Source organism: Lepus europaeus, chromosome 13, assembly GCF_033115175.1.
Source record: "Lepus europaeus isolate LE1 chromosome 13, mLepTim1.pri, whole genome shotgun sequence".
NCBI lineage: Eukaryota > Metazoa > Chordata > Mammalia > Lagomorpha > Leporidae > Lepus > Lepus europaeus.
In genome coordinates, this window is record NC_084839.1 from 70,958,327 (window position 1) to 71,030,415 (window position 72,089).

At 46.0% G+C, this 72,089-nt stretch overlaps 1 protein-coding gene across 6 annotated transcripts; it reads right to left on the reverse strand.

Moving 5' to 3' along the window:
- Positions 1-3,736: 3,736 nt before the first annotated feature.
- EVA1A (eva-1 homolog A, regulator of programmed cell death) lies at positions 3,737-60,464 on the reverse strand. Of its 6 annotated transcripts, none has more exons than XM_062209735.1 (4): positions 60,389-60,464; positions 31,755-31,877; positions 23,289-23,458; positions 3,737-4,913 (listed from the first exon to the last, which is right to left on the reverse strand). In XM_062209735.1, the coding sequence occupies exons 3-4, from the start codon at positions 23,386-23,388 to the stop codon at positions 4,540-4,542; spliced, it is 474 nt and encodes a 157-aa protein (XP_062065719.1). In that variant the 5' UTR covers positions 23,389-23,458; positions 31,755-31,877; positions 60,389-60,464; the 3' UTR covers positions 3,737-4,539. The 6 variants fall into 6 exon arrangements, with proteins under 6 accessions (XP_062065719.1, XP_062065723.1, XP_062065722.1 ...); XM_062209739.1 differs by lacking the exon at positions 60,389-60,464 and adding an exon at positions 59,697-59,779; XM_062209738.1 differs by lacking the exon at positions 60,389-60,464 and adding an exon at positions 32,362-32,636.
- Positions 60,465-72,089: the final 11,625 nt, after the last annotated feature.

The following is a 72,089-nucleotide window of genomic DNA, read 5'->3' on the forward strand; positions in this document are numbered from 1 at the left end:
CCATTGGTCAGAGCTTGGTCACACAACCACACTGAACAATAAAAGCAACTGGGAGACAGAGGAAAACAAGATTTAGTGAATACATCATAGTTTTTACTGCCGTTCCACAAATAGTAGCTGAAGGCATTTGTTGTGACAAATTCTGTGCATCAGGTGGGACCCAAGAACAAGGCAGACTCCCTACTTCTGAAGCACAGGCGCTAAGTCCACAGGAGTGTTGTAAGAGCAGTGAGCACAGCCAACACAATGTGGGGATGTGGAAATGCAGAGGACTATACTTAGTCCAACCTGGGGTAATCTTGGAAGGCTTCTTAGCAGAGGAAATGTTTGTGTTGCACCTTGAGGATGGGCAGAGGAGTAAGAGAATGAGGGAGACATTTTAGGCAGAAGACACTGTCAGAATAAAGTGTATAGGAAGCAGTATAAGCAGTTTATCATCAGAATATAAAGAAATGGGCAAGGAGATGAAGCTACAGAGGGCTTCCACAGAGAGTGGCATGCTATTTACAGGCATTTGGACATTTTCACATGTAATGGGAAGGAACTGTGGGGTGGGTAAAAGACAGATTGGCACACGAGTACCATTTTGATGGCTGTATTCAGGATGGCTTTGATGGAGGAAGGAGAGAACAATTTGGACATTTGAATCATTTAGGCAAAAGATTATAAGGTTTAAATGAGATTGTAAAGCAAGAAATATGCAAGGCTGAAAATTGGGAAGAATTGCTAATTGGTTGTATGTGAATGCTCAAGGAAAATAAGGAGTCTGGAATGGTCCCAAGCCTCTGGCATGGGTTGTAACCCTGGAACTCACCTTGTCATCAACGGACGGGAAACAGAGTAGGGCCAGGAGAAGGTGCGCACAGTTTGAGGAGTTGTGCAGTTTCTGTTGTTACAAACCACCACCAAGGATCATGCTCATGGATTTGGCAGACTGAGAAGTTGGACGGAGCTCAGCAGAGGTGATTTCTCTCTGTTCTATAACATCTGGGGTTTGACTAGAGAGAGACACATGGCTAAGGTCTGGAATCACTTGTAGATTTCTTCACTTACTGCTGGCATCTGTGGAGATGGCTGGAGAGCTGGTTTCAGCAGTGGAGAATGTTTAGCAGCATCCCTGGCCACTAGAAATCAATAATATCCCAGCAACCCAGCAGGGACAACCAGATTATCTTCCTGACATTGCCAAATATCTCCTTTGGGACAATTGTCTCCCTTGGTTGAGGACCAGTGGGCTAGGGAGAGACATTTCAAATCTTCAGCATATAGGTAGTCTTTGGAATTATTGCAAAGCATGAGCTATCACAGGATATGTGCAGTGAAATCAATACTGCTGACTTACACTGCGAAACTGTGCCACACACATACACATACACATACACACACACAACCTGTGGACCATGTGGGGGTTTGGTCAACAGCAAGCTGCCCAACACCCTACACTGGCACAAGCATGTGACAGTTTCATCTCCAGTAGAAGAAAATGAGACCAGATGCAAAGAAAAGCAGAGCTGAGAGCCGAGAAAGACCAACACTTGGGTAGCTCTTGGGCTCCAGGACCCAGTTACCCAACCCAGACCCAGATCCAACCTTGTCTCCCCATTATGTGAATCAATAAATGCTCTTACCTTGGATATCTATTTGTTGGAAACAAAGGCATCCTAATCTGGAAACTGGAAACATAAGTAAATTAGTAGACCTGAACTGTGGAACTGGTTGAGTTGAGATAGGGCAGGTTGACAAGCTAGGATCCTTACACGGCAGACATGAAGCAGCTGGTTAAACTACCTAGTGTATTTCGCGTCTCAGGTAATGCCACCACCTTCCTAAAAATGGAAGCATTCTGGACTTAGTAGAAAGGCGTCAGGATATTGGAGTGAGAACTGAGAATGTTATGTGCGCCTGAGTCCTTCCAAACTCTTCCACTACTTCATTTCTGCCTAATAGGGCCATAAAATCAGCTCTGCATCCAGTCCTAGACATGAAAGCAGCTCCCAATTGTTCCGCTTTTCTAAGAGGCACAGATGGAAATACAAGACATTAATCTAAAATCCAGGATGGTTCACTGATTCCCTCAATTACTGCTAAAGGACTAAAACCACGGAAGTGGGAATTCCAGGACAAGTGTCTGGTGTAGGACTTAAGATGCCACTTGAGACACTCACATCCTCTATCAGAGTTTCTGAGTGCAAGTCCTGGCTCTGCTTCCAATTCCAGCTTCCTGCTGATGCACACCTTGAGAGGCAGAAGGTAATGGCTCAAGTACTTGGGTTCCAGCCATCCATGTGGGAGACCCAGATTAAATCCCAGCCTATTGCCTTCTGCCTGGCTCAGCCCCAGCTATTGTGGGCATTTGAGGGAATGAATTAGCAAATAGAAAATCTGTTCTTGGGGCCAGTGCAGTGGTGTAGCAAGTTATAGCCCTGACCTGAAATGCGGACATCCAATATGGGTACCGGTTCTAGTCCCGGCTGCTCTACCTCCAATTCAGCTCTCTGCTATGGCCTGGGAAAGCAATGGAAGATGGCCCCAAGTCCTTGGGCCCCTGCACCCATGTGGGAGACCCAGAAAAAGCTCCTGGCTCCTGGCTTCGGATCAGCACAGCTCCGGCCATTGCGGCCATTTGGGGAGTGAACCAGCAGATGTCTCTATCTCCCTCTGTAACTCTTTCAAATAAATAAATCTTTTTTTTAAAAAAAAATCTATTCTCTTTCCAAATAAAGTAAAAATGGGTACTTTTTTTTTGGACAGGCAGAGTGGACAGTGAGAGAGAGAGACAGAGAGAAAGGTCTTCCTTTTTGCCATTGGTTCACCCTCCAATGGCCGCTGCGGCCAGCGCACTGCGGCTGGCGCACCGCGCCGATCAGATGGCAGGAGCCAGGTGCTTCTCCTGGTCTCCCATGTGGGTGCGGGGCCCAAGGACTTGGGCCATCCTCCACTGCACTCCCTGGCCACAGCAGAGAGCTGGCCTGGAAGAGGGGCAACCGGGACAGAATCCGGTGCCCTGACCGGGACTAGAACCCGGTGTGCGGCGCCGTAAGGCGGAGGATTAGCCTAGTGAGCCACGGCGCCAGCCAAAATGGGTACATTTTTAAAAAAGTGGGAATCACAATTCAGGAATTTGGGGACTTATTTCTAACCAAGACCATTTAAAATGATGCAAGTAGGCCAGCCACTGGGGCATTCAAGAATACTGTTGTTTTCCCCTGGGGAAACAGAGATTATGATTGTTCTGCTTGTAAAACAGCCCACCCAACCCACGTAATGAGAATGGTAAAGCAGTAGAGACCCTGACAATCCTCTTAGGCACAGTCACAAAAATCAGTGGACCACAGAGATCCTCCCCAGGGGAAGCAAGCTTCTCTAGGGCAGCCCAAACACAGATCTCCCTGTTCCTGTTTATCAGTCTAGAGGATGTTGCTTCCTCCTCCACAGGCCACTTCTAAATGCGGCACAGTCTTGCCTCTCTTCCTTCCCTGCCAACTTCCTCTCCCCATATGGGGGTCACCATCTTACTTGTAGCCCAAGGGAACTCTTCTATTTCTCCCTCTGCTTAACTCAGCCTTAGTGCCCGCCACCACAACATGCAATGTACAGACATCAAAAGCCCATCATCACACGGGGCCGTTTCTCTATTCCAATCCTGGCAGGGTCTGGCAAACTCGCTCACTCACCTGCATAAAGGGCCATCGATCGTTTAGCCATCAAGATAGACATGACGCAAGAAAGCTTTTATGAAACATTCATTTTTTTATTCCACCCTAATATTGGCTCTTTACTCCTTATCTCCCATTATCATTATTTTCTTGGAAATCTAAACTTTTTTTAAAAAAAGTATTTTAAACCATGATTGTCTGAAGCATAAAGTCATACTAAAATTTTCTTCTCTCCAAAGTGGAGGGGGAGGGGAAGACAGACAACTTTCTTACGCAGCATTTTCAAATCTGCATGTCAATATATATTTTTATAAACTATTTAAAATAAAAACCCTTCATCCTTTGAGGTTATCAACATTTTCTGGTTCACTGACACATCTCCCGTAATATAATAATTCTATTCATTTTCATGAATGAGGCGGGAACTACACTAAAAAAAAAATAGGATTTTGATCCCTGAGGTGCCAGTTAAAATGCTGAGGTTGCCATTGCAACACAAGATTTGCAAAATCAGCCTTAAATAATAAGCACGGAGCACGCTCTCTGAGTCAGAATCGCCTCCACGCCCGGAGTCGCTTAGCAAACTGCATGTACCGGGTCACGTTCGCCCTGCTGGTCCCAGCCCTCAAGTCACGGCTGTCTTGCCTTTCGAAAAGGAATGCCACACAGCGATGAAGACAGCCCAGATCTCCATTCGCATTGTTGGGGAGGGATTTTCAGCACCATTCCAACACCTGGAAAGGTTGAGGAGCCCGTGTGTGTGTGTGTGTGTGTGTGTTCACAGAGGAAGAGAATCTGCCCTCCCTGCTGGGAGGCCGGTGTGCTCCGGCTTCTCTGGGCCGCCGGCGGGCGTCCAGCCCCGCAGCCCCGCAGCCCCGCAGCCCTAGTAGTAGCGGTTGAGGCTGCGGGCGCCGGGCGCCTCGGGCTGCCCGTTCATCCAGATCTCGCGGATGATGCGCTCGCGCTCCTCCAGCCGCTGCGCGCGCTCCAGCTCCTCGGCCGAGGTGAACACGTTCTTGTTCAACGTCCGCTCGAAGCGGCGGTGTCTCCGCACCGAGAGGTCGGACGCCGTGTCCTCGCTGCCGTCCTCGCTGTCACTGCTGTCGCTGCTGCTCTCTCGGTCCTGCAGGAACTTCCTCTGGGGACGCCGCCGGCAGTCTGTATGGCAGGAGATCCTCATCACCAGGGCGGCCAGGGTCAGGACCAGTCCGATGCACACGCCGGAGACGAAGTACAGAGCGGCTCGCTCAGGGTTTTCTGGGGAAGAAGGAAGCATTTAAGAGATGGCAACTCCGAAGGCTGAGACCACAAATGACCAGCTTGCCCCTGTCACCAGCCCAAAGCAGTGATGGCCACACATACTGCTCTCCCGTGTGACAACTCCCAATACGATTACTGACAAGCGGCAAGTCGCTAAAGGGTAAAGGATATTTACTATTCTTTCAACTTGAACTTGGAAATTATTTCCCGATGAAGAGTGAAAGGCAGAAAACCTATAATTATTTAGCACCGGTGGGTATGTGAGTGAGCCACGGGGCTTCGGTGACATTTAACAGTCACATCTGTTGAAAGCCTCTTTTCATCCATTCCAACAACAGCAAAAACCCAAAAACCAAAAAACTCTGTAATTTATTTGCACAATTCCCAGAACTATTTTTTTAAAGATTTATTTATTTGAAATGAGAGTTACAAAGAGCAGGAGAGGGAGAGGGAGAGGGAGAAGGAGAGAGAGAGAGAGAGAGAGAGAGAGAGAGAGAGAGAGATCTTTCACCAGCAGTTTACTTTCCAAATGGCTCAATGGTCCAGGAGTGGGTCACACCAAATCCAGGAGCCAAGAGCTTCCTCTGGGTCTCCCACGTGGGTGCAGGGGCCCAAGGACTAGGGCCATCTTCCACTGCTTTCCCAGGCACATTATCAGGGAGCTGGATTGGAAGTGTAGCACTCAGGACTCAAACTGGCATCTACATGGGATGCCCACACCACACGTGGATGCTTAACTTGTTTTGTCACAACTCTGGCCCCTGAGCTACTTTTTAATGAGAGTGGAAGGCAACTTCTGAGATGACCTCCACCTCCTGGTATCCTTCCTCTTGTGCAAACCCCACTTCTTAAGGGCTGGACCTACTGACTTCTGGGAAGCAGAATACGGCAGCTGTGTGAAGTGGTTCTAAGACTGAGTTAGGCGAGGTTGCGATGTTGCCTTGCTCCTGCTCACTCTGTGTCTGCATCTTCTTACTTGCTGGATCCCATGAAGCCAGCTGCCCTGCTGCAAGCCGCCCTGCAGAGGCTCAAGTGGCAAGGATCCAAGGGGGACCTCTGGCCAGCAGCCTTCCAGGAACTCAGGCCAAAGGCTATGGGAGTGAGCTTGGAAGTGAACCACCCCTCAGTGTACCCTCCACGTGATCACAGCCCTAGTCTTGCAGCAACTTAGTAGGGAAGCTTGGTGATCGCCTTGTAAGAGAGACCTTGAACCAGAGAGCCCAGCTAAGCCACATCTAGATTTCTGACCCACAGAAACTGAGAATTAATAAATATGTGTTGTCTTAAGTTATTCATGGGGGGGTACTTTTATATGCAGCAATAGATAATTTATGCAATCCACCGCACATGCAAGCCAGTATAGGCATTTTTAAATGATCTCATCAAGTTAACTGAAAGGGGAGAAAGAACTGGAGCTCCTGCTTCGTGAGAGGAGAGTATAATTGCTCTCAGCAGGCCCTGGTGGCCTTTGCAAGATGCGCTCAGCAGAATGAGGGACTTGGGCTGAACATCTGTTCCTCTGCCTGGCCTGAGCCACACGGCACGGTCAGCTGACAAGTCTCAAGGTTGACATCCCCAAATCAGTTTTCCATATCCTACATCCACTAGAAGTATGAATCACAATTTAATTCTGTGGAGTTTAAAATACTACACAGGGGCCGGCGCCATGGCTCACTTGGTTAATTCTCTGCCTGTGGTGCCGACATCCCATATGGGCGCCGGGTTCTAGTGTCGGTTGCTCCTCTTCCAGTCCAACTCTCTGCTGTGGCCCTGGAGGGCAGTGGAGGGTGGCCCAAGTGCTTGGGCCCTGCCTCCGCATGGGAGACCAGGAGGAAGCACCTGGCTCCTGGCTTCAGATCGGCATAGCTCTGGCCTTGGCGGCCATTTGGGGGGTGAACCAATGGAAGGAAGGTCTGTCTGTCTCTCTCTCTCACTGTCTAATTCTGTCAAATAAAAAATAAAATAAAATACTACAAAGGGATCAGTAAATTTAAGAATATTCCTTATGAAATTTTCCAATGTATTTAGCCTAACAGCATTTTTTGACTGCTGCATAGTGTTGGACATTTTTATTAAGTTTATTCATCTCCTTATATAAATTATCTCCAGTTTTCCACAATTACAGGCAATGCTAAAGTCAGTGTCCTTTGTTCTGTGCACACCTCTTCAAGAACATGCAGGATAATTTTCTACAGGCTCCCTAGAATCGAACAGCATCAGAGAGCACAGGGGTTTTGAAGCTGGGGCATTCTAAATTGTATCCAATAAAAGTCTCTATCAATCTAAACACAGCTTATTGAATCCATGTGTTAACAATCCCTCCTTCCTTCTGAAAACCCCAACAAAATGACAGTAATGTAAATAAAATAGACAAAAATTACAAAGAAGAGAAAAGAACAGTGGGTGAAATAGTCAACAAGCAGAGGTAAGTGCAGTGAAGGAATCTGAAATTGGATTCTGTCCAGCTGAAACGAAGCAGACAGAGGGCTGAGGGAGCACCAGCCCTGAGGAACCAACAGAGCAGGCCACAGACCCACCCCTGCTACACAGAAGACAAGTACAAGCAGGAGAGAGCTCTGGAAACACACAGGCAAGTCGAAAGGCTAAGGTCAGACGTGGGAGTCAGAAGGCTTTCCAGATAAGATAGTGTGGATGCAGGCAGATGGGATAAAATCGATTAGGTTTGTGAGCTGGGAGACCACGGCCCCTGTGTGATCTCATGCCCCTACCTGACCCCACCTGTACGCCCACCTGCCAATCAGACTACGTAGCCACTCCCTCTTTGGGGATAAATAAAAGGCCTGGAACACAGTGGGCCCTTCCCTTGTTGCTCTGTGCCTCTGGGTGCGAAGCCTATGGCCTCTGCCCTGCCTCTGCTTTCCTGCCCTCATGCTTGCTCCACGTGGCTCCTGGCCTGCCCTCTGCCTGGTATGGACCCACCTTAGCTTCTAGACTTCTTTCTCCCCTAATCAAAGCCCTCACCTTCCTGTGCATTTCTCTCACTGAATAAAACCCTTAAAAACTTACCATGTTGTCTGGTCTATTTGAGCCAGTATTCAGAATTCTGAAGTGTCAAGAATCCACAGGATTATTAATATTGAAATTATTAATAAGCAGTTTCTGAGCCAAGAGTTGAAGGTTGAGATGGGTTAGCCCTGTGAAGATCAGGACGTGTTCCAGCACAAAGTATAAGAGGCTTGGATCAAATCTAACACAAAAATGTTAAACTCTTTCCCATGGCAGTCCTTTAATTATTTAGAAATCATCATATAGCTAGGCTTCAAAGAACACTGGTTGGTATTCTGACATTGCAGTTTCTCTCTGAACATATTCCAGCAGAGAAAATAATAGAACCATAACCTCCCCTGATTCTAGTCATGCAGCCCTAAATCATTATCGCCAACTCACAAAATTCTCATGCAGTGAGCTTGTTGTCAAGTCAACCCTGAAAGTCTTCAACAAAAAGGATGGCATAAGATTCATCCTCCCATTTTTAAAAATGATGACCCTTTAGGATTCTTTTTGATACAAATGCAAAAACTTCACTGTTTCAGCCTGCTTCTAGAATATTGAAATTATTTTATCATCTTAATACTGTCATCTAAAGTTCCTAGAACCTACTATTAGCCACCCAAACCCACATGTGTAACTCCATCGAAGAACAATACAGAAAGACTGAGTAGCAGGCTGACCTGCAACAAACTCCTATTAGTGCTGTCGTCCCATCTACAGGGAGCCCAGTGATGTTCAGTGGCTGTGAGTCTCCCACATCTCCCTGGCATCGGACAACACGTCTCACTGTTTCCTCATCTCCTAGGGCTACTCAGCCTGACAGTGTGCACCCCCATCAGAGACAGCCCTTTGTGTTACCTACAGTCAGTTGCTAACACCTCACTGGATGCTTTCTGAAGACAAGAACTGGATCTAATTTAAATATTTCAAACCTGCAGAACCTACGAAAAGTGTTTAAATCTGTTTCCAGTTTCATGCAATCCATCAGTGGCATCATTTTCTTTTTTTCCCTTCCTTCCTGCCTTCCTCTACCGCCTCCCTTCCTCCTCTTATGGTTGACCTCAAAGAAACAAAGGCAGAGGCAAAAGCAAGTGGTGTGACCTCCCTAGGGCAGATAACAAGTCTAAATGACAAAGCAAACAAACTGGAATCTGTGTGGTTGCAAAACCCATTCCCCTCTCATCAATTCCCACCATGGAGTCCATATAAATACTCAGGTATCATCCACCACACAGGCTATTGGGACGATCACCATTTGCAAGACAGTGCTTGGTAAAGGCTTGTTTCTGGGTAAATGAAAGGTATTTTTGTCATTTGCTTGTCCACTGGCATTCTGCTATGCCAGATACCATAGGCCCATAGAGGAGGTACCACCTCTCTCCTTGGGTTTACAGTTTCCCTGAGAAAATAATGACCAGGACAGTCCATGAACTGCACACCAATCTGCACTTGCCTAGGATTAAATCACATCCACGTGGCTACAATCACAACATATAAATATATAACAACAAGCCATGTGATGACAAGCTGAAGTGGTCTGAGTCTCACTTAGATTCTAGAGTACACTTAAAAAACTATTATATACTCAGATACAGGGGACATGTTTCAGGACAAAGAAAAGCCATGAACTTGGCCTCCCAAAATTGAGTTTATCTAAGTATTTGCTTTTCTTTCATAAAGTTTGGAGAAGGACTCTCTCTTTTATTAGTCAAATGACCCTGGGCCAATCCAACCACACTGAACCTCCAAGTCTGACAGAAGAAGCAGGTGCACAACAAAACATAATGAGAACTGAGTGTGACTGAGTGAAAGAAGTGTGTGTGAGGCACCAATGGGGTCAAGAGAGAGTGCAGAACTGGTGAAGCCAGTGGGTCCAGGGACTGGAGAACTAAAACAGGTGAGAAACATTTAGCCCAGAGTGGTCTTTATAAAACCTAGATCCAGTCATGAGTCAAAATTCAAAAATCACAGGAACAATGGATTTGTTGTTTATCAACATGAACCCTGTCTCAGGAGCCATGCCTTGGGGCTGTCTGCTTTGTCCAGAGTTCCCTTTGGCTCTAAAGCCATGCTATGCTTAACTCTACCCCAGTTGCTAACCAAGTGATTTTCTGCCACCAGCTGTCACAGGCAGGAATAAGATCATTTCATTCAGAGAGACAGCCAGTCCCCAGGGAGCCAAGGGCTCTCCTCTGTCCACACACCGGTGACCCCAGAGAGCCCTGGGCCTGCCTCAGTATCGGTGGGTTTACAAGCGCCTAAGCTTTACCTCTGCTTTGCTTTTCCTTAGACAAGCAGGCTCCACAGTGGGATTATGTGCCACCCAAAAGGCGAGAAGGCACTGAGGATTTTAAGAGAATTAATTTCCAAATCTTCAAGGGCCATTTCTTTGTTCTCACCTATGCTGGCTCTGCCTGACGGGCACCTGTGGTGGAGGGATGTTTTCACATGTTCTCCTTTGCTGCTCTGTGGCACTTCTCCTATTCCACCCACTCCACAGTTGCTCTTCCGCATATCACAAAAGCTAGACTCCCTCTCACATCCTGAATCTTGGTTCAGGGTGCTACCCCAGACTTCAAAAATGCTCAACAAGAAAAACAACTACTCAGAATACTGATGGCCATGTCACGAGGCAAAAGCTTCTAATGATTGCCTAATACATCCTCTTCCAAGTCAGTTTCCAATTCTTGGTTTTCAACAAAACCAAAGGAAGGCCTAATCAAGTTGTCAGCTGATAGACCATTCAAGAATAATTTCTGATGACAGATCACTCTGATTTTTGGCATAGAACACAAAGTTAATTCAGAGACTTGAGTGATGTCATTAAGACAAAGCTCCTTTTGTTCTTTTCTATATACTTATATGAGAACAAAGTTTCTCAACACCCATGCCTATAAAAAATGAAGACCAGGAATAGCATTTTCACTGTACCAGGCCTCATTCCTGCAGTACGTGATATTTATCCTTGGATACTAAGCGGGGGGTGGGGGGGTGGGGGGGGTGGGGGGGGTGACAATGGGGGAAGCAGGGAAGGAGGCTCCTCTGTCTCTTTAAGAGATTCATTTCTTATGTAAATGAAACTTTAAAACTTGTTTGCAAATTCTTTGCACCTTATAATCTCATCAAAATATACCTCACCAGGAACTCTTCTTCCTCTCAAACTTCTCAGTTGTTCCTCCCTCCCTCCATTCCTCCCCTTCTCTCTCCGATTTACCCCCCTCTTCTGTTTCCTTTCTGCCTGAGGCTCCCTCCATCTCCCAGGGATCCATGCCCGAAGCGCAGGGTCATCTTTGACTTTCTCTTCCGTGTCATTATCTGAAATAATCAATCGCAGCCGTTCTCTTGCCTCATCCACCCTCTGCATTCTCACTGCCATTTTCCCACACCTGAATTATTTCTGCAGCTTCCTGGCTCAACAATTGGATTAAAGTTCCTCCCATTTCCAATGCATTTTGCACATGGCTATCAGTGCCACACTTTTGAATGTGACTCCTATTACATGGTTTATTGCTATTTTTTAAATGGACTCTTAAGACTCTCAAAAACGTGGTTCCATTCTGTCTCCCCAATCATGTTCCCCTAAACTCCTCCATAGAAGCCTTCACTCTAGACAAGCCAAGGGCTTCATTGTCCTCTTCTGACCCACAAACATACACTCTTCATGTTCATTTCTGACTCCTTTGCTAGGATGCAAGAGTGTGGGCTACTCAGTGGATTTTTCCAATGGACAATTCACTTGCAACTCTTAAAATGATATGCCTTGAACTTCACACATATTTAATTTACTTCTTTCGGCAATATAAAATCTTCTAAAGGCTTTTTTTTTTTTTTTTTTTTTTAGAATTCTAGTAAGGATCACTTCATAATGAGTATAACAATGTTTTACAGAAGGTTATCATGAAAATTCTCCCGTTGGAAAATAAGAATTTAAAATCCTCCTGCATATGTCTGGTTTACGGGGTATGGCTTTGAGTATAATGTTCCGTATGATCTAGCAAATACATATTTTAATTTATGGCTTTGCTTAGCTTTTTCGTTCTTGATGAAGCTAAAGAAATTGAGCCATTAATAATTAAATTATAGATTTTTTTAACTTAGAATGAAATGAACCAAAGAGAGGAATGGGCCCATTTCCCATACAACACCCTTAAAGGAGACACAGCAGTGAGAAGCTGGCCTTGCTCTCACAGAGAGGGGAAGCAACTTCACAGGAGTGAGCACCATCAGCTGTGGATGAGCCTCATCCTGGGGCTTTCTACTACCCCGAAGCTTTGAAGAGAACTTGCCTGGGACAGGCTGTGGTTGAGAAGAATATAGCAATACTGCCTCTGCTCCAGTCCCTTCAACCCAATGAAAAACAATCCCCAACCAAGAAGGAATCTGCTTGGATCCCAGAGTGGGGGAAATAGGACATGAATGTTCAGGGACATTTACTTTATCATCCAACTCACCCCATAAACCAAACCTTCCTCCATTAGTAAAATGGAAGAACTTAACCTAACCAAACCCTACAGACAGGCTAGAAATAAATCTGAAATAAAATAGAAGTAAATAGGCTGCCTGTACAAAGCTTTAGAGAGCTCCAGTATACACTAAGGCAGCAAACACAGCCCCATCTCCTCTGCAGCATGCATCTGGAGTTCCATAATTCTATTTCTTGGAGACTTGCCTATGTTCCCTACAAGTATTTTCTAGTGATGAAGGTTTCCAGTATAATCCCTCTGGGCACACAGACCAGTGAAATAAAAGTCAAGACAAACCTATAAACGCTGAACAGACATAGCAGAAGGGCTTTGGTTAGTTCCTTTACTTCCCAACTCCTTCCTGTAGCTTTTTTCCAACATTGGGATTGAAGGTTTAAAGCTATGTACAGATATACATACTGCATATGCAGAGACAGTGATACACAATCTCAGAGAGGAAGTGGGGATCAGAAAAGGAAGGAGGGAAAGAAGAAAGACAGAATGAGCTATCATTTACTGAATGCCTATGTTTGCCAGGGTCTGGGATACTTCTTCTACGCTGGTCATCTGTAATACCTTTACCCATGACCACGATTCAGCAGGTTAGGTAGTAGCTTCACCTTTGTTTAAAAGAATGATGTACTGGCCAAGGTTGTGGCATAGCGGGTTAAGCTGCCATCTGGGATATGGCATCCCATATCAGAGCGTTGTTCCAAATGCTGGCTACTCTGCTTCCAATCCAGCTTCCTGCTAATGTTCTAGGAAGGCAGTAGATGGTGGCACAAGTACTTGGGTCCGGCTACTCATGTGGGAGACCTAGATGGAACTCCAAGCTCCTGGCTTCAGCCTGGCCCAGCTCTAGCCATTGTGACCATTTGGGGAGTGAATTAGAGGATGAAAGATCTCTTTGTCTGTTTCTGCCTCTTTGTCTCTCTCTCTCTCTCTCTCTCTCGCTCTCGCTCTCGCTCTCTCTGTCTTTCAAATAAATAAATAAATCTTTAAAGGAAAAAAAAAAAAAAAAAGACCAGAGCTGAAATGAGGAGTCAAATGTAGGTCTGCCTGACACTCAATTCTTTGCTTCCACCAGGAGGGAAAATGATACTTGAGGTTAAAATGCATACATTCAGACATCAAGTTGGCTTCCACATCCATGCTTACCTTACACCCCCTTCCCAATTCCATGGGCATAATGTTGAAAAGATAAATTCTAAACTCCATCTTAGAAACCTCTGCTCTCCCTCCAGCTTGGCAATCCACCCCATCCTGCTCCCATACCAGAAAACAGCCTCTGTGACTCCTGGCATCTCAGGCATGGGTTCCCAGCAGGGCCCAACAAAAGCAATCAGAAGAAGCACAGGAGTCCCTGTTTTGTCTCACTGGGTCCAGGCTGATTTTCACAGCTGATAGAACATGTCTTGTGTCTTCATCATTTTGCTGCAAAAATCAAAGCTAGAGCTCTATGTCGGTTTTTTTCCCCATGTAATACTTTTTGCTCCAGGTCACTTCCTCTTGGCCAATGATCCACCCTAGTCTTGACCAAATCCAGACAGCTGTTAATTGCCCAGGAAGCAGAGTGGGGAGGGCTATTGTCGGTTGTTTTCCCTTAATAAATAAAAATAAATGTATTGCTGTATCTTGCTTCCTGCAGGGTCATTGTTTTCATGAGCAGGAAGAGGCCTACGAGGAGGTCCTGAGCTAATTTCATTTGCACCCTCGAAGGTCAGATCATGCCCAGTAGACTCTTGACAGGAGGGGACGGCAACAGTGGCTCAGGCCAGCTCCTATCTCCGTGCAAGTATAACCCTCTCCCTACCTGGGCTTCTACTTTGTCCCCAAGCTTTTAATCCCTTGAGTGGGAAGAGAGGGATGGGAATTGTGAAAAGAGGGAGTGCCCAGCAAAATGGCTTCTCTAAACCTTCAAAGTATTATGAGGAGGCCTTTTTTAAGAAATCTGCCTTCCTTTTAGGAAAGGGGAGGGAAGACCCCCACTACCACTTCTGTCCTTCTGTCTCCTTCCATCCCTGACTCGTTCCTCTTCAGGAAGAACTGGGAATCTCCAGCCCCACCAGACTGGCTCTGGTGTGTATGCTCCTTTGATTTTACTCCTTCATTTTCCTTGCCCTCACTCGTCCCAGGCCACAAGGAAGCTTCCATCTCTCTACCCATCATCCGAATCCACCTGTTCTCTTTTCCTCCCCTGCAGAGGCAAACACCTGCAGTGTCCTAAGTGCCCAGGGAGTCAGGGAAGCTAGATAGAAGTGCAGACACTTCTCCAAGCAGCTGTTTCACTGCTGAAGTTGGCGCTGTAGTGTTGTTGTTTTTTTTTTTTTTTTAAGTTTAAAGATTTATTTAAATCTGACTTTCAAATAAAATAGAGAGAGAAGGGGGGGGGGCGCGGTCTTCCAACCACTGGTTCACTCCCTAATTTGCCACAGTTGCTGAAGCTCTGCAGATCCAAAGCCAGGAGCTAGGAGCTTCCGCTGGGTCTCCCAAGTGGGTGCAGGGTCCCAGGGACTTGGGCCATCCCCTACAGCTTTCCAGGCCACAGCAGAGAGCTGGATCCGAAGTGGGGCAGCCAGGACTTGAACCAGCACCCATATGGGATGCCGGCACTGCAGTCGGTGGCTTTACCCACTACACCACAGGACTGGCCCTAGCACTGTATTCTGATGTTTTTCTGGACCTTTGAGTTTGGAAAGGAAGAAAAGTGTGACTAATTAATCCCTCTAATGCAGGAAGCACTTTATAAAGCTGTATCATAACCAGTATCTTCCTCAGATGACAGTGAGATTTGAGGGCAGAATCCATGAGTTCTTTCAGAGTCTCAAGAGCATCCAGTACAGTGCATGGCTCATGGTGTGGATCTCATGAATATCTGAGTTAAATCATGAATACATAATTTCTAAAAGTTCAGTAATAAATGTATTACATGTGGAGATATATATATATATATATACACACATAGGTGGTATATGTACATGTGTATATACACAATGGTACAATGATAAAACAGTATGGAACAGAAAAATATGAAAACACCATAATATCACAAACTGAATAGGAATATATCGTATTTAGTGTAGTTAAGTGATTTTCTTCTGTTCTTTCTCTCTCATATAAATATATATATTCATTTTTATTTACTTTATTATATAATTTGTATCTTTTTCTCAGGATATATATTTTATACAATATAAATTGTGATTTATATTCTCTATATTCTCCCCCAATCATGCTAAATAATGCAACATAGTATTCTATCCAGTGAATGTTCCACAGTTAACAAAATTAGTTTCCTGCCTTTGGTATTTAGGCTACTGAAAAAAAATCCTTAAAAATAATTACGGAAGGGATATTTTTGTGCTTAAAACAATGTCCTTTTTTGATTGTTTGTGGGTTATCGCCTTACAATGAAGTCTGAGTAAAGTAATGTGTCCAATGGGATGTACCTTGTTACAGATCTTGATACACATTGCCATGTGTTTTTTAGAAGTGGTAAATTAATTTGTCTCACCATCAGCTGTGTACCAAAGCATCACTTTCACCACTCTTTCACTAAATTCTCTGAACAGGAGATATTCCAATGGTTAAAAAATTTATAAATTGTGTAAGTCAGAAAATGGTTAATTTATTCCACAAAAATTAACTGTGGGTCTATAATGCCTTGTGTATAACTGAGAGAAGGATACAAAAGTTTTAAGTCTTCACTGGATTCACAGAATAAAGGGGAATAATAAAAACCAGAAACCATAAAACTTTCTCAGATGGCCATAATCAACTGAGGTAAGGACACCCATGCTCTTACTACTGAGTGACCACCCCCCCGGCATCCCGAGCTCATAGGGAACGTGATTCAAATTCTGGCCAAATAATATACAGTCAACACAGCTATACATGCAGTTACACATTCAAAGAATATTGGTTGAAAGAAAAAATTAATGATCCCCCAAAACTTCTATATTGAAAAAAATTAAGTCAAAAGAAGAATGACAAATTAAGAAAAAAATATTTTTAATATGTAACAGACAAAGAGCATCTACAAAAGGCATTAAGAAAAAGATCAACAACCAATGAGGAAAATGGATGAAAGACATAAACAGTTCACAGGGGGAAAAAAGCTTCTCAACAGATGAAAAGATGCTCACCTCACACAGAGATTGGCACACCGTGGCTCAGAAGTCCAATCTGGCCAGCCACCTGATGTCATAAATAACATTTCACTGGACACAGCCATGCTCATTCATTCATTTACTGTCCACGTTTGCCTTCACTTTACAGTGCAAAGCTGACTCAAACACAGAGACTAGCCTCATAATATTTACTCTCTGGCCCTCGGGAAAAAATTTGCCACCTCCTGATCTAAAGAAACAGAAATTAAATCTCATTTAGATATCATTTTTTCTCTCGGGTTGACAAAAATCCAAAAGTTTGAAAAGCATCATTGCAGGAGCTTCTCATACATTTTTAAGTTATGAAAAATTTATTTTATTTTATTTGAATGAAAGAAAGAGAGAGAAAGAGAGAGAGAGAGAGAGAGAATATCTTCCATCTGCTGGTTCACTCCCCAAGTATCAACACCAGCCAGGGTCAGAAACCTGGAACCCAATCTGGTTCTCCCATATAGGTGACAGGGACACAAGTACGTGAGCCCATCAGCGCCTGCTGCCTCCCATGGTGTGACTCAGCCAGAAACTGGATTGGTGGCAGAGGCAACCAGGCACTCAAATAAAGATGCAGGCAACCCAAGCAGCGACTTAATAGCTGTGCCACTGGCCTGCACCTCATACATCTTATAAAAAGTAAATTGGTACAATTTTAGATGACAAATTGATGATATTTTTCTTAATGTATATATACTTTGATCCAGCAACTTTGGAAATTTATTCAATAAATGCACTGGAACATGTATGCAATGGTCATACTGACTGTATTAAGAATGATCCATCTACACAATAAAACTATAAGTAGTTGCCTAAAAGGATGAGGAAGCTGTTTATATACTGATCTAAAATATCTCCATGATGTATTATAGTTCAGTGAAAACGTCAGAGGGAGAAACAGCCTGACCCTGTGCATCCAATGGGGGAGGGGGAGATTGTATGCTCATATTTTCTTACATCTGCATACAGAACTCTGGAAGGACACACAGAAGCCTGATGATGGCTCAAGCATAGGAACTGGACGGAAGGGACAGCTCTGGGGTAAGTTTTCTTGCTAGATCTTTTTATGTTATGTGGTCTTTGAGCCATGTTCATTCACTGATTTACTGAGTGCTCAATAGATGCCAGGCATGATTCTACATGCAGCCAACAAAACAAACAGAAATCACTCTGCTCCTGGGAGCTTACATTGTGGTAAGGGAAACAGATCTAAACACATAAAGTATACACAGTGCCAAATGCTGGTTTGGTGACAAGGAAGAGAAAAAAGGACAAATAGGAAGAAGGAAATGAAGGTCAAATGCATTGGTTGGGAGGAGGCAGACAGAGTGACTAGGATAAAACTCAGAGAAAGTGACTTTTAGAGAAAAACTGAAAGGAGTCAGAGGCATGTATTAAATATTCAAATCATTAAATTAAAATGAGTAATTATTCATTTACTCTTGCTAACAACCCTGTTAAGAGTTATTAATGAGGTTATCATTATTAATGACATTGGTATCCTCATTGTAAGGATAATCGTATCTGGTCTCAATGGCTTACTTACGAATCATTAAAACAAGAAATGTTACCTGCTCCAATCTAAGTGCTAAGAAAGAGGAAAACAAAGCACATGTGCAGAGAGCAGGGAGGAGCACCTGAGCCAGCTGGGGCAGCGAGGGGAGCAGATGATACCCAGAGGTTCTGAAGGGAGTGAGGCATTATGCATTCCAAATCAGGGGAAGAATTCTTGGAAAAAAAAAAAAAAAAAAACTTGTGCAGAAGCAAAGAGGTGAGAAAAATCCTGGAAAGCAGTTTAGAATTCCTGGAGCAGAGATCTTGATCCCGGAAGGCTGTGACTAACAGCCTAAGACTCCACTGACAGGTAAATAAAATGAAAAATATAAAATGGAATAGTATTCATCCTTAAAGAAGGATATACCACCATTTAGGACAACATGGATACAGCTGGAGGACATTACACTGCGTGAACTAAGCCAGGTAAGGAAGAAAAACACTGGTCCCTACTTTTCTGAGCCAAAGGACCAATACTAACAACCAGCTAACTCCAGACTTCTTGCTGTGTGCTTAGCTCACTAAGTTGAGGTTTTCTGTCATTTGCAGCGGAAAGCAATCCTAACTGTTCAGTCATACAAAACTATTTGGATTTTATCCCAGAGATAATGAAGATTCACTGAGGAATTCTTAAAAATATTAAGAATTACATCATCACACCTGGATTCTCGAGAGACTGTACAGACTGTGAAACATGCTTGGAAGCAGGAAGACCATGGAAAATTCCATCAAGGCGATGCAGGCCACAGCACGCTGGGGCTTGAACCAATTCAGTGATGGTGGGAAGTGAGTGGAGGTGATGCAGTTGAAAGGCCTCTAGAGGTGAGAGGAGTCAACCCAAAACCATTTATGACAACAGCAGTGAAGAAGAGCATCAGAAGTTAAAAACTGTACTTTTGGATTAGGTGATACTCTGGAGGGGCGCACAAGGAGTGTTTTTAAAGAGAAAGACCCAATTCCATTCTAGGCCAAGTTGAATTGTAAATGCTTCTAGTACCTCCAAGTGGTAATTCTCAGGTCACTCAGATAGGCAGCTCAGGAAGTCAGCAGACGGGGAAGTAGTAATTGTCTAACAGACACATGATAGAATTCAAAATTTAATATTCCAATAAAATAACAATACTTACTATTAAGTAATATCAATAAATAGTAAAACACCTAAAATATAACTAAACAAAAGAATATACTCATAAAAATACAGGCGCACACACCCACACAATCCTGGCATCCAGAAATAATTAGCAATAAAACATGGTTATGCATACACACATAATATACACACATAAATAGCATCATACTGTATGTGCTCTGTGGTAAAGGGCTTTATTCACTTGATAGCATGTCAAAAACATCTTTCTATTTCAATTAATATTTAGGTTTTTTCATTTTTTCCTACTATAAACAGTTCTGTCATTAATTTTCTCCAAGGGAAATTTCTATTTACATCATTATTTCCTTATGAAAAATTCCTAGAAGTAGGATTTCTAGAGAAATAGCATGTGTGCTTTTGAAAAAGCCTTTAAAATGTTGGTTTTAATTTATTTACTTGCGAGTCAGAGAGACACATACACAGAGAGTGCTCACATCTGCTGGTTCACTCCTCAAATGCTTGCAACAACGGATATTGGGCTGGGACCCAAGATGAGAGATGACACTGCAATCCGGACATCCCTGTGAGCAGCAGGGATTCAAATATCTGTGCCGTCACCACCGCCTCCAGGGTCTGCACTGAAGCCAGAAGCAGAACTTGAACCAGGCACTGCAAGGCGGGATGCAGGCCTCGAGTGCCAAGCCAAACGTCCATCCCTGCATATGTGCTTCTAATGGTGCCAAATCATTCTTTAGAGAGTTTGGAGCAATTGGAATTACAATTCCATCAGTACTTTGTGCACATACTAATTTCCCCAGACTTTCTATAAAACCAGTTAGATATTTCATCATTGAAATCTTTGGGAATTTTATAAAATGACAATGTTAATCTCATAGCTGCTTCCATTTTGTATTTGTTTGCTAGAATTTGAGTTAACGATGTTTTATTGGCAATTCACATTTTTTTACAAACTGCTCATTTCTGTCCTTTGTTATATTTTCTCTGGGGAAAAATTTATTGATTCGTAAGAGCTCTTTATATGCTATAAACTTTAACCTTTGTTCACTAATGGCAAACTAAGAAAAACTACAGTTTGCCACTTGTCATTTACCTTCAGGGGGCATAATGGTAAGCGGACCTTTTAAATTATTGGCATACTCTAGGTTTGAAGTGGATGTTGTGAAAAATGGGAACAAGTTGTAACCAGAAGAAAACAGAAAGACTAAAGTACCATGAGGAAGACTCAGCTGGGATCATGAATTTTTCATGGATTAAATCTGCAAATTGCAGCAGTACTTGGTACGTTAGGTGTAGAGGGACAATGCGTCATCACCTTACCAGGTCTTCACATACGGAATCAGATAGTGCAACCAGTTCTTCCCCAGAGGAAATCTAATCAGCCGTACAACACTCAGAGGCACCAGGCAAAACAAAACAAAGCGAACTATGAAAATAGGAAAAACTCATTCATGCAGCAGAGGAGCAGTTTGGGCATTTAAACCACTGAGTGTTTACTGCCATGCAGTTCTAAACGGCTCCTTTTATATGCACAGCATCTGTTCTCCTGAAATGATCCAGAGGAGAAAGCCAGCCATCTTCCTAAAAGAGTACAACTGTGAACTAAGACACAGACCAAGGCCAGACCCCACAGACTCACATCTCTTCTGTCTCTATCTGTCCAGGAGGTTATCAAACACCTCAGACATCCCCCAGACACAAGACTCACACAGAGAGAGAGTGTGAGTAGGATTCAGTTAGAGTTAGGGGTTCATCTATTACTCTAACCAATTCACTGGATCTAGCAAATTTTACTTTAGCCACTCTACTTCCCATTTTCTTGTAGTCTCCTTTTACCTAAGCCCATATTCAATGCAAAGATTCATTGTCAGTATTGAATTCTAGACCAAGGAGAGGGATGGAAAGGAGGGAGATTGAAAGGGACAAAAAACAGGGTCATGTACCCTTTCAGCCTTGACAAAATCACAAGACACACAGCAAACACTAGGCCATTCAATGAATTACCACATTCAGTGGTCACAACTGAGGGTCATGCTGGCCAAAATGGAAAACTGCCAAGCACGTCCTGTGCCCAGCAGAACGCCAAAGTCCAGCACTCTGTTCACCCTCATGCAAGAGGTTTGCTTCTCTTGCTGTTTGATTTATTTTCATTTCATTTCATATTTGAAAGGCAAAGAGACAGAGAAGAGATATCTTCCATCTATTAGTTCACTCCCCCAGTACCTACAAGGCCAACGAGGAGCCCAGAACTCCCCCAAGTCTGCCGTGCGGGTGGCAGGGATGTAAGTACTTGAGCCATCATCACCTGCTGCCTCCCAGGGTGTGCTTTAGCAGAAAGCTGGATGGACAGCAAAGCAGAGAAGACTTGAACCAGGAACTCCGAGATGGGATGCAGGTTGCCCAAATGACATCACCAAATGCTCAGCCAGCCCTAAGATATTTCCTGCAACAGCTAATTTTCAGGTGTCTTTTGTGGCCTTGGAAAGTCAAGAGCCTCCCTTTTACCCCCACTTCGTTTTGGGGGTATCTTCATCATACAGTTCAAAGATCTTCACTGGGGCTGGTGCTGTGGCACAGCAGGTCAAAGCCCTGGCCTGAAGCACTGGCATCCCATATGGATGCCAGTTCTAGTCCTGGCTACTCCGCTTCCAATCCAGCTCTCTGCTATGGCCTGGGATAGCAGTAGAAGATGGCCCAAGTCCCTGGGCCCCTGCACCTGTGTGGGAGACCTGGAAGAAGCTCCTGGCTCGTGGCTCCAGATTGGCGCAGCACTGGCTGTTGCAGCCATCTGGGGAGTGAACCAGCAGATGGAAGACCTCTCTCTTTGTCTCTACCTCTCTCTGTAATTCTTTCAAATAAATAAAATAAATCTTACAAAAAAAAAAGAGAGAGAGATTTTCACTCATTCAATTGCTTGTGAACACATGATGTCAGAGTTTCAAACATCCCTTTTCCAGCTCCAATGTCCTTTCTATCTATTTCAGCCTCAGAGAAAGAGCAAAGATGAAATTCCTTTGATATGTGAGTACCTGGGCAAGGAGGCCCTAGGCTCTGGATTTCCTCAAACAGGGTGAGGAGCTGACCAATGATCTGAGCCTTTGCTGATCCAAGAAGGCACGACCCTGATCTTGGCCACTGCACATGACCCTGCCAGGTAAGGCCAGCCAGTTAAGCCCTGAGAAGCCCTCCTTTTTGAAATCAGGTGACACACCATCCACGGCCCCCTCACAAAGAGAAGCCACGAGCTGCCTTTAGCCTCAAGCCTTCAAATAGAAATGTCAGGTTATGTGTCTTAACTCTGAAGTCACCACATATCAACACTGGCTAGAGAAATAAAAAATAAAACCACTCCTTGTGCACAGGAAATCTAATCAGAACCTCAGTCACTTCCTTTTCATATGACAGCCCCTGACATCAGACAAAACAAAACAACAGCAAACTATCAAAAAATTGAAAGCTCAGTCAAGCAGCAAAGGAACAGTTTGGTCACTCAAACCACCAAGCATTTCCAGGTATGTTCAAGTGGTCCCTTTCTTGTGAACAACATTGGTTCTTAGGAGATGATCTGGAGAAGAAAGTCATCTTTCTAAAGAGTACAACATATCCAGGGAAGGGACAAATATCAGATTCTCCCAGACTCATACCTTCTGTCTCCACTGCTCCCAGAAGGTTACCAGACACCCCAGAGGGTCCCCCAGACAACATACACACACGTATACACACACACGCACACACACACACGCAAATGGTGTGGGGTTGAGAACTGCGCAGAAATAACCAGGCCCTTCCCTCTTCCAGTTAACACACGATGACAGAAGCCAACAGTAGCCCCAGGCTATTTCAGTTACTCACTGAGCCCAAAGGAAACCAAACCTCTTCAGCAAGATAAAGTTCTTAGAATTCTTCATCTGCCAAATGAGAGGATGCCAAGCTTAACTCCCAAGCAGAGGAAGGTTCATCTCAAAACTCAGCATGGCAAAGAGTGGCTAGGATAACACAGAGTGTCTGTCCTAGCACAAGGCCAGAAGATGGCCACCCAGGAGACAGCTCAGGGTGACCGGCATCAGGCACCTACCTGAGACAAACGAATAGGTGGCAAGGATGTTGCTGAGCAGAGCCATCTCCACGTGCTCTGAGGTCGCCGGCTCTGTGCTGGGGCTGATGGGCAGCTTCATGGGGCATCCAGAGGAGCCCTCCTGTGATGCTTGGGCTCAATCAACACGGCCACTCTCCCTCTCTTCTCTTCTGTTTGGGCACACAAAGTGAGGATGAGACACATTTTGCTTTCTCAAGGCTGTAATCCAGGTAGCTGAGGCTTAAGAACAAAAGGCCGAGTTCTTAAGTGCCAGCCAACTTTCCCAGCCAGGGGAACCCAAAGATCTGAGGTTTTGTCCCCTTTGCTAATTGAGCTTCTTGACTTTCAAGGAAGCAGCAGCTCCTTCCATCTGTTTTCCCTGGCCTTTCTCCTCTCCCTTCCCCATCTTTTCCCAGCTCCCCACTGTAATGCCTCCCTTACTTTACCTGGTACTCCCTGGTCCACCTGCAAGGCATTGGAGCACACAGGGTTCAAATCTTCACCATCTTAATCACTGGGTTTCAACACTAAGCCACGGTGCTCTCCTCTCCTGTTCTGCTTTCCCTGGAGCCTACACCGAGGGCAGTGGTGTACCTTGATCAGGTTGCCTCATCCCTAAGGTCACCAAATGTGCGTCCTTGGCAATGAGTCAGAGCTGCCTATCCCAGAACTGCTAGCATAGCCAGAAGAATTTGGGAGTTCAAGCCTGCTCCCTGCCCCCAGATCCATGAGTTCCCTGCTGACTGTAACAAGCCAACCATACACACACCCAACATGGTTCATAGACTGCTCTCCGACAGAGCAGTCCCATCAGGGGTCAGAACAGGGGCTCAGAATCCCAGTGTCAGTGGTACCACCTCTGGCAGGAGGAGGACATCCTCTCCTAGCTGCTGCTGTGGCTCTGACCCAGTGGCATTGTGCAGCGAAGGCTTCACTGAGAGCCCCTGAGGACGGAGGGTGTGACATGGCAAAGACCCAGTGACTCACATTCAGAGCTACCATGAGCTGAAGGCAGGAACTGAGTCACTGGCTGTGCAGGGATGTCGCACTTGGGGGAAAGCTAGAGAGGCAGAAGGCTGCAGGCCTTGGAGGAGAAGAAACTCTGGTTTCAGTGGGTCATAGACCTCAGGAACGCAGATCACATTCAGAGAGCCCAGAGAAATGCAGTTGCACCAAGTGGATGGAATAGGTTACAATGGAAGAGACACCTCTCCATCTGGTGGATTCCAGCAGCCTTCAGAGAAGAGCAAAGTGAGAAACAATGGACCAACTCACAGATAAGACAGGAACAACCACCAGGTCCTGAGAACAGCCAGAGGCCCTGGGAGTGGGAGCTTCCAGGGATCTGAGATGGGGCTGGCCAGTATGGGGCTCAGGGGTCCCCTGAGCCTCTGAGCCAGAGAACGGAGTCTTCTCCAACAGCCGTTTGAGTTCTTAAAAGGTGACAACTGTATGATACAGGTGAGGAGTTGGAATTAATTTCCTAAGGACTTCAGGACCCAGGAAGAAAATGAAGTTACTGGAATATGGCTGACTATGTAGTGAGACAAGGCTGTTTCAGATCCATCCCCTCCTACCTTCCTCCACAGCACAAATCTCATCACTTCGTTTCTGGGAGTTTGCAACTACGTTCTACCCAGCCTTTCTGCTGATACCTTCTTCCTGCTCAACCTAGTAGCCATTCTCACTAACAGCGCTGTCTTCCTATAGTTCAACTCTGATGACATCACTCCACAGCCCAACCCTTCAGGCCTCATTAAACCTCTCAACACAGATCTACTTTCACAATATTTGATCCCTGCCTTAGCTCTTACTCTATCTGCTACCCAAGTCTAGATTCAGACATGCACACAGCAATACACGCACACTTAAGGCTCCAGCAACTCCAGATGACTGACTCAGTCCCCCAAATACACAACTCTCTTTCATTTCTCTGTGCTTTTGATCATGTTCTTCCCCTTCATCTGTCTGGCAAATGTTTCCTTTAAGAGAAAATTCAAAAGTTCTATGGCAGTCTCAAAATCCAATGACTCAGAAACAGAAAACTCTATACTAAAATATGGAATCTCAACTGATCCCAAATAGCCAAAACAATCTTGAAATTCTGAAGAAGATCAAGGTCAGAGGTCTCCCTCTTCCTGATTTAAAAACCTGTTAGAAAGCTACAGTAATCAAAGCAACATGAGACTTGCAGAAATCAGGCCCAAGGAACAATGAGATAGAATAAAAAGCCTGCAAAAAACCATCGTACATATATTTTTTCAAATGATTTTCAACAAAGAACCCAAGATTCTTCAGTGGAGAAAACCTGCCTTTTGATACCATAGGAAAAATAACTCAGGGGCCAGTGTTGGAGCACAGCAGGTTAAGCTGCCACCTGACATGTCAGCATCCCATTATGAGCACTGCTTCAAGTCCTGCTCCCTGCTAATGTGCCTGGGGAAGCAGAAGATGACCCACCCACCTGGGCCCCTGTCATCCATGTGAGAGTCCCAGACAGAATTCCAAGCTCCTGGCTTTGGCCTGGACCAGCCCAGGTCATTGCAGCCATTTGGGGAGTGAACCAGCAGATAGAAGAACTCTTCCTCTCTGTGTCTATCCATCTCTCTATCTCTCCCTCTACTTTTCCAATAAATAAATCTTTAAAACAACTCAAAACGTACCAAAGGCTTAAATGTAACAGGTGAAACTTATACAACTGTTAGAGGAAAACAGGGCTAAAGCTTCCTGACACTGTATTTGGCAATGATTGATTAGATGCGACACTAAAACCAAAGTCAATAAAAGTTTAAAAGGGGGGTTCCACTAAATTAAAAACTTCCATGCATTAAAGAATATAATTAGCAAAGTGAAAAGGAAACCTACAGAATGTAAGAAAAAAATCTACAAATCCTGTGTCTTGATATCTGCAATATATATGAATCAACAAAAAATGATTAAAAATGAGCAAAGGATTTGAGCAGATATTTCTCCAAAGACACACAAACACAAATAGTAAGCATTGAATAGATGCTCAACATCAGCAATCATTAAAGAAATGCTAATCAAAATCATAATGAGATACTACCTCACATCCATTAGGATGGCTACCATCAAAGAAACAGAAAATAATAAATGTTGGAGAGGGTTTAGAGAAATTTGACCTCTTGTACATTCCTGGTGAGAAGGTAAACTTATGTAGCCACTACTGGAAATAATATAGCTGCTCTAAATATTTTAAAATATAATTACTGTGTGGCTCAGCGATTCCACTTCTGGGTATACACTGTAAAGAATTAAGAGACAGCGAATAGACACCCACGTTCAGAGTGGCATTACGTACAACTGCCAGAAGGCAGAAGCTACTCAAGTGTCCATCTACAGCTGAACGGATAAACAAAATGTTTGTTGCATACAATGGAACACTGCCTTAGAAAGTAAGGAAATTCTGGCCGGCGCTGCGGCTCACTTGGCTAATCCTCCACCTGCGACACCGGCACCCCGGGTTCTAGTCCCGGTTGGCGCATCGGATTCTGTCCTGGTTGCTCCTCTTCCAGTCCAGCTCTCTGCTGTGGCCCGGGAAAGGCAGTGGAGGATGGCCCAAGTGCTTGGGCCCTGCACCGCATGGGAGACCAGGAGGAAACACCTGGCTCCTGGCTTCAGATCAGCACAGCATGCCGGCCGCAGCAGCCATTTTGGGGGTGAACCAACGGAAGGAAGACCTTTCTCTCTGTCTCTCTCTCTCTCTCACTGTCTAACTCTGCCTGTCAAAAAAAAAAAAAAAAAAGAAAGGAAGGAAATTCTGACATAGGCTACAACATGGGCAACACTTGAGGACATTATGCTAAGTGGTATGACTCGGCTAGAACTGGACAAATATTGTATGCTTCCACATATATGAAGTATACTGAGCAGTCAAACTCAAAGATCAGAAGGCAGAACAGTGTGCATCAGGGGCTGAAGGAAGGGAACAATGAAGAGTTACTGTTTAATGGGCACAGGGTACAAAGTTTCAGTTTTGCAAGATGAAAACAATTCTGGACATGGACAGTGGTAACAGTTGTATAATAATGCAAATATACTTAATGCTACTGAACTGTTCATTTAAAAATAGTTAATAAGATAAATTTCCATTATGTGCATTTTGCTAAAATTTTAAGAATTAATAATAATAATAATAATAAGGTGCTGGTAATGCACAATAGTAAATTTTGCAGGTTATTTAGAGAACTCTATACTCAAAGTTTGATATTAAGTTAACAAGAATGGTGGCAGAGTTACCTGTTATTGGTATTAAAGTTGAAAACAATAAAATTCAAACTCATATTACATAAGATTATGGTTTGCTTTTTAAGTAAAAAGTACTATCTCACTTATTTAAAAACTGAATAGTAAATAAGTATAATTGATTACATTTATAGGTTAACAGAAGAACATTATCGCCCAATAGATACAGAAATGTATTTTTGCAAATGTAATGAAAATTCACAATTTTTTTTAAAAAGGCTGGAGCGGGAGTTTAGCCTGGCTTTTAAGACACCAGCACCGCGCACCTGAGTTTGATGCTCTGCTCCAGCTCCTGACTCCAGGTTCCTGCCAAGGAAGACTCAGAAAGGCAGCAGTGATGGCTCAAGTAGTTGGGTTCCTGTCACCTGTGTGGGAGACCTAGGTGACATTCCTGTCTTCTGACTGTCTTGGCCCAGCCCTGGCTGTTGAGGGCATTTGGGGAGTGAACAAGTAAATAGGAGATTCTCTCTCCCTCTCCCCCCACCACCCTCCTCCCTACCTCTCAAATGAAAAAAAGTTAATGATGGTGAAGCTCCCCATGAGCTCTCCAGATGCCTCTCTTTGGCTAGCAAAGTATCCAAATGTTCTTCTAATATTGCACCTGTGATATTACAATTGGAATGATCAGTTTATATGTTCTAGCTCCTAAACTGAAGTGGCATCCTATAAATTCTTATTGTCCAAGCACCTAGTATGGTGCCTGCTAAAAGGAGGTTCTCATTAAGTGCTGGCTGGATGGCTGCATGTTCAGATGGACAAACAGAGGACAGATGGAGGAATGGATGGATGCATGAGAAGAGCAATCAGGCATGAGGCTTGTGTGCATAAGTCTTAGAGAATGTTTCTAACAAGTCTGAGGGTGAGCCATCTTGGAAATGGAAGGGACAGCACACTGGAGTGGCTGTGATTGGGGACACCAAGCAGAGCACTTCCTCAGGACTGTGCAAGGACCACATGCAAGACAGAGCTTTACTCTGACACAGACACTCTTACCACAAGTCTTATCATGCCCCAGTGCCAATGGTAAAGGTTGCAGGAGTCAGGGAAAGACAAAAAGGACAAAGAAGGCAGGACATTCTTAACAAAGACAACCTCTGGATGGCTCATTCTAGAGTAACTTGTATACATGGCGCAAAGGTCAGCACGTCTTTTCTGTAAGGGGCTAAGAATAAATATTTTAGGCTTTGACAGACATACAGTATCTGTTACAACTGCTCAAGTTTATCACTGAGGTACAAAATCAACCATCAGTGAATGGGAGTATCTGCATTCCAATATAAGTTTTTTAAAAATTGTTATTTATTTCGAAAGTCAGAGTTATACACACACACACACAGAGAGAGAGAGAGAGAGAGAGTTAGTTTTCCACCCACTGGTTCACTCCCCAGATGGCCACAATGGCAAGGGCTGGGCCAGGCCAAAGCCAGGAGCCAGGAGCTCCTTCCAGATCTCCCATGTAGGTGCAGGGGCCCAAGCACTTGGGCCATTTTCTGCTGCTTTCCCAGGCACATTAGCAGGGAGATGGATCAGAAGTGGAGCAGTTGGGACATGAACCAGCACATATGGGATGCTGGCATTGGAGGTAGCAACTTTACCAGCTATGCCACAATGCTGGTCCCTCCAATAAAATTTGATTTCCAGAACCAGACAGTGGCCTCGCGTTGGCCAATGGGCCACATCTGCGGACTTTCCACCTTGATCCTTGATACTCCAAGTAAATCCAAGGACCAGCAACAACATCAGCATTATACTGGCACTTATTAGATCTGCATAAACTTGGGCATGAGACTAACTGAATCAGAATCTCATTTCCCAGGAGTTCCAGTCCAGTTTGAGAAGTGCTCTGCACAACCTTCCTGACCCCTTTCAGCATGGGTGCTAAGACACTGTCAACACACAGGCTCAGGAATATTTCACTTAGTGCCATCTTTACAAATCTGATATGGGCCAGTAGGGACTCTCTCATATACTTCAGTTCTCCAAGCAGTTAGAGTCCCTTGTGAGGCACCAGGCCACAGGGCAGGACTTGATAGATGATAATCTGTTCAGAGCAGCTACCAATGAGACAAGGTCTACAGAAGTTACAAAAGCAATGAACCCCAGAGCCAATCTACTCTCAAATTCTGCTCCCTATGCCTTCCCTTAACAAGGATGGAACATCTTCAAGTAGCTCTGAAAACCTTTTCCCCCCAAGATTTATTTATTTGAAAGGTAGAGTTGGCGGGGGGGGGGGGAATAGAGAGAGAGAAAGAGAGATCTTTATCCATTGGTTCCCTTCCCAAATGGCTGCAACAGCCAGGGCTAAGCCAGACCAAAGCCAGGAGCCTGGAGCTTCTTCCAAGTCTCCTAAGTGAGTGTCAGGTACTCAGACCATATGCTTCTACTTCTTCCCAGGTGCATTAGCAGGGAGCTGGATTAGAAGTAGAGCAGCCGGAACATAAACCAGCACCCATATGGGATGCCGGCATCACAGGTGGTGGAGGCTTTACCTGCTACACCACAACACCAGCTCCACTGACCACCTTTTACTGGATGTTTGCCATACAATTTCTCAGTCTCCTACCAACATAAAGGGAAAACGCATGAAGTCTCCACTCCCATGTGCAATTGTGTACTCTGCATCTCAGGGAAGCTCTCCATCACCGATTAGCTCCTTGAACACTGGCTCACAACCTGAAGTTGTTTTTCCCCCCCAGGGATCAATTGACAATATCTAGAGACATTTTTGGTTCTCCCACTACAGTGGGGAATGATACTGGCATCTAGTGGGTAGGGGCCAAGGATGCCACTAAACATCCTGCAGTGCCCCAGACAGGCCCCCAGTCTGAAGAACTGTCCATTCCAAAGCATTTTCACAGTGTCCGGCCTGAGACACCTGCCTAGAACAAACATCACTAGTTCACCAACTAGCCTCAGCCACACTCAGGGCTTGTGGACCTTGTGTGCATCACCAGAAAGATGTCAAGGTGGGGGCTGCTGGGCAGCCCTCGGCACCTTGATCAGGCAAGCACAGGTACAAGCCCTGGACCAGCAGCTCAATATTCCCGATCACAGGAGCGACCTGCCCAGGCTCTGGGAGGATGACTCACAATAACTAGGCCCTCCAGAAGGCACACAGTACACCAACACATTTATTAATTTCTAGATGGAGAGCCACTTGGCACAAGATCTAGACTGGTTTCTCCTTTAGATACGTCAATCCCAAGGATTACGTTGGCAAGGACAGAATTATGACTTGGGAGCTAGATATTTATAGAGCTAGGGCTCTCTCCCAGCAAGAACTCATGGGATTAACCTTATCCCACTCTAGAGAAAAAAATCTTCTGTAGAAAACATTATGGGGGGGCTGGTGCTGTGGTGTAGCAGGTAAAGCCACTGCCTCCAGTGCCGGCATCCCATATGGGCAGCAGTTCAAGTCCTGGCTGCTCCACTTCTGATCCAGCTATCTGCTATGCCCGAGAAAGCAGTAGAGAATGTTTCAACTCCTTGGGCCCCTGTAACCATGTGGGAGACCCGGAAGAAGCTCCTGGCTCCTGGCTTCGGATTGGCGCAGTTACAACCATTGCAGCCATCTGGGGAGTGAACCAGCAGATGGAAGACCTCTCTCTCTTTCTCTACCTCTCTCTGTAACTCTTTCAAATAAAATAAATTTTAAAAAAAATTTTAATAAAAAAAAGAAAAAAAACATTAAGGGGCTAGTCTGCCAGCATCAGGCTACATTCTCTTTGGGTAGCACCTACCAATTCTTACAAATCTTTCATTCATTTATGGCCCAAAGGTCCTTCACCTATTACTGATGAATGGCAGTCAATGGGCAGGAGCCAGCTTCTTTAGGGAAGAATCTTGTTTTCCTGACCACACGCTGGTCTCCTGATGAAGATGGCAATAAAGCCTGTCTTGTGAACATCATCTCTCAGACTGAATGGCTAATAGCACTGCATGGTATCTTACTTTCACTAGCTTCCATTTTCCAGGTAAATCATTCTCAGTGTTGCAAATCCATATTCTCCCCAGGCGTTTGAGCCTGCCCATTTACATTGAGTGACAAAGTTTAAAATGCAAGATACCTGGCGATGTCCATTTCATTTCATATATATTTCAGTAGAAGTAATGGGCGTCCTCTGGGAAGCCTGCATACGGGTGACTATATCTTGTTATATAGTACTCAGCGGGTGGAAATCTCATTATCTCGTTAGCTACCTGTGCAGAAGTGTGCTGTCAGGAGCAGAGACGTATCTGGTAGGAAGAGTTCATCCCTGAAGATGTTGGGCTCAGAAAGCAGAGGTTCTAAGACTTGGCTGGCCCCAGTTGGCGTCTGAGATTCTGAAAGAAAAAAGAAGCAACAGAGAGAACATCACATACCCAGGACAGCCCAACACGTCATGGACCAAGTGGCACCAGGAACCCAACAGAGAAGCCTTGGTGGCGTGTGTGGATCTTTAGAGAGATGAATAGCACCCCCAGAGATGAGAAATCCCTTTGCCAGAGTTTGTTCTAGAATTTGGATCAGACAGTCTGAAAAATCAAGCTCCCAAGGTCATAAAAGAAAGGAAGCAAGAGGAAAAAGATCAAAGACACCTGCTTCCTCTTCGCTTCCAACAGCCAAAGCCTACAAAACTGCTACAGTAGGACACTCTGGCCCAGCCCCTTGTCAGTGAAGTTTACAGGGCAGCCTCTCTGGACCAGGGAGGGAGGAAATTTGGTTCCCAAACAATGAGGCTCAGATGGGCCATGAACTGAAGTCTGACGCAGCTCTGTGTGGGCACTAAAAACCTGGAAATGCTGACGTGTGGATTCCCATAGGTACCTTCCACGCACAAGAAGCAAGTCCTCTGTGCAACCCACTAGGAAGCTCCCTCCTGCTGCCAGCTTCATTGCAGAGTTTGTAGTTAGAATGAAGTCAGTCACTGAGCTCCCAGAGCACTGAGCAGCCCCTGCTCCATACGGACGCACTCATTCGGTTGTCACCGCTGTATCCTGCCAACTCCCATAGCACTACTGACGTCTGTCTGTGCCTTTATGGATACTTGTCTCAGCTGCTTCTGCCCCATAAAGGATTTATGGTTCCTCCTTCTCTGTGTTTTACTGGTCAAGAAATTAAGAACAAAAAAGAAAAGGAAATTCAAAGTGCTGGATTAGTGCTTTACAGACCAACGTACCAAAGAGCAGAAGCAGGTCTTTGAGGCCCATGAACTTCCACTCTGCACCCGTGAGAAATGTCAAGGGCTGAATACAAGGCGATCACACAGAGTCAGATGGCAAAAAGCTTGAGTGCAAAGACAGCTCCCTCATGACAGACGAGGCAGAGGATACACAAGGCCCCCGAGAAATGACTGCAGAGAGAAACCCTGATTTTCTCCATGGGACTGATAAGCACTCTATGTGACACATTGAACATGCTAGCCTGCCAGTCACTGGTTTGCTTTGCTCCAGTAATCTTCCCCTCCAAGCTACCAGGGCCCAGGCCAGCACCGGGAAAGGCCCCTCCATCTCCGAAGCCTGGGCTGAGAACTCCTCAAGAGCAGGGACCACGTCTGAACTCCTCTTTGTTCCCAGAGCCTCCCACAGGAAGTGCACACAGCTAATTCGCAGTGACTTGGATAAATGACTCACCCAGAAATCCCACTCTTCAATCAGAAACTTCTCTCCTATTTCTCCCACGCCTGGAATCAAAGTAAACACGCTCCAACCTCTCAGACAGCTAGCTTCTCCTCCTCTCCACGCTCACCACGTCCAAGCTTTCATCCTCGATGTGTTTCCCATGTGCAGCCTGTGCTGGCTACCACAGCTACACCTCTGTTCTTACCAGGGCCCTTCTGCTTCCCTCCTTCCACCCCAAGTCTAACTCACAAACCCCTCAACCCTCCCCAACTTGCTCTCCAGCCCACAGTCCAACTGCTTCTGAAAGGAAAAAATAAAATCATTTTATTTTTTATTTATGTGCTTACATCACTGTAAATGTTTCATTCACAAACTCAATCAATTGAGGCTTTGACATCCCTGATGTCACTTTCTCATTCCGTAGAGAAAACCTATCAAATCTCTGCTTGCTTTTTCAGGCTCACCTGTCTATCCTCGCCTCTTCCAAGCTTCCCACTTCCCAGAAAATAAAGGACACTCTACGTGAACTATAACTTCCTTTCCTTCGACCTCAGTCTGACCTTCACCATCCTGTGCTTTTGATCAAATATTTATTCTTTCTTCCTACAACACATAGTTCCACGAATAACTGACTCTTATTTCACTTTTCCTTTTTTTACTGATCTGCATGTAGCTTCATAAATGGGTAGGCAGATGCATGGTTGGATAGATGGATGGGTGGGTGGATGGACAGATAGGTAGATGTTATGAATATATGGATATTATATACATGTATAATTCTCTCTCAAACTTTCTCAGTATCTCCCTTTACCCTCACTTTCTCCCCTGTCCCTTGATGTGTGTGTACATAAACATATACATGAATATTCATATGGATATATACGTCTCTGTGTATTATATGTGCGTATATGTACCTTTGTCCTTTCCAAACTACAATCTCAATCTTCGTATCTATTCACTCTCTATAAATTTATTTAATTACCCCCTCTTAAATAATCTCCCATTTGCTCCATTTCCCCTGTAGTTCCATGTCACTCACTCTCCTTCCCTTCACTGCCAAACATCTTCATAGAAACTTACACTTCCTCTTTTCATTTCTTCCATCATTCAGTCTTTGCCCTGAAAAAAATCCGGCCTTGTATCCTGTCTATGAAAGAATCGTCAGTAGGGTGGCCGAGTTGAGACAATCAGGTCTACAAGCACCCAGCTGTCGGGGATCTCACATCACATCCTCCACAGATGCTGGTTAGCGCAGTGCCTGGCATGTAAGTTTTTTAAAACACATTCTGTCAAGGTAAAGGGAAGCTAGATGTGTGGGCTAAAACTGCTGACACAGGATTTAAAACAGAATCAATAGGTGTTGAACCATCTGTCGCATAATGCCTGAAACTCCAGCAAGGAAATTTGTCTTGATCGGAACACTGAGCCACGCTACAGAATCAGAGTTCAGACCTGGTATGGGCCCCATCAAGACTCACGTGACCACAGACCACAGAAATCCCAGTGCTATTACAGCAGAGATGGGACACGAAGAACGGGACTAGGCAGAGGTCAGTCCTAGGAATGGCACACCATTAACACACTGCAGTACGCTCTAGCCTGGAGGCAGACTACCTTCCTATACGAGGCAGGGCCTGCTTGTCAATAAATATTTGCTAAGCCCCACTAGAACCATTTATTCAGCAAAGCAGTCTACTGCTCCCAAGAGACAGAAAATGCCTTGAAGGAAAGTCTATGTCTTAGTCACCTCTGTGTCCAGTGCTTGACTCATATTAAGTGCTTTCTTTGAATGAGTAAAATACAGAAAGGAATAAATATGGTCAGCAAAAGATATTTGCAACCCTACTTACAATGCAAACAGAATAAACTGTAAAAGGAATGCAAATTAAGTAGTATGGGGCATTTGGGAAAGAGTAGTTAATTCCAATAATAGGGTAGCAATAGTGAGAACCCATGAAGACTTCAGAGAGGTAGCATTCAAATTGAACGTTGAACTACTGAGTATTAATTTAATACCTAATTATACTAACAGCTCACATTTGCCAAGACCTTCCTTTATAACCAGGCAATTTGATAAAGGTTTTATGCAGATATTTAATTTAAGCCTCTTAACAATCTTGTGAGGTGAGTGCTACTATCTCCCTTTTTAGAAGGTAAAACTGAGGCATGGAAAGTTAAAGTTATCCAAGATCACAGTTTGCAAATGTTGGAGTTTGAATTTTTTTAAAATGATTTATTTATTTATTTGAAAGGCAGAGCAATAAAGAGGGCAAGAGAGAACAAGGGAGAGAGGGAGGGAAGAAGAAAAGGAGAGGGAGAGGGAGAGACAGAGACAGAGATATAGAGAGAGACATCTTCCATCCACTAGTTCACTCTCCAAATGGCCACAAGGGCATGGGCTGGGCCAAGCAAAAGCCAGGAGGCAGAATCTCCATCTGGGTCTCCTATGTGGGTGGCAAGGGCCCAAGTACTTGCACCATCTTCCACTACCTTCACAGATGTATTAGCAGGCGTCTGAATAAGAAGTGAGACTGCCAGGGCTCAAACTGGCACTCTGATATGGGATGCTGGCATTGTGGGCAGCAGGTTAGCTCACTGTGACACAACGCCTGCCCCTAACATTGCAATTTAAATTTAAGCATCCCAACTCCAGTGCTTTTAACTTATAGACTACACTTGCCAAGAGTAAAGAAAGGCACTGAAGACAGAAGAAAGAATATGAGCTAAAATATTGGGACATCTGGAGCAAAGAGCTGAACAAAAGGACTCAATAAAAATTGAAGATGGAGGGGCTGGGGCTGGTGCTGTGGTGAAGCAGGTAAAGCCACAGTCTGCAGTGCCAGCAACCCATATGGGTGCTGGTTTGAGACACGGCTGCTCCACTTCTGATCCAACTCTGCTATGGCCTGAGAAAGAAGTAGAAGATGGCCCAAGTTCTTGGGCCCCTGCACCCACGTGGGAGAGCCAGAAGAAGCTCCTGGGTCCTGGATTCAGACTGGTCCAGCTCTGGCCGTTGAGGCCATTTGGGGAGCAAACCAGTGGATGGAAGATTCTCTCTGACTCTGCTCTGTCTCTTTCTAATTTGCCTTTCAAATATATAAATATATCTTCATTTAAATATATCTTCATTTAAAAAATGAAGATGGAAAGGACAGAATTGGATCTTGGAGAATTTGTAGTGCCTTACAGAGGTTAAACTTAATTTTATGGGCAATAAATAATATCAACAGGAGAAAGACATGGTCAGTTCTGCATTCTACAAAGAAAAGGCTGGGACTGGCACTGTGATATAGTTGGTAAAGATGCCATCTGCAGTGCTGGCATCCCATATAGGTGCTGGTTCAAGTACTCACTGCTCCACTTTCGATCCACCTCCTTGCTAATGTGCCTGAGAAAGCAGTGGAAGATGGCTCAAGTACTTAAGCCCCTGCACCCATGTGGGAGACCTGGAAGAAGCTCCTGGCTCCTGGCTTTTAGATCAGCCAAGTTCTACTGCGGCCATTTGCAGAGTGAACCAGCAGATGGAAGATCTAGCTCTTTCTCTGTCTCTTGTCTCCCTCTGTTTCTCTGTCTGTCTCTCTTTCTCCCATCTCTGTAATTCTGCCTTTCAAATAAATAAATAAATCTTTAAAAAAATAACTACAGACAAATCAAAATGCAATTCTAAAAAATATTCATATAACCCAATGAAGGGAAGAAACAGAAAACAAAAACAAACAAAAAAACACAAAAGGAACAGAGGACAAAAATCAAAATGGCAAACTTAGGTACTAACATATCAGTAATTACATTTAATGTCAATTATCTAAATATAGCAATTAGCTATTGGCAAAGGCAATTAAAAAATCATGACTCGGGGGCCAGCACTGTGGCATAACAGGTTAAGCTGCCATCTGCAATGCCAGCAACCTGTAAGTGTGCCATTTTTATTCCTGCTGCTCCACTTCCAATCCAGTTCCCTGCTAATGTACCTAGGAAAGCAGCAGAGGATGGCCCAAGTCCTTGGGCCCCTGCACCCACACAGAAGACCCAGAAGAAGCTCCTGGCTTTGGCCTAGCTGAGCCCTGGCCATTGAGGCCATTTGGAGAGTGAACCAGTGGATCAAAGATCTCTTTCTCTCTCTCCCTCTCTCTGTAATTCTGCCTTTCAAATAAATAAATATTTTTTTAAAAAAGGATACTGGACCACTACCTCATACTGGATACAAAAATTAACTTAATATGGATTACCAAAGACCTAATTAAAGCCATTAAAACTATAAACTCTTAGAAGAAAATTTTAAAAAAGCACGACTTGGGTTGGACATCTGGCCTAGTAGTTAAATGCCAGTTAAGATGCTCACATCCTGTATGAGAGAACCACACTTCAATTCCAGAGTACTAAGCTCTGACTCCAGATTACAACCTTCTGCTAGTGCACACCCTGAGAGAGAGTAATAATGGTTCAAGTAATTGAGAGTAAGTGTGAGGAATCAGCCTACCCAATTTCATTAAGAACAACACTGCTAACTTAATCAAGACTCTGTGTTATTACAAAGGGATGGATACACAGATCAATAGAACTTCAACAGAGAACCTAGATACAGACCCACACAAATAGTACCAACTGATTTCTGACAAACATTCAATCAATTCAATGCAGGAAGACAGTCGTTCAACAAACAATACTTTAGGAACATAAGCAAAAATGTAGTCTTTGACCTCAACTTCACATCTTATATTAAAAATTAACTCTAAATGGACCCCAGACTTAAATGTAGAATGTAAAACAATGACACTTTCAGAAAAAAATAAAAGGAGAAAACTTTCAGGATCTACAGTCAAGTAAAGAATTCTTAGACTTGACTCCAAAAGTACTATTCATATCAGGGAAAAGAAATATCGTGGGCTTCGGCAAAATTAACATTTCCTCTGTGAAAGACCTTCTTAAAGGGGATGAAAAGTAAAATACAAAGAAAGATAAAGTATTTTCTTTTCTTTTTTTTTTTTATTTTTGACAGGCAGAGTGGACAGTGAGAGAGAGACAGAGAGAAAGGTCTTCCTTTTTGCCGCTGGTTCACCGTCCAATGGCCGCCGCGGTAGGCGGGCTGTGGCCGGCGCACCGCGCTGATCCGATGGCAGGAGCCAGGTGCTTATCCTGGTTTCCCATGGGGTGCAGGGCCCAAGGACTTGGGCCATCCTCCACTGCACTCCCTGGCCACAGCAGAGAGCTGGCCCGGAAGAGGGGCAACTGGGACAGGATCAGTGCCCTGGCCGGGACTAGAACCCGGTGTGCCGGCGCCGCAAGGCGGAGGATTAGCCTAGTGAACCGCAGCACCTGCCAAGATAAAGTATTTTCAAATTATATATCTAAGAAGAAGTATCTAGAATATATATATAAAGAACTCTCAAACACGATAGCAAAAAGCAATCATCTTACCCCAGAAAAAAATGAACGCTTACATTCATGCAAAACCTTTGATATTTAAAGCTGCTTTATTTGTAATAGCCAAAAACTGAAAAGAAAAATCTATATTTCCTTCAGTCAGTGAATATTTAAACAAATACCGGTATATCTATACCAGGGAATACAACTCAGCAATAAACAAGGAATAAACCACAGATATATGCAACATATGCAACAACCTGGATAAGTATCAAGAGAATTCCACTGAGTGGAAAAGTTCACTCCCAAAATATTGCATATTCTATGATTTCATTTATATAGCATTCTAAATGACAAAATTATAGAAACAGGCAACAAATTAGTGGTTGGCTGGGGCTAAGGAAGGGGTGAGATCAAAAAGGAAGTAATTACAGCTACAAAAGGGCAACACAAAAGATCACCATGATGACAGAAATGTCCTGTATCTTGATTGTTTCAAGGTCAACATCCTGGTTGGGAAACTACTATAGTTTTGTAAGATGTTATCATTGAGGAAAACTTGTTAAGTGGAACATGGACTCTCTGTATTATTTATTGCAATGACATGTGAATCTGAAATTATCTCCAACAAAGATCTAAGTTAGGAGATATTATTTAATGAATGTTCTCTAGAGTCATTCTGAATCATAACCTGCATATTAAAGTTTGAGTAATAATAATCCAAAAGTTCCAACCAGGATATTAGGGGTCATATCCTGTTTCTCATGAAGAAGACTAAGGGATCAAAGTGTTTGATTTTGAGAATTCCTGGAGGAAAGGACCATGAGAGTTTTCCTTTTCCAGAAAACGAAGAGATTACATATAAGTTAGAGTTGGTTCGCATGGTGCCCAAAACACGGACTGATATACAGAAAAGTTTACACGTATCAGGTTTAATCAAGCCTGGGTTTAAAATTGAGCACCACCATTTCCTAGTTTTAAGAATGGACAAGTCAGTTAACCTCTTTGAACTGCCATGTCCTCATTTTTATTTAAATTTTTTTCATTTCCTCATTTTTTTTTAACAGGCAGGGTTAGACAGTGAGAGAGAGAACGGTCTTCCTTCCGTTGGTTCACCCCCAAAATGGCCAGTACGGCCAGCGTGCTGTGCTGATCTGAAGCCAGGAGCCAGGCGCTTTCTCCTGGTCTCCCATGCGAGTGCAGGGCCCAAGCACTTGGGCCATCCTCCACTGCCTTCCCGGGCCACAGCAGAGAGCTGGCCTGGAAGAGGAGCAACCAGGACAGAATCCGGCACCCCAACTGGGACTAGAACCCGGGGTACTGGCACTGCAGGTGGAGGATTAGCCTAGTGAGCCGCGGTGCCAGCCTCATTTCCTCATTTTTTTAAACAAGGCTAATGATTCCTACCTCAATTCATCAGTCAGAGTCGAGGCAGAGAAATAGAAACCACACTATATTTGCAACAAAAGAAATTCAATACAGCCATTGACTGCAGTGGTAAAGTTATAAGTAGGTAGCAGATGATGGAGCAGCTGTGATTTGAAAATGGCTGCAAGAGATGACAAAGTCAAGAGTTTAAAGATCTTCTCAATTTGTTATGATTATAGCAAGATGAAAGTTGGAATGAGGTGCTACGGGATGGTATCACTCTGTAATCCAGATATTAGCAACAATAGGCAGCAGGTTGCTGAAGGGACAAAGGTAGGAGGCAGTGTTGCCAGATCCCAGGAGCCCAGGTCAGCAGGAAAAATGAGGAACCATGGAGGCCCCAAAGAGTGGGAACGGGTGCTGTGAAGCAGATGTCTGAAAAAGAGTAAGAGGAAGGAAAGACTCGGGCCTCCTTTGGCCCCTACCCTCCAGCCTCCCCCTGCTGCCTTTGTTGGCCAAATCTAGAAGGAAGTCCAGGAACCCTTCTGCCTGGCAAAGACGCCTCCAGGTCAGCCCTGCTTGTGAAGTGCAGTGCAGGGATCAAAACAACTGCTTCGATCTGGTGCGTCCATAAGGTGTTTGTGAGGATGCTCAATGAATGACTACAGTTCTCAGGAGAGCACTGAGAACCACATTTTGTATCTGAACACACAGACCCACAAGCTAGGGCTCATGTCACATGGATTTTGCCAAGAGTCCTTTTCCCAGTGAGTACCATCTCTGAGAAATGTGAAAAGCAGGTCTGTCCTGAAGTTTCACTGCACAGAGCAAACGTTGAGTTTCCACAGCTGCTGGCTTCAGCCTACCCAAAGGAATAGTTTCAGTGAAATATTAATCTCTGAGAAAACCATACTGGGGTACGACTGCACAGTAATGCAAGCAGCATGTGCAGAATTTATTTAGTGTTTGGCTGGAAATGGTTTTAATTATGTGAAGCCTTCAGAATGAGAAGAAAGTGATTGAAGATGTTTGACTAAATCAGTCAGGGAGGCCCTGGATGCTGCCAGACCTTCCTCTAATTTCAGTTTATTTCTGTAGTCCCAACCATAAACACAAAGGAAGCTCCCACGGAACTGGATGACGGCATTGTCAGAAGCAAGATGCGATCACCAGTAAAAACAGCCAAGATAAAATACACCAGCGCCAGCAGTCTAAGGCCCTCCAGAGCAGCACGGAGGTCATGGGTCCACGCATGGGTCCCTACACACAGAGTAGGAACAGAGAGGTGAGAAGACAAAAGAATGCTGGAGTCCTGGGAGGCAGCATGCACACTGGTTTCACCAAAGGCTCCCAGAGAATGCAAGGTGCGGAGTATGTTCTGCATCTGCTGCTCCGTTACACTGCCCTAGAATCACTGGAAAGGTGTGAGCTGGACTTGAAGTAGCGCCTGGGAACAGGGCCAGGGCCCATCGGTGAGGATCATGCAGGCACTAGGGACGGAGCCTTGCTGACAGAAGCATTCAGCTAACCCTGTACAGCTTAAAAATGGTAAAAAAAAAATCAAAAGGCAGAAGATATTTCCTAGGAAGATCAAAAACACAAGAAGTTAGCAATAAAAGCGAGCTTTTAGCCTCTGCGTTCTGTCCATGGGCTTGGAGGCCCTGGTACTACCCAAGGGGCAGGGATTTCTGTCCCAAGGAGGCCTTTATGAATTAGAACCTCAGGAAGGGGACGAGGATTCTCAGAGACAATCCAAAGTGGTCCTGTGAGGCAGAGCACATTTTGGTTAGATATGGGCAGCAAGGTTCTCTGGATCAGCTCCAGGTGGGTCCAGCAGAACTAATGCCCGCAGTGGGTGTCAGTGCGTGGTGAAGATGCAGCTTGGGATGTCCACATACCACATCTGAGTGCCTGGGTTTGAGAACTGGCTCTGCTCCCAGTTACAGCTTCCTGTTACTGTTTACCCTGGGAGGCAGCAGGTGATGGATCAAGCAGTTGCATCCCCACCACCCCCATGAGAGATCTGGATTGAGTTCCTGGATCCTGACTTTGGTGTGGCCCAGTCTCAGCTGTTGCAAGTACTTGGAGAGTGAGCAACTGGATGGGAGAACTCACTCTCTCTCTACATAAAATAAATAAATGAATTAAAAAAAACTAAAGTGATGCCCCAATATCTATGCCCAATGCACAGGACCTACTGAAGTACTTACAGCATCAAGTCAGAGAAGTGTGAGCACCAGTGCGGGCTAGTCCCAGCTGGGCAGAGGAGGGAGGGAGCCAGACTGTGCTGGCCTGAAAAGGGAGTCTAGAATACTGAGGCTGCGGTACAGGTTGATAGAGTCTCCACCTGGATTTCCCAGAAATTCCTTTACAACATAATCCAGTTTCATTCTACCAGCCCACCCACCTCCTCCTCTTCATAATATCCTGAGCCTCCCACTCAGGCTCAAACTTGAGGGCCATCATGAATCCTTCCTATTCCTTGCCCTGAAAAATACCAGCTCATGTCGTTTTTAACTCCCCATCTCCATTGTCACTCCCTTAACTCCCCTCAATCTTCCCTAATCTCAGACAATGGTGCCGGGTTGATGAGCACTTAGAAATAGTACTCTACTCAAGCACTTGGAAATAGTATTCATACTCAGTTTCTCTGTTCCAAAACTGACAATGGATCCATATCACCTAGAGTAAAACACATATTTGATGCTGGAAATCAAAGCCCTTCATGATTTCTTCCCAACCCTTCCAACCCAACCCAGTGTCAGGCAAACAGAACCACTCTCTCCTCTGTGTACTTCAACCTGGCTCTACCCCTAGGTTTTGCTCTGCTTGGAGTTCACTCCCTTGCATCACTGCATTTCTGAGTCCTATAATCACCTCCTGCAAGAACATCCTCTGATCCCCCCACGCCTGCCTAACTGCTCCTTCTCTTTGACTCTGTAACTTTGTGTGTTGCTCCTTTGCACTGAGGAAACCTAAGAGCCTTTCGGGTTTTTCCATTGGACCAAAAGCTCTTTGAAAATAAAGCCCTTATTACACTGGATTCTCCTTCAGACCCAAGAACACAGACTTACCCAGTTTGTAAGAAGGGTAAAGACATCTGAGAGACTATCTTAGGACAAGTATACTGGAGTCCAATTGTGACTCTAGAGTGATGAAGGCATTTGGGAGTTATCAGCAGAAATACAGCAACAGATGCAATAACCCTGAGAAAGGACATGAAATGTGAAGGGGCTGGCACTGTGGCATAGCGGGTTAAAGCCCCAGCCTGCTACACCAGCATCCCATATGGGCACTGGTTCAAGTCCTGGCTGCTCCACTTCCGATCCAGCTCTCTGCTGTGGCCTGAGAAAGCAGTAGAAGATGGCCCAAGTCCTTGAGCCCCTGCACCCGCATAGAGACCCTGAAGAAGCTCTGGCTCCTGGCTTTGGGTCAGCTCAACTTTGGCAGTTGTGGTCATTTGGGGAGTGAACCAGCAGTTGGAAGACCTCTCTCTCTCTCTCTCTCTCTCTGGCTCTACCTCTCTCTGTAACTCTGTTTTTTAAATAAATAAAATAAATCTTTAAAAATAAAAAAAGAAATGTGAAGGCCCTTGCTGCAACCACAGGGTGGACCATCCTGCAAGCACACAACAGTGGAGTGGAGAATGTAGAAACTCAGGAAGATTGGCAGGAAATGATCTCCCGGAATGGAAGAGAATCACAACATTTGTGCCGTAACCCACATGAGAAGAGTTTCTGCTCCACCAACACATGCTTGAATGATATGGTCAGATCCCATATGGCTTTTTTCTCTACAACTGCAAATAAAGCAAGACATGCTACAGACTTGAGGATCCTTCATTCAGAACATGAGAAAAGGGGATCCACTTGCCGCCCTTGTATCCCCAACCAACATTTCTCAAGCACAAGCTGCCATCCACTATGATTGGGTCTCCCAGGCCCAGTGCACCTGAGACATCTGCAGATGGGGAAAATTCACAGAAATAATGCCTGGCTAAGGGACACAGAAGTGGGAATGAGAAGCACTACTGGTCAATTGATTCTTTTCACCCCAGAAGTGACTTCTAAGTCCATTATACATATTAGAGACCCAAAGGAAGCCAGCATGGGGTTCTCAAACACCTCCAGTATGGACAGCCTGGAAGCCCATGGCAGGATCCATCCCCACCCAGAACCTGGAGGAAAGACAGTTGTAGATAGGGGAGGCCAGGCCAGCCTCTCTGGGCGGGAAGTGTGTGGATCCTTGAGGAAAGCTGCAGCTTCCAACAGAGACCTTCCTGACCCTTCCTCACCAAGGGAGCTGCTCCCACAGTCACACGGGACCCGCTCTGTGCCAGTTCAGCCCAACTCAACAGGGCCAAAATGAGAGCACCTGGGAGATAAAGGCCGAGAGCTGGGCAGACATTCATCTGATTGCAACTGGGAGGCCTCATAAGCCAGTGCCCGAGAACTAAATGCCCCCCTTGAAACCACAAATGTTTTACACATTACTTCAGTACAATGGAAGCCAAGTTAATTGTTTTGAATGTTTGATTCAAATTACATTTAAAAATGTTTTTAAAGCTATAACCAGACACACTTCAGTCTGATAAGCCTAATGTGAACAATCACAAACCTTGGTGGTTTACAAGCTGCAGGCTAACACACTCACGTCCACCTCAGAATACAGTTTCTTCTGCCAAAACTATGAATATGGCTGATCTCATATATGTGTAGATGTGTCATTAATTAAGAAAGGTATAATTCCAAAAAGATCTTTTAACAATTTTGATGATGCAAATCTTCTCTTGCTGAAAAACTGTATGAGCCTGTCTACTACTACTTCCTTGGCTCCCATGTGTCATGTTCTAATAAAATCAGACAAGGCTCAGGGGCTTCCATCACATGCATGCTCTTATAAAGACATTAATAGTAAACCACACAGTAACAAGTGACCATATAACATGTTGGACCAACTGGGGGAAAGGGGAGGGGGAGGTGAGCATTTAGCACAGTGGTTCATCCAATTCCAGCTTCTTGCTGGTTTGCCCCCCAGGTGGCAGCAGATAATGGACCCAAGCACTGGGTCCCTACCACCCTTATGGGTGACCCAGATTGAATTCTGGGCTCCTGACTCTGTCTTGGCCCAGCCACAGCTGTGTGGACATCTGGAGAGTGAACTAGCAGATGGAGGATCTTTCTGTGTTTCTCTATGTCTCTCAGTCTTTCAAATTCATTAATTTTTTAAGGAAGAAAAATGTGCTGCATCATGGTAAGTATCACGAGTACATTGATTGGTCGACTTCTAAAAATCTGAACGAGACTAACATACTAACACAGGGCCACTCCGTTACCATTCCTCCTGTGGCTAATAAAGTGTTGGTTTTGAAACCGACAAGTGAAATTTGGACCCAAGATGCCAAGGTAAACATTTTTTGCCATGTTAAAGGCTTTACATAGTCTGACAAAGAAACAAGCACTGAAGTTTTTGGAAAAAAATGTAACAATAGAATTAACATCTCATAATGGTACAAGAGTACAACATAATTTTGCCAAGTACTTTTTCCCAGATATAAGTTGGTAGAAGCAAGTTTGTCTGTTCCTTTCATTATTGGATACCCTGAATTTAAGGAATGCAAACAATTATTACCTGGTGCTAGTGAGTCAACATTAAAATTGATTTTTCCTACCTTCTTCTTTGGAGTTTCTGGATCGTTGTTGTCAGAATACCCTGAATCTGCAAGGTATCTTGTTTGAAAGCACTATCATTCCCCGTGTCTAGCTGTTGCCATTGCCCCACACTATACAGCCCATAAAAAAAGATAGGGGTACATTTGGTAGCAAGGATGCTGTGTCACCCACACCCTCAATTTCAAATTTTCATATTCACAACATGCTAACCGTTTTGATTAACTGTATGTTCTAAACTAGCCTTATCAAACAAAAATTTATAGATAATACAGCAAAGTGTTGGTTTCTTCTGTTTTACTTACTGACATTCCATGTAAGATTTCACTTGAAGACTTTTAATGCTAAGAAATTTCTGTCTTTAATACCTAGGAGAAACTCAATATATTAAGAGGAAGGAGTGAAAGAAATAGAACTTTTTGGTTAGAAAGGCAGAAATGAGATGAGAATGAATGTGCTTCGAGCAGAGAGAGACAGACAAGATTGGACAGAGAGACAGAGAGAGCTGTACAGCTAGGGAATAGCAAGCAGATCAAAACGGGTGATGCACAAAGTGCAAGGGAAGGGAGTGAGAGAAGGAACTGTTGAGAGGGCTGTGGCAGCCTACAGGGAGACGGGTGTACTCTGGGAGGTCAGCACTAGGGGCCCATGGAAGACGCTAAGCTGGGCACAGCACAGTGAGAACCTGCACACAACGTCCCTCTTCAACTGTCTCATGTCATTGACTTGTGTGTCCTTGCACAAGAAGGCTCCAGAGCAGGAGCAGTCTTCTTCATCGTGTATCCTTGGAGCTTAGCATAGCACCTGGAATGCAAGAGGAACTCAATGTTGGTTGTTAGATGAACTACCAAATCAAAAGCAAAGTGCAAAGCAGGGAAAGGAGGGGCTGGGAGGCAGACACCAGATCTCTGACGAATGCAAAGGCTGAGACACTAGGCCACGAAACCATCAGAAATATCAACATTAAGTGCTGAGAAAGCACAGCCAGAATCTGTCCATCCTCAGCAGCATATACAGGAAGTAGACTCAAAAATGAACCCCTGTGAAGATACTTTGGAGTAGAAAAGGACAGAGACCCACTGAGGCGCCTTGCTCTGAGGAAGTTCCTGAATTCTTCTTGGGCAAGGATTGTGTTACAGGTTGAACTATACCCTCTTCTCCTCTCCACATAAAAGATGCAGAAAAATAAAGTTTGAACCTCTAGTACTTCAAAATGTGACCTTATTTGGAAAAAGGTCTCTGAAGATTTAATCCAAATTAAGATGAAGTCATGGGGTGGGCCTTCATGCATTGTAACTGGTGTCTTCACACACAGAGGAAAGGTGACATGTAGACACACAGGAAGAGGACAGTTACCTACGAGCCAAAAAATGTCTACGGCTACCAGAAACCACGTGAGAATCCTGAAACAGGTTCTTCCCTAAGGCTCTCAGGAGAAACATGACACTGCTGAAACCTTGACTTTGAACTCTTGGCCTAAAGAATTGTAAGACAATGCATTTCTGTTGTTCTAAGCCACCCACGTGGTGATGCTTTGTTATTTGAGTGCCAAGAAATCAATACAGGATGGCAGTTAAGACCCAGGGACCTGTGCAGCAGACTTTGGGGTCCATCTCCCCAAAACACATTCTCCCTTCCTCCTCACAGAAAGAATCCTACCATCACATATGTGTCCACACTCCCCAGCCCAAGGCAAGAGTCACACAATGATTCATGACAATCACGGAGGTCTCTGTCTCAGTTTACCACGTGACCCAATCCTGGCCAACAGCTCTTATTAAGAGAACTGCTGTATCCATGATACAGTTTACTTGGTCTTGAATATTTCCCTTGTTGCAAGGGTCCTGTTTCCAGTGTGTGGTGCAGAGACAGTTTCTACGTGAACCTGGACAGACACAGAATAAATAATCAGTGAGGCTGCTGGACGACCAACTCCCTGATGGAGAATGGTAACTGAATTGGTTTCTTTGACCACTCCTATTAAATCTGTCCTTTCAGATGCTGACCCTGACCTCTAGCTTTCCCATGTCTGATACTATTATTTCAATCTAATAAACATCTCCTGGGCATCTACACTAGACACTGACTAAAACAATGTTCTAATCTAGGCACTAAAATTCAGGGATTCCCTAACCTACAAACTACACTACGCTGTCTTTTCCATAAGGTAACATGCACCTGACATGAGGTTAGAACTGCAAATCCATGCCTGAGTTTTCCTTCTTGTCCTTTAAAACTCAAACTAACCTCAAATATAAGTTTTACAGGAAAAATACAGGCCCAATTCTTGCTATACCAGAAGTTAACTGAAATCCTTAAACAATTACACGGGTCTTAAAGGGGGCAAAGAATAGATGGGAGAGGTAGGAACACACAGATTCACAGATGGCGCTTCATAGCACACCCTGGAGGACGGGAGACAATTCTGCTGTCAGGCACAGCCCTGGCTGTGACACCAGACCAGAGTTAAATCTCAGCTCCACCACAGCTCCACGAGCTCTGGGACTTCCAGCAAACAACTTCACATTTCTAAACTTCAGTTTGGAAACAAATACAACTTAAAGTTCTTAGGAATTCTTAAGACTTATGCCTAACAATGAGATAATCTATGTAATGCATGAAGCTCAGTGTCTGGTGACCAGCAGGTGACCTCCCAAGATGTGCGCATGACTCTGAGTCACACGCCTTGAATGTCCCTGATTTTTTTCCTTTGCTGAAAGAATCAGTCCACTGAGCATTGAAGAAACAACTAGACATAGCCCCATCAAATTGGTCACATCATCCTGTCATTTTCACCTTGGAGCACGACACCAACCATTTCTCCCCATGGTCCCTTCCTTAGTTCCTCTGAATTTAAGCACTTGCTCCCAACCAGCCTCTCTACCTCCATTCTCTCCCCATCCCCCAGTGCAACCTTTGAAGAGCTCGAATTTTCATTCTAGAGCAGGCAATGGTGAACTATAGTGCAGGAGCCAATCCAGCCCACTGCCTGTTGCTGTACATAATGTTTGTTTTTTTAAGATTTATTTATGTATTTGACAGGTAGAATTACAGACAGTGAGAGAGAGACAGAGAGAAAGGTCTTCCTTCCATTGGTTCACTCCCCAAATGGCCACTATGGCTGGAGCTGTGCCAATCCGAAGCCAGGAGCCAGGTGCTTCTTCCTGGTCTCCCATGCGGGTGCAGGGGCCCAAGCACTTGGGCCATCCTCTACTGCCCTCCCGGGTCACAGCAGAGAGCTGGACTGGAAGAGGAGCAACCGGGACTAGAACCCAGTGCCCATATGGGATGCCGGCGCTGCAGGCGGAGGATTAACCAAGTGAGCCACAGCGCTGGCCCCACTGTATATAATGTTTTACTGGCCCAGAGCCATACCCAATCATTTACGAAAGACCTATGGCTGCTTTTGTACTTTGATGGCAAAGCTGAGTATTTGCAACAGACTGTATACCTCACAAAGCTTAGAATATTTACTATCTGATCCTTTACAGAAAGTTTGTCAGCCCCTTTGTCACTCCCTCCAGGGACTCATTCTATGTTCCCTCCACCTCCAACGCCACTACTCCCTTGCAACACAGAAAACTCCTATTTATTCTTCAAGATCCTTCTTAGATGTCCCTTCCTACCTGAAATCTTCCAGAACTGGCCCTCAGCCCTATTCAGGTGTCAGGCACTCCAACCTCAGAGCCGCCTTGGCACCATGTAGCAACCCCACAATAAACAGCACGTTGTACATAGTGAATATGGGTTTCCGTATCTGTCTCCTTCCTGAGACCCCGTCTTCTCCCTCATTTCCTCCAAGACCACCCTCTTCTTGTCCAGCACATGGCACTTACCATAGCTTGTAATCACATACGATCATGCATCACTTCATAATGGGACCCTCCCTGAGAACGCAGTCAGGATATTTCTACCTTGTGTAAATACGATAGGATTTGAAGAAGGCTAGGACATCACCAAGCAATATAATCTTATGGTACCAGCATATACACAGCCCCGCTATGGACCAAGGCAGCATTATGCAGTACATGACTGTGTTTATCTAGATTTGTGTTTCTTCTATGTCTGTTCACTATCAACGGTGAGCTCTAAGAAGGCAGGAACAAAGATGGTCAGAATCAGCACCACTTTAAAATCACCAAGCCTGGAACTACCCACAAAGTCATTTTTCAAATGTTGAATGAATGAATGCTCCTAATTGGATGAATGAAAAAAAACAGTTGACTAATGAATCAAATACAAGCAAAGCAGTCTCAGCCATCAGGGGGTTACTTTCTGAGCACATCAGATACTGCCTCCCAGTCCTTTCTGGCTTCCCCGTGGTCCAGAAGGTTGGACGGGCATGGGCAACACTCATGGCTTGGATGTGAATATCTGAAGCATGAGGGTACTTCAAAAAGTTCTTGGAAAACAGAATAAAAATATAAATTTGGGTCAAAAATATTTTGAAATCCATGTAGTTTTTCACAATGTGCTTTTTCCACTAACTTTATGAAAATCCCTTGCACACAGCCCTATGCATTCTTCCTTGGAATCAGCGTGGAACCTGTACAGAGGCCTCTCCCATGACAGAAAATGCAGACTCTGTGGAACTGCAATAAAGCCACAGACTGGATTCTGCATCTCCGTGGAGTCTACATTTGTGCTGAGCCATGGGGCGTCCCAGACTTGTACAGAAGACCGTCATCCAATCTGGTATACTGAGGAAAGGTGGGGTGAGACTTATAGCTCCCTGCCTCTTCCCTATGGCAACGGTCCTGCCTGTCCATCACACACCACACTGAGGCAAAGGCACTCTGCACAATGCCCACCTCAAAGAGAGAGGCCTGGGTGGGGCAGTGGTGGGCAAGGGACCCTTCCCTGCCTTCTACCACGTGGGTCCTCCACTACCCAGGGAACCTTCAAGCTTGCTTTGTGATTCTTGAAAGAGGCACTGTTAAGCTGCCTGATCAAGCAAATAATTCAGCCAAGTTGTTGCTTCCTGTGGGAGAAAAAAAACATCCCAAGGGCATTTCCTGTGTGGCCTTTCTGATTCAGGACAGCAGCTAGTTGGGAGAGCCCCATCCACAAAGGTCCTCTGTGAAGGTGTGTGCACTTCACTGAGATGTTTGCAGGAAAAGCAAAGATGCCATTTCAACCCGGGTGAATTTATGAAGTTGGCAGCCAAACCCTGTTGCGAGCCCTGAGCCTCAGACCATCAGTGCCTTGAACCAAGGCACAGCTGAACTTTTTGTTGAAGTCAAGCTTTTAGCCCTCTGTGGTTCCTGATGTGGGCTGAACAAAAGAATCCTATATAATAAAACACACACTGTCATTGCCGTAGATAAGCACAACTTCTCAGAGCCTTCAGACCTAAAGTCTCTAAGCTTCATAACAAAGCATTCATAAGAAGATGGCAGTCTTTTCTGTCATTTAGAACTTCCATAGCCAAATCATCCAGGGTCATTGTAAGCAGACGGCTGTGACCCCAGTCAACCTCTTTCCATTTCCTACAAGACGGAAGCCACCTTATCTCCTCCCACAGATACGCCTTTATCTCCAACTACTCTTCCCTCTGCTCAGGTCAGGTGTCTCATGCGCAGTCCCCTAAGTTAATCTGGTACAGTCAGGATTCAATAACATGTGGTGATTCACCATGGGGCTCTGTGAAAGAGATTTTCCCTGCCCTACCTAATAAAAACTGACGATCTGAAACACCTATTGAGCTCCTGAATATGTACAGCCATCAACATGGAAGCCATCCAGAACACGGGCAGAAATCCTGAAAAAGCAACTTTGTAGGAAAGCAAAGTGAACATAGAGAAACTTCTCCCAGGGTGCACAAGGCATTTGCAGCTACATGGCAGGGCTTCCTCTGGCTCCATCCTCCCCACGTAAATACACACAGGTCTTTTCCATCTCTAAAACACTGCCTCTACCGAACGCCTCTAGCTGCCATCTTCTTTCTCTTATTTTCACAGCCAGTCTTCTAGAAACAACTACCTGTGCTTCAGATCTCTACTTCCTCACCTTTCATTTGCTTGTTAGTCCATCTCATCTCTCAAACACCCCTCACCAAATGCCAGCAGTTCCTAACGCCCAAATCCATGGACACGTATATTCTTCCATGTCAGTTGATGCCATTGATCCCTCCCCCCAGAAATGTCCCTCTTGCACACATCATCTCTCATTTATTCCCACCTCTCTGCATACCCTCTCCCCCACTGCCTTCACTGGGGCCTCTCGTCCCCCACCCCAGAAGTCAGTATCATACCCTACAACAACCCCCTACACACACTCGGAGGCAAGGTGGTATAGCACCCCTGCCGCAGGTCCTGACAGCTGGGCTAAAATCCTAGGTTCATCAGTGATAGCTGTGTGACCTAAGTTACTTACCGTCTCCATCCCTCAGTCTCCTCAGCCGTGAAGCAGCCCCAGCTAGCCCCAGCAATGGTTTAGAACACTCTGGACACACTCAGCAACCACTGGCCATTATCACTCCTCTGCCCACACTCCATCACTCTCCTTGATTAACTGGACCCCACCATGACTTCATCGTCTCTTGTTCAACGTTTTCTCACGAACCTTCCTGAGACCTCTCTCCTTAATGTCAAGCCTGCACCACCACCTGCCCACAAGGCATCTCTCCTCGCCCTCCCTGATGCTTCAGCCTCAGCACGTCTGAAACTGAGCTCATCCTCCTTTCCTAGAAAATGCTGCTCTCCCCCGCTCCTCCCTCCCTTCCCTCCTGGGTCCTAATGAATGGCCCCACTATACGCCCTGCTGGTTGGTCGGGCCAAATGTCGGAGTCATCCTGGATTCCTGCCCCTCCCTCCCTCCTCCGTTCAGTCTCCAATCATGTTGACTTTATTGCCAAAGTATTCCTTGAGTCTGTGCCCATATTCTCCACACTGTTGCCAGTGTCTTACTGAGAACATCATTATTTCTCACCTGGATGATAATAAGTAACAATAGTAAAAAAAAAAAAAAAATACAGGCCACTACACTCACAAGCCTATTGTGGGTAATTCACACTATAGACATTTCACAGACTTCATCAAACATAATCCTGTCCACTAACCACAATGGAGAAATTACGAGTTCCTGTTTTCAGAAAAGTCAGAGACGTTAATTAAATAGCCCAAGTTACACAGAGATGTTGTGGGGCTGGGAACACACTGCGGTGCCCTGACTCTAGACACCAGCTGTTTCTAACTGCAGTGGTGCCCTCGCGGGTCTCCTACCACGTGTCTTCTGCTGCGATACTTACTCTGCTGCCAGAGAGATCCATTAGTACAGCAAACCTCCCAGCCAGTCTCTCTGTGTGAACCCCCTAGTAGCTCCCCAGTGCCTTCAAAGTAAAGTTCAAACTCCTCCACACAGCCCTTCCTGACGTGGTCACTCTGCTCCCTTACAGATAGGCCTCTTTCCTCTGCACTCCCCACCTTGCTTCTTTTCACATCTGCTCCCCTATGTGCGCTCTACTCCTCACTGGGCCCTCTGCCTGGGTTCTTCCCTCTCTTGTCAGCCTGGATGTCTCCCTCTCAGCCTCTTGGATACACTCCTGTGCAAGCCATGTTTAGGTGCCCTCCAGGTGGTGGTGGGAGGGGGTGCTAACGGTACTGTGATTGCTTCTAGCACAGCATCTTAGAGTAGTAAAACTTACCCTTTCAGAAAACTCACTTCAATGAGAATGACAGGGCGCAAAAGGTGTCGCTGCTACCTCTGGCTCCCCTGTCTGTCTCCCGGCTCCATGGACAAAGAGAGTACCTCATTCATCTCTGTTCCCAGGGGCTAGAACCGTGCCTGGCACATGAAGGTGGCAGCAAACACTGACAGCTTGAGCTAAGCACACACGCCAAGACCACCAAGCCATCTCCGTGAGCACACAACCCTCCCCAAAAGGGGCGTGCACTTCACTTTCTTATTTTTTTCCAAACCAACTATCGAAGTCACTATTTTCTGGATTTTCATCAGGTCCCCACGGAGCACCCTGTTTTGACACACAGCAGGCTATAACTCTGGAGAAGACCCACGCCAATCACTCCCTCCTAGTGCTCATTCACCCCACTCACAGCATTACTGCTGCCTCACAAGAAGGGAGCCACTGTCGGAGGCTGCTCAGCCAAGGGGACATGCAGGCTGGACGCCTCAGGAGAGAATCCCATGGGTCTGAGTGTGTCTTCCAGCAAGAGTCCCTACCACGCCTTCCCATGGGCTGCTGCTGAGATGAGAGAGCAAAGGGACAAGTCGGTGCACAGGGGAAGAAAGCTTTAGGTATAGCCCTTGTGGTCCGGTCCCCATGCAGGAACCACGTTCCCTGAAGTCCATTTCCTGCAGCGACCGCCCATCTGAGACCTTGGGCAGTAGGGCGCACGGCAAAGGGGAGAGGCTTCAGTTAACAGCAGGTGTTCTGTAAAATGCCTTGCTTCTCTATCAAGTTTATGGTGGCCTCTCTGCTCAGTAGCATTTCCGCCTCCTCTCCCCATGCAGGACAAAGTACAGGCTGCCTCAGTGATCAAAGAAGGGCCAAGAGGAGCAAAGACTGGTGGAATCCCAGAGCAGGGAGCTGCTAACTGCCCCAGGCATGGCCTCAGATGTCAGGTAGTGGAGACAGAAGGCAGGCAACGGCCACTCCTCAGCTGAGTGCAGAGGCCCGTACCCTGACTTTCTCTTTTTGTAAATGCATTTTCTCAAAGCATCACTGATGATACAGCTATCCTGAGGCTGTCCAAAGCAGTGTGAAGGACTCAAAATATGTTGCCTAGATTTGATATTGGGTCTAAGTTGTTTTTTTTTTTTTTTATTTTTGACAGGCAGAATGGACAGTGAGAGAGAGAGAGAGACAGAGAGAAAGGTCTTCCTTTGCCGTTGGTTCACCCTCCAATGGCCGCCGCGGTAGCGCGCTGCGGCCGGCGTACCGCGCTGTTCCGATGGCAGGAGCCAGGTGCTTCTCCTGGTCTCCCATGGGGTGCAGAGCCCAAACACTTGGGCCATCCTCCACTGCACTCCCTGGCCACAGCAGAGAGCTGGCCTGGAAGAGGGGCAACCGGGACAGGATCGGTGCCCCGACCGGGACTAGAACCCGGTGTGCCGGCGCCGCAAGGCGGAGGATTAGCCTGTTGAGCCACGGCGCCGGCCTGGGTCTAAGTTTTAGCTGTGGGTAGGAGCCTCTAAAACCAATCTCAAGGGGTACAATTTAGGCATTAGGGTCCCTAGCACAGGGCCTGGCACCCACCCCAGGGCCTCTGTCACAATCGACCACCAGGAGCCATCCATAGGGAGGACAGTCCCCAGGAGACAGCACCCTTCTCCCTGCCTCCACTCCCCGACCCCTAGCTGGACTGGGTCTTCGTCTGCACCTACAGTTATCTTTACTGTCACAGACAACAAAATGCAGCACTATTATTCTGATTCCATCTATGTCTCCATGCTGGATTGCAGAGCTCCATGAGCAAAAATAGTGCTTTGTTCATCTTTGGTCCCCAGGGCCTAGAACTGCATGTGACACACAAAGGTGCAGCAAACACTTGAGCCCTGTGCTGTACTTTCTTGCTGGTCTCCCCATGCAGTCGGTGAGCATCTGAGAACTGGGAACTGACTTCTGTGCTAGAGTCTTCTTTCCATCATCATCACCTGCTAAGTGCCTCCAGTGTGCCAGGGGTCACTACATCGTCAATCAGTGAGTGAAGTATGAGGATGACCCATAGCAGAACCTGTAGCAACTGTCAACAGGCATGTGTAACCATCATCTGTGGCCAATCAGGACATCCCCAAAGCTCTGGGCTCAGACAAGAACTGCAAACCTGAGCAGATTCCCAAGAAATGTGTCGGGCCTGAGAGCAGACTGTATGTAAAACAAAGCTGAGCACTGAAACACAATCCCTCAATCTCTCTCTCCCTCTTCCCACTACCACCCCACACCCCTGTCCCTCCTTCGCTCCCAAGTCTGGGGAGACCTAGCAATTCCTTAGCAATTCATCCCAACTTTTGGATGCTCTAAATATCATCATTGTTCAAAAGCCCAGTCTCTGGAGGGATCATCCGCGTAGGTCATCAGCCAGGGCTTTGAAAAACAGACAAAACAACCACCAAGCTCCTCTTTGTGTTTGACTGTGGTTTCTGGGCTTATTGGAGACAGTGTCCCTCCCCGGCCCCTGGGCTCTGTTCCCACTGTCCCAGGAGGAAGCCAGGCCAGCAGAGTCAGGGGCAGAGAGCTGCCATTCACACAGCTCAGCACACGTGAGTTTTCAATGCCTGGGCCACTGTCTCCCAGGACAGGCACAGTCTGAAAAGTCAGTCATTCCCCCAGGCCCATCTCCAGCCCTTGCTCGTCTCCCAGGCCGTTCCTTGACCATCTAGCACGTGTTGCTTCCTGTCTGTAACCACCTTTGGTCACCAGTCCCCAAACCCAACTAGCTTCTACCTAAGCGTTAGGGTCCCACTCAATCACCCTTCTCTCTGACACCTTTCCTGGCCTCGCTGGCAGAGATGAGGCGGCTTCCTTTGAGCCCTGGTGCTCTGCTTGGATCTACTTATCTCTGAGGTTTCTGCAGCATTGAACACCACAGGGTCTTTCACACGCAAGGTGACCTCATCCCACCCAAGTTTTGGGGACAATTTGCCAAAGCAAGCAAATGGTGGGGGATTCCAGCTGTGCTGAACAGCTGGGAAGGAAACCAGGGTACACAAACGTACAGGTACTTGTGCAAGGCAGCCAGGACTACACAGCAAGTGGCCCAGGGACAAGCAAAGGAAGGGACTCAGCTTTCAAAGTCAGGGCTGCATTCAGGGAATAAAACACTCCAAACTGGTGAAGTGATCAGCTGGAAACACATACAATCCACACATGGGGTCAGCCACTGGTTCCGCACCTGGTTCCCCAACACACCCTATGGGTCATTAAATTCCCTTAACAAGCTTTCTCTTTTGTGATAAATGCTCTTTAGAACACTTGGAGACAAGGCATACTCTGCATCTGATCACGTATAAGGTGGGAGACCTCACTGATGGCAATGAACAACCCTTCCCCCCTGCACCCATTGATTGGTTTCACCAATATTTATGTACTGGGTGCACACAGCAAGGAGCACACGCTTGGTAAGGACAAAGCTGAGGTCATGGAGTTTTTGAACTCAAGTCTGCACTTTCTCCTCCAGGCAGGTGTGCTGACTCCATCCCTCCCTAGCCCTAAAGAGTTAATGCTGCTTTAGTCCTGACCAGGCACATGCGGGCTCCATGTAGCATTCACGTCAGTGGTGCTGGCCCATCCCTGTGACTGATCACTGACTTCAACATCCTGGTTCTCTGTGGCTAAGGGAAGGAACAGAAGTTGCAAAAATAATGGTAGTTTTAAATCACAGGATAGTGTAAGTGGAAAAGCTAATGGACTTAGACAAACCTCACGTCACATTTACAGAGCACTTATTATATTCCCAACACTATGATGAGCCTCCATCTGCACAGAACTATGAAATCCAGCTGTTTTGTGTGAATCCTGGTTCAACCACTCATTAGCTGTGTGACTTTGGCCAGACTGGTTAGCCTCTCTGTGCCTCCATTTCTTTAGAAAATAGGGCAACATCAGCTCTAACTTTAAGAGGACATAAAAGAATATGATAAGGATTAAATAAGTGAAAACGTGGGCGGGCATTGTGGCCTAATGAGTTAAGCCATCGCCTGCAATGCCAGCATCCCATACAGGCGCTGGTTCGAATCCTGGCTGCTCCACTTCCAATCCCACTTCCTGCTAATGAGCCTAAAAAAGCAGAAGATGGTCCAGGTCCCTAGGTCCCTGTACCCATGAAGGAGATCTGGATGGAGTTCCAAGCTCCTTGCTTCAGCCTGACCCAGCCCTGGCCATTGAGGTCATTTCTGGAATAAACTAGCAGATGGAAGATCTCTACCCCCCCCACCCCATAACTCTGCCTATCAAATAAGTAAGATAAATGTTTAAAAACAAATAAGTAAGTGAAATCTTATAAACTGCTGAACTTGAGCCATGTCCAATTATGGAAGAGGCACTCAGTATGAAGATGGACAATTACTATCACATTAGTCACACTGGTCTGTAGAGAAGGCAGGCTTTTTCTTCATATTTTACTAATAAGGCTTGAAGGGACAGATCAACTTGCCCAAGGTCACAGAGTTAACAAGTGGCAGAGCTGGGATTTGAATGGTGTAAGACCTGACTCCTAAACCTGAAAGCTTGGCGCCCACAGTGAGCACAGCTCTGTGCTAGGTTCTAGTGAGCAGAGACCACTGGAGGGATGAACAAGGGATCCCTACGTGGTGCACTAAAGAGAAGGAGAGAGAATAAATGGGTAGGGGATGCTGGTGCCGCAGGAAGCAACAGAACTGTTCATGGGAATTGGAGAATGCTTCACCCAGAAGCATTAGTCTGAAAAAATGGAGAGGAATTTGCCACCCAACGAGGAGGAAGGGCATCCCCAAACTTAGAACCTGGAATACCAGAGGTGAGTGGGAAGATGGCACAGGTGCACAGAGAAAGTGGCATAAGGTGAGGCTGACAAGGTAAACTGAGGCAACTGTGAACAGCCCCGTGTGTCAAGTCAGAGGCTAAACTGTATTCTGTAAAGACGCTGATTCTGGAACATTAACCAGCACAGGAACTACCCGCAGTGCACACAGAACTCCTGCAGACCCCCATCCCTTCAGTTAGCAATAGGGGACCAACACAGGTATTAAGGCAATCTAGTAGCATGACCTGCTGCAGATGGAGTCACAGAATTCCGGCACTGGACTGAGGGGAGACACGGGGCCAGCGGCTGGTACAACTGGCCAAAAGGACAGGAGTTGGAAATAATGGCACTCTTCGTGAACACATACGTTAAACCAGGGTTTCTCGGCTCAGCACCATCAGCACCTGGGCCCAGGGTTCTTCAATGTGGGGGCTGTGGTTGCCCGCAGGCTCTTCAGCAGGAGCCCTACCCTCCCCCACTGAGATGATGCTGGCCCCAAAAGTCTTCAAACATGGCCCCATGTCACATGGGAGGTCAAGTCAAAACCCAGGCTGAGAACCGTGGCTTTAAACCCTGGGACCCTACTTTACAGAAGAGGAGATCCAGCTACAGAGCGACACAAAACAGACCTCAGCCAGGATTCACACGCTGGGCTCTCCAGCTACTGTGCTTCCCTGCCTTCCAGGGAAAACGGGCTCCGGCGGCAGAATCAGAGATGTGGTGACAGGGAGGTGACAGGGTGAGGTTCAAAGGTGAAACACCGCAATGCCCATGGCCACTGAGCTCGAGGACGGTAAACAATAAATATAATCTGGATTTTAACAGAATCGCCCCGTTATTTGTTCAAAATGGGAAAAGCCTGCCCTTGTGTCATGAGTAAGCAGGAAGTGGTGGGTTCTTCATCAGACTGAACAGAGCAACCACACACTAGGGTGGAACCCGCTGTACCAGCTGGGAACAGACCCTGGCTAGACCCCTTCCTAGCTGACACTGTAACCACGCTCACTTTGCTGCTTTGTAAAGAGGAAACAAGGGTTCCTACTCAGAGGCCTGATGTGAGAACTCATTCTATGAGCAAAATGGCCAACCTGGCGCAGTGCGGTCCGCCCGCTCTCCTTCCGAGCCACACTCATCACCTCCACGCCCCGCTACAAGCTCCGTGTCCAGTAACCCCCAGCCCCCAATATTGGGGACCCCCCGCTGCCCCGCGCTCCAGAAGGCGCAGCAAGGAACAACTGCGCCCCTCTCCAGCAGCCCAAAGTCTCAGTGAGGCATTAGGGGGCGCCAACAGCCTACCAGCTCTCCAATCCACTCTCACTTCAGGGTCCTGGGGGTCGTCGCCCAGTGCGCGCGCCCAGCTGGGTGCCTCCGAACTGAGCCAGGTAAATAGTTCAGCGCGAGCCACCAACGTTTTAAGGAGGTCTGCACCGGGTAGAGCCGGGGTCAAAGCCAGTCACAGCCGCGGGCCGGCCGGCTCTGCCCTGCTTCCAGGAGCCGAGGAGAGAGGCGCCGAGATTTGGGGAGGACCCGCTCTCGAAATCCAAGCTGGAGAGTCCGGGAGCCCAGAGTTCTTTGATCCAGAAGCAACAGCGGGGGGGTGGAGGCAGCAACAGGAAAGTAAGAGGAAGAGGAGGCAAAAAAGAAAGCGCTGGGACGCAGAGTTCCCTGGGGAGCCCAACCTTCAACACCTGGGCAGGGGCGCGGGAACAAAGCAGCGGCTTCAGGTTAGAAGTGCTCTGGGTGTTTCGGAAGAGAGGGTATTGAGGAGAAGCCGGGGCCCGCTGGGGATGCCATTGCGCCCTGGGCGCGCTCTTGGGCGCCGCTTACCTTCGCGCACTTCCGGGGGCTGCGCCTCGGGCGCGCGGGGCCGAGCCGCGGGACCCACAGCCCGATCGCCGAGGGGAGGACGCGGCAAAGTCTCGCCCGGGACTTGGGCCAGCACCCGCGCCTCGAGAGAAACCGCGGCGGACGGGCCGCCGCTGTCGGGACTGCTCTGGGAATGCGGGGTCCCGGCCTCGGAGCTCACGGGCGGCCGCGCCGAGCCCCGGAGACGCCGCAGGAGCCCGAGTCAGAGGGAGGAAAAGGTTGTCTCATTTCCTTCGGTCTCCCCCTCCTCCACCCGCTGGGCTCGGGACCTGCCCTCCCTATCCCCCGCCCCCTTCCCCAAGCCCGCGGCCCATGTGGGCGCTTGCAGGACGGGAAAGCTGAACGGCAGCAGCGTGCGGCGCCTCCCTCCGCGCCAAGTGACTTCACGCTCCCCACGCCCGCCCGCCGCCCCGCGCTTCCGAGCGTCTCCCCGTCGGCCGTCCCCACCCTGTCCCGGAGCTCCAGCCTTCCCCGTGCTGCGACGAGCCCAGAATTGAGAGCAGACCTCCAAGCCCCTGCCAGCATCCATCCTCTTCTTCCTGCCCTGCCGCCGTCGTTGAGCCTGTATTAAACCACCCGACCCAGACAGGAAATAACCACTTCGGTTGTTCGATTTCAGCAACTTTTTTTTTTCGAGGAGGGAGCGTAAAGCTTGATGCATAATCTCGATGGAATGTTTATTTTTAACGGAAGGAGAGCAGCTGAGGCCTTTGTTTGGCCTTGCTTGTTCAGGGTTGGGGTTTTGTTTGTTAAATTCAACAAGTATTTATGGAGAGTCTGGGAGGCACGGAGCCAGGTGCTGCAAAGAATTAACGAGTCAGAAGGGCATCCTGTTCCTAGACAGCGGTCATAGGTGACTGGTGCAGGGGGCGAGGAGGTCCAGGGACGTGGTGATCTCCTTAGACATAGATCAGAGGATGGAAGAACTTTCTTGGAGTCGGAACAGCACGGGCAGAGGCAAGGAGGGAATCAGGAGATAGGCAAGCAAGGAACAGAGCCAGGGGACTGTGATGGTGGGGGTAGAGAAGGCAATGTTGTGCCAGCCCATCCAGAAAATACAGGAGCTGCAGGGAGCAGGGGAATGGGACTGACAAGACCCAATGACCAAGGGCTGATAGGGTGGGTCAAGGAGAAGATGCAGGAGAGAGGGGTTTCCAAGTCTCTGGCCGGAGGAACCAGTGACCAAACAGTTGACTAGAGTCCCAGAGCTCATTCTGGAGCTGCTGTCCCACGTGTGGGTGAGGGACTGGCAATACTCCCATCACAGGGAAGCTTGCTGGAAATGCACATTCTTGGGCCCTATGTGCCTGCTGAATCCAAAGCTGCAGTTTCGCAAGCTCCTCAGCGATTCGAATGCACAGCAGAATTTGCAAACACTTCGCTCTAGACCACTCACTGTGTATTGCACTGCAGAGCCCTGACTGTATATTAGAAACACCTGGGAGTTGTAAAAACCAATAAGCGGTCCCAGCTCCACACCCACAAATATTTAATAAGTCTGAGGTAGAGCGCCCACATCAGTATTTTTGAAATGCTCCCCTGATGATCTAATACAGCCAGAGTTGAGAACCACTGATCTAGCCTTGTTTAAGAGCTATTTCATTTAGCCTTGAAGGGCAGCTCTTCAGAAAGGAAAACAGCACCCATGTGTTGATAATAACAAACTTATTATCAGAGACAACTAGTCTGCTATAAAGGACTTTGATAAACTAATCAAGGAACCAGGTTCTAGCCTCAGCCAGCCACCAAGTGACTACCTGAACTTGGACAAGCACTCTCAGACTTGAGTTGCTTTATCTGTAAAAAGAATACACACCTAAACTGACCCACATCCCTTGCCCACATGCTCGTTACCATCATAAGAGCTCCATGTAACTTTGTAGCGCTATCAGCAGATGGAAAGGCAGCCCTGAGAAGTAGGGTTTGCTGATATAATACACACAGATGAGCTCAGGACACATTCACAAATCCCAAAACTCTGAGGTCTGTGTGCTGAATGAATGCACACACCAGCACAGTTGCCAATATGTGAGTACAGACTTTCTGTTGGGACTACTTGGCCCTAGTCCATTTTCTAGTGACTGTTTGAACCTAACCCAGAGCCCATTCTTTTGCCTCCCCCCCCCCCCCAGGCTGCAAAAAGGACTTTTGGAAACATTCTGACCCAATCTAGCTTTGGATGTAAAACTGCTCTTACTAAGAACTGCCAGTAGATGACCATACTTAGTAAATTCCAGCCATTGAGCTAAGTGTTCCACTGGTAAAGATTGCCTCATTTCATTAAATGAAGCAGATACTGTTGAACGCTGCAGTGTGACAAGCTTCAGAAAGCAGGGCGATGGAGGGACTAGATTTGCCATCAGGGTAGTCCTAGCCTGTGGTTGTGTAGCAGGTCAAAGGTATATGTAATGCTTGCAGAGAGACTCCTTGGCGTTCCTGTGGGTCATTGTCCAGACCTTGCATTTTTGCATGGGGATGAACCTTGAGGAGCATGACTGCCGCAGGGCCTTACAGAGAGAGGTGCTTCCGGTAGCTGTGCCAGGGGACCTGTGAGCTATGGCTGAGCCTTGGAAAGGGAGTTCTCAACGCTGCCATTTTCATGATTGCACATGTATGTGTACACATGTGTGCATGCATGTACTACCTCTCACAAGAGCCTCTGCAGTGCCATACCCTGTGCTAATCCTTGTCACATATATTTCTTTTAATCCTCGCAGAATCCTGATGGATTAAGTATACTGGTTCTCTTATAAGAAATTGAGATATCATGAAGATCAATTTGTCCCTAAAATCCCAGTTCCTTCCTTCCTTCCTTCCTTCTTTCAAGATTTATTTATTTGAAAGGCAGAGCAACAGAGAGAGAGAGAGAGATCCTCCATCTCCTGGTTCACTCCCAGGTGGCCACAACACTCATGTCTCGGACAAGCTGAAACCAGAAGGAACTCTATCTGGGTCTCCCACATGGGTGGCAGGGGCTCAATACTTAGACCATCTTTTGCAGCTTTCTCAGGAATATTAGCAGAGAGCTGGGTCAGAAATGGAGCAGCCAGGACTCAAACCAGTACTCTGTGTGGGAAGCAGGCATCACAAGTGGCAACCTAATCCCTCCACGCCACAGTGTGAGCCCTAGACATTCAAGGTGTACACTCCATTGCAACCTTTGGCTACATACATTACCACCCCTACTCACACCTCTTCCACAGAGGAGAGAACCCTGTTTCAGTTCCCAGTCTCCCGTTGTGGTTACAAGTCATCAAAACTCTGTGCCTCATTCTCTCACTTGTAAACTAAGTTTTTCTTGATTACTTTTTTATGAAGGTACTGTGTGTGCCTTGACACTTGCTAGTCTGAGAGGAGATGAGGGGAGATACTGTAGTTAGAACACAATTTGCTTCCCCAACTCATGCAGACATTTAATTCTCAAACTCGGTGGTGCAGAGAGGGTAGAACATGAATCTAATCATGGTATCTGAATGTAGGCTGTTTGGGAAGTGACCGCTCCGGATTAGGCTGCTAGGGAGCAGCCTCATGACTGAATCGTGGTGGCTTCATCAGGAGCATGCTCCCTGTCTTGCTCTGCTTCCCGGCCCGCTACAAGATCTCTTCTCCACATGTGTTCTGACATCCACTGCTCCCATCAGATGCCAGGTCAACGGGGCTGCTCCAAAGCACTGAATGCAAATAAACCTTCTTTCATAAGTCACTTCTTTCAGGTATTTTAGTTGTCATAACAAAAAGTTGACAAATATAGGAAATAATCCTATAGACTAAGAGAAACTGAAAACATCAGAATGAGAGAGGGACAGTACATCATTAATCATACAATCTTATAGAAGAGGGAATCATCTCTAGAAAGACCTATTGAAAACATAGCATTAAATATCAATTAAGACTTTAATTCAGGGCGCAGGTGTTTAGCTTAGCATTTAGATGCCAGCATCCCATGTTGGAGTGTCTAGGTTTAATACCTGGCTCCAGCTTCTGATTCCAGCTTCTTGCCACTGAAGACCCTGGGATAAAAAGTTTCTTCTGGGGCTGGCGCTGTGGTGCGGCGGGTTAAAGCCCTGGCCTGAAGCGCCAGTATCCCATATGGGTGCCGGTTCTAGTCCCGGCTGCTCCTCTTCCAATCCAACTCTCTGCTGTGGCCTGGGATAGCAGCAGAAGATGGCCCAAGTGCTTGGGCCCCTGCACCCGTGTGGGAGACCCGGAAGAAGCTCCTGGCTCCTGGCTTCAGATCGGCGCTGCTCTGGCTGTTGTGGCCATCTGGGGAGTATACCAGTGGATGGAAGATCTCTCTGTAACTCTGCCTTTCAAATAAATAAAATAAATCTTTAAAAAAAAGTCTTCCACTATATGGGAGACCTGGACTGTGTTTCTAGTTTCTGGCTCCTGGCTGTGGTCCTGGTCCAGTCCCCTTTGTTGCAGACATTTGGGAAGTGAACCAGCAGATAGGAGCATTCTGTCTCTCTGTCTCTCTCTGTCCTCCACTCCCACCCCACCCCCATTAAATAAAAAAACAGAAGCCGCTTGCTACACCAGGACAGATGTGCAGTGAATGAACATGTGAGGCTGCTCAACCTGGTCTCATAGAGTTTGCTTCTGGCCTTACGGTCACAGGTGGTTGGGATTAGGATGCACAGGATAAGACAAGCATGGCAGTGGAGGGGTGCATGCGTGAAGCTCCAGTTCTAATCAGAGGTGGGGAGTTAGAAGGTGAAAAAGGTTCATTCCCGGACACCAGGATCTGAAGTCACCATTCCATTCCTGGCCTGTAGGCCAGGGCTGTGAGCTGGACTCTTAGTATGAGTGGCTTTACTGATAGGGGCAGGTGCTGGTGGTCAGAGCAGAGGCCTGATATCCTGGCCAAGAACACATCCAACTCCTAGAAGAAGGTCTAGAATCAGAGCCTCTCAGTTCATACAAAGGAGAGGTGGTAGTTTTGCCCTTAGTGATCAGAGGCTGTGGCATCCCCTCAGTGGCACAAACCACCTAATGACAAGATTTGGTAGGGTTGCTGCTTCCATGTCATCATGGAATCCTGTTGATTACCACTGATAAGAACCCCAGCCACATTGTTTCTGCTGCCACTTCCAATGTCCCGTCCATGTTTGCATAATAACAATTTGACACAGAACTCATTGTGGCAAATTTTTACTGATTTTTTACCTCAAACAAAAATACAACCTTGGGCCCTGAACACCCCTATTTTGCTGAGGAGCAAAATAAATCACAACATCCAACGGCAGACAAAAAAAAAAAAAAATGCTGAGCTACCAGCTGAACTCAGGTAATGGAGACCTTTAGATACCTACGATTTACCCCAACATGATAAGCTGCTGATGACACTGTGATATCTGGAGTGATGTGTGTCCAGGAATGTCCTCGTCCAAAGTTGTCTGCCACTGTGTAAGCCATGTGTCTGTCAACGCAGTTCAGCTTCACTGTCATCATCCTGAGAACGCCTGCCTTTCACAGGGTACTGTCCCAGATAACTGGAGGCCACCTGGCTGCACAGGACACTCAGCCCTCGCCTGGGGAGTGTTCTAAAATCACCAACTGGGCTCCAGACCAGACCAATTCAGAGTCTCTAATGAGAGGGCTTTTGTATGCTTTCTTGGCCTTCGCATGAAATGAAAGCGTGTAGGAAGGATTGGGAGCCACTTGCATAGGAAGTGCAGACAGACCCTCAGTCCTCACAGAGGTGGAGTTTGTAAAATGTTAAGAAGCTCAGTCTAGTAGTGACTCCAGAAGTCATGAGGAAAAGGAGAATCTCAGTGCCAAACAGACAAAAATCCCTGGACTCACCTCTTTGCCTTGAGTTGGATGAAGGCATTCCCACAGAGTCAGGAGTAGGAAATCTAGTTCCGTCCCAGGAAAGTACAAATGATTGAAACCAGAATCCTTGCCTGCTCCTACTATAGCACTGCTATATGCAGGAAACCTTCAGAATTCCAGCTCTTATTCATTCCAGAAGTAGGAAATGATCTGCAAGAACACTGGAGCAAAGCAGTCATGTAAACTGAATAATGAAAGACAAAGAAGAGTGTCTCATGGCACAGTGAAAAGCTAATGGATGTGCAGACAGAGACACCAATGTGTCACCATTAATGATGTCACTTTAAGAAAATCAGGAGGCTGAGAATTTTTTAATGCTTTGCCCTGTGGTCATTTCATATCTCTTCATCTTAGCAAAAGTGAGCTTGAAAAGAAAATGTGTGCTTGGATAAAACGTTAGTGGGGGAAAGCAGGACAACCTCCTTCCTTGCCTCTGTTCTTCCCAGCTCCCCTCCCTCTCTCCCCCACTTCCAGCCTTCTTTTGCTTTATTTTCTTCTTCCCTTCCTTTCATTTTATAACCTACTGTCTTACTTTTGCCATTACATTCCCCAGCAAACCACTGGAATTCTGTTAAGGCTTCTGGATAGCCATTAACCAGGTGGAATTTAAATTCATTCATCCCATGAGAGCCACTGAAATGAAACCATTGATTGGGTTGTATTAGCTACCAACACCTCATAGACACCGAAGGATGAAGAATATCGAATCACTTATTTACAGCTCAGCCTTTCAGCAACTTTTTGTAAGTTCTAACGGATGCTTTAGATCTCAGATAAATCAAGATTGCCAGTGACATCCCCCTGAAGTTCTAGGTTCCAGATTTAGGCACCAAATTATAAAAATGTTATCCCAGCCTTGCTTTCCTTTTCCAGACATGAAGTTTTACTTGGCCAGAGGAATACCAGAAGATGCTGGGTGCACCATTCAGTTGTTTAAAAAAAAAACTTAATAAAACCAAAAATCCAGGAAACACACATCACACAGCCAAGTCCCTACAATGTTCTCACTACATCTGCCAACTTTTTAAAATTTAATGTGGCCCAAAAAGATGGAACAACGAAGAAAAGGCATCAATTAAACATTATCTTTATTTCTTTTGTCGCAGACTGCATAATTATTTCCTGGTCAGAAGAGTAGAGATCTAAATACTCTTGGTTCAACCACTTTGTCTTGCTTCAGGGAGTACAGTAAAAATCAAACTGTTTCTCAAGCCAATTGCTACTGCCCAATACAACATTACACCTGAGTAATGAAAGATTCTAAATCAAAACGTATTCACCAGTTAAACCATAAACATAGCTTAGTGTAATTTTCGCTTCTTTCTCCCCTCCATTCTCTATAGGGAAATATTCATGCTCCAGCTGACACCCTGGTTTTCCATTTTCACCCTGGTTAACAGCATTAAATAAGCATGAACAGAACTCTAATAAATCCTCCCTCTGCCCAACAGGAAGCCACTGTAAAAATAAAAGTTCTTAATTATAAAATATGAGACAATGGAAGTATGAAACATGCCTTAAGAAATTCCTCATAGTTGTCCTTTGAAGCAATGCAAGTTAGAAGCCTAGCCATGATATACATGGCCTCAAAAAGTTGTCAGAAACATACAAATCTATCTTATTTGAAAATACCATTGGTTTTCATTATGAAACTAAGGCATCCTACTACAAGACCTACCAAAAACATCATCCTTGGGCCGGTGCCATGGCTCACTAGGCTAATCCTCTGCCTGTGGTGCCGGCACCCCGGGTTCTAGTCCTGGTGGGGATGCTGGATTCTATCCCGGTTGCCCCTCTTCCAGGCCAGCTCTCTGCTATGGCCCAGGAAGGCAGTGGAGGATGGCCCAAGTGCTTGGGCCCTGCACCCGCATGGGAGACTAGGAGGAAGCACCTGGCTCCTGGCTTCAGATCAGCGCAGCGCGCCAGCTGTGGCAGCCATTTGGGGGGTGAACCAACGGAAAGAAAGACCTTGCTCTCTGTCTCTCTCTCTCTCTCTCACTGTCTAACTCTGCCTATCAAAAACAAAACAAAAAAATCATCCTTCAAATGCAGAACACTATTCATTTTAAGAACAAAAAGAAAGACTAGAGTCTGAAGTTAAGTATATGATTGAATTACAGTTGCTCAGCCTACCAGCGTAATTGTAATATTTGGATGAGCCCTATTTTAGTGTTCATTGAAGGATTGCCTGTAACTCTTCCAAATTCCTCCAAGATGTAGCTCCTATAACTGTGAAATGTGTGACCTTGAGAAGTTAGTAGGGCAATTTGGTGTGAAAGATAAATGTGTAAATGCAGGACAAAAGACAAATCCCAGCAAACTGTTAATTTCCTTGAGAAGTGTGTACCAATCAGAAGAGTTAATTGAAGGGGCCCTGAATTTCTGAAAACTCCACAGTACCTGTATTTAATCAGTTCTCTCATTCATAAATTTCATGGCAGCAAGGTCTGGAACAAGGTGTTCTTACACACAACTTACTAGATCTAATCAAATCAACAGAATGGCAATGTGTTCATGACCGCAGTGCCCAAACTGGAGTGAATTTCATTCGTCCCTGAAACCAGTACCCAGTCAATCTGCAGTCTGGACATATCAGATCGAGTTTGGGATCTTCTATAAATGTGGTTTTAATCCTAAGAGAAGAAGAGATCATAAATAAATGGTTGATTCATTTGTTTCATTGAAGTTTCCAGCTCAGGAATCCTTTTATTAGAAACTTTGATTAATGTATGTACAATATAATGCACTTGATTTGTGTTTATTGTTTTACTGCACTTGTACTTCTCAGAAGAGTAGGATGTACTTGTAGTGAGATGGCAGGGCAACAGCTGCCACACAGATGTGTGACTTCAAACCCCCTGGGAATATGGGAATCTTTGAGCTGCAAACTCTTGCTTCTTCCTCAGCCTCACTTCTTCTTTCCCTGACTCCTTCCCCTTAACACTGAACATGCATGAACCTTCCCTGTTATCTAAGACATGTAATAGCCATTATGGAAAACTGTATGGAAAAGTCTCAAAAAGCTAAAGATACAATTACCATATGAACCAGCACTCCCCTTTCAGGGTATTTACCCAAAAAAATTGAAATCAGTTTGCCAAGATGTCTGCATTTCCAAGTTAATTGCAGCATTATTCACAATAGTCAAGATGGGAAATCAAGCTAAGTGTCCAACAACAGAGAATGGATGAAGAAAATGGAATACTATTCAGCCTTTAAAAAGAAGCAAATTCTGTCATTAGCAACACCATGGATGGAATTGGAGAACATTATACCAAGCAAAATAAACCAAACAGAGAAAGACAAATACCACGTGATCTCTTTTATGTGGAATCTAAAACAATGGAACTCTTAGAAGCAGACAGTAGAATGGTGGTTACCAGCGGCAGAGGGTGGGGGATGTAGAGATAAGGGTTGAAGGGTACACAGTCTCAGACAGTAGAAATAAAGGTTTGGGCTTTTTTTAGTTCTTCTGCACAGCCTGGTGAATATAGCTAGTAAGAGTGCATTATACATTTCAAAATTGCTGAGAATAAATTTCACATATTCTCTCCATAAAAATGATAAACACGGGCCGGCGCCGTGGCTCAACAGGCTAATCCTCCGCCTTGCGGCGCCGGCACACCAGGTTCTAGTCCCGGTCAGGGCACCGATCCTGTCCCGGTTGCCCCTCTTCCAGGCCAGCTCTCTGCTGTGGCCAGGGAGTGCAGTGGAGGACAGCCCAAGTGTTTGGGCTCTGCACCCCATGGGAGACCAGGAGAAGCACCTGGCTCCTGCCATCGGAACAGCGCGGTGCGCCGGCCGCAACGCGCTACCGCGGCGGCCATTGGAGGGTAAACCAACGGCAAAAGGAAGACCTTTCTCTCTGTCTCTCTCTCACTGTCCACTCTGCCTGTCAAAAAAAAAAAAAAATGATAAACACGGGCCCGGCGCTGTGGCACAGCGGGTTAACTCCTTGGCCTGAAGTGCCGGCATCCCATATGGGTGCTGGTTCTAGTCCCAGCTGTTCCTCTTCCGATCCAGCTCTCTGCTATGACCTGGGAAAGCAGTAGAAGATGGCCCAAGTCCTTGGGCCCCTGCACTCACGTGGGAGACCTGGAAAAAGCTCCTGGTTCCTGGCTTCAGATTGGCACAGCTCCAGCCATTGCAGCCATCTGGAGAGTGAACCAGCAGATGGAAGACCTCTCTCTCTCTCTGTCTCTACCTCTCTGTAACTCTGTCTTTCAAATAAATAAAATAAATCTTTTTAAAAAATGATAAACACATCTCACAAAAAATGATAAATATTTGAAGTGATGGATATGTTAATTAGCTTGATTTATTATCCCAGATTGTATGCATATGTCATAACATTATCTTGTATACCATAAATATATACAATGATAAACTGTCAATTTATGTGAATATAAAATTAATAAAATAAAAATTAAATGAATAAAATATGATCAATTATGATTAAATATATCTTCCACATTTTGAACTCATTTCCAGATATTTTTGCATGTCTTTTATTTCTTTTCATAACCAAACTTCTACACAATATGACTGTATTTGCTGTTCTCACTTTTTATTTTAATTGTCATTCAATCCTCAGCTCACTGGAGTCTAGTTTCGTCTCCAACACGCCACTGGAATTAAAGCCTCCAATGGTCTCTGTCCTTGGGTTCCTGTTCTCTCTGCAGAGTCTACACTGAGGTCCACTTTGCACTCTCTCTTCCCTTCATTTCTCACTTCACCCTTCCTGGGGTCCCTCCTCCCTTGGGACCTTCCTTCCCTGACTCTGCTTCAGAACAAACGGGTCTGTTCATATCACTGCAATGCTGGGATGCAGAGCCCATCAGGATCAGCCCTACCTGCCTCTTCCAGTAGCAACCTGTCTTGTGCTTCAGCCTTGTCAACCTCTTTACCATTTCCCAAACATGTCATGCCATTTCACGCTTCTGCACCTGTGTACAGAATGTTCTCTACTCCACCCCCATCCTCCTGGCAGGAACTCCAGTTCATCTTTTAAGGTTCAGAAAAAGGGAGCAATTGGGGGAAGCCGCGTCTGCCCCCAGACAGAGGCAGCAGTCCCTCCTAAGTCCCCAGCACCTGTGATGTGCTCCTGGTTGAGCCCTGCTGTGGATTGCCTCGCTGGGACCCGAGTCTTGTGTTTCACGGGGATCCAAGTGCTATGAGGGCACTGGGTGCTTGGTCATATTCCTGCCTCCAGAGTTTGACATTGCATCTGCTGCATGATCAGGGTGCAAGAAGTGTCCTGTTTCTGTTATTTCTCTGGGCTGAATTTAATTTACTGCTAGCTCCCCACTCCCTGCAGAGAGAAATGTATGTTCAGTCCTCATGGGTGTGTCCCCTCCCCAGGGTCGGGTGGCTGTCTCTAATGAGTTGCAGGGCACACAACAAGCAAAGGAGCGGCCCCATTATGTCTGCAAGGTCACCACATCCAGCTGATTGTCCAAGGCAGTTTTTCCTGAAGCTTGCACCTGGGGCTTTTGTTCACAGAAGTCCTCAAGGCCACCACCCCTCATCTCAGCAGCCCTACGGTGTGTGCTGAGGGAAAGCAGGATCCAGGGGACCACAGTTCACAGCCAACCACAGTGATCTTGTTCTTTCTGTCATTTTCAGGGACTCTCTTATTTCCAGTCAGGCCAAGCATCCTCAGAAATGCAAGGCTTGGGCTTGCCAGCACCTGCAGTGCCGGCATCCCATACAGGCACGTGCTCATGTCCTGGCTGCTCCATTGGTGACCCAACTCCCTGCTAATGTTAATGAGAAAGCAGCAGAAGATGGCCCCAGAAAAAGCTCCTGGCTCCTGGCTTCAGACTGGCCCAGCCCTGGCTGTTATGGCCACTGGGGGAGTGAGCCAGTGATTGGAAGATTCTGTCTCTCTTTCTGTGTGTGTGTGTGTGCGTGTGTTTCAAATAAATAAATAAATATTTTTTAAAAAGAAAAAAAGATGCAAAGTCCCCACCCCCACCCCAGCACAAAGCAGCATGAATGCCCTGTGTGGGCACAGGCAGCGAAACACAAACAGGACCAGGGACGCGCTGCCTATTAGAAAGTCTGTTTTCTGTCCCTGCGGCAGAAGAGCTCTCAAACACCAGGGCACATGGAGAGCTCACTACCTTCTCAAAGAAGAGCCACACAGCCAAGAAAACAAGGCACAAATACATTTCCCAATCAATTATTCTGTCATGCAGCCATTGGCAAGAGTGTTTCATTGCTTCGTTCAAAGCAGGGATATCCATGAAAAACATGAATGGAATTGCTCTTTGAGGAAGGGCACCTCCACCTGGCAGCCCTCCTCCTCGCTCAGCTTCATGCACGTTCCTTCCCCAGGGATCCTGCGTCTGAGTCCCAGGAAAGCTGCT

What these genes read in the sequence shown, in the direction of transcription:
- EVA1A (XM_062209734.1), bottom strand. Translation starts at nt 60,412, where the DNA reads ATGGATGCTGGCAGGGGCTTGGAGGTCTGCTCTCAATTCTGGGCTCGT. An exon ending in GGCTGGAGCTCCGGGACAGG is followed by an intron (nt 31,878 to 60,330) that starts GTGGGGACGGCC and finishes TTTTTCTTTCAG; the next exon opens with AATCTCAGACGCCAACTGGG. An exon ending in GACAGCACACTTCTGCACAG is followed by an intron (nt 4,914 to 31,754) that starts GTAGCTAACGAG and finishes CTTCTTCCCCAG; the next exon opens with AAAACCCTGAGCGAGCCGCT.